Source organism: Triticum urartu, chromosome 5, assembly GCF_003073215.2.
Source record: "Triticum urartu cultivar G1812 chromosome 5, Tu2.1, whole genome shotgun sequence".
Classification (NCBI taxonomy): Eukaryota; Viridiplantae; Streptophyta; class Magnoliopsida; order Poales; family Poaceae; genus Triticum; species Triticum urartu.
In genome coordinates this window covers 162,641,320-162,713,408 of record NC_053026.1, presented here as the reverse complement: position 1 = coordinate 162,713,408, position 72,089 = coordinate 162,641,320, and positions in this window count along the sequence as shown.

The following is a 72,089-nucleotide window of genomic DNA, read 5'->3' as shown; positions in this document are numbered from 1 at the left end:
CTGTGAATGTCTTCATGACACCTCACTTGAAGAAGACAAACCTCGGTCCAAAGGCTTCATACAGACAGAGGACTCACCTGAGTCACACTAACGCAAATGTTTTGCAGGGAAACCACACTCAGGCATATGAATATGAGAGCGGTTCATCGAACCGTCATGTTCATATGACCAAAAATTATTCTGCTTATGCCTATGAGTATTATTGTCCCCCTGCTAGACTGTTTGCTAAGGCTTCAAAGCCAAAATTCTCAGATGCTGCACTTAGACTCATAGCTTCTAAGCCACCCTTGAAGATGTGGGTGGTTAAGAAAGCTTAACTCTCTTTTGCAGGGAAAGGTCTCCAGCACAAAAACAAAATCGTCTGATGCTATTGCTGGGGACCATAAAAATCTTGTGGGGCGCAAGATAAACTGCCCAAATGGCATCATTATGTACTTCGTTCCTGAATCGCATGCTATTCTCCCCATTAGTCCTAATCTGGATCTAAGTTTTCATAACCCACTGGTTCGTCAAATGTTTATGCTTCACAACACTCTTCGTGAAGCCTATCCCCCTAACTGCACTGTAGGGTACGACACCAGCGACTTCAAAGTCTTCAGAATGGATTATTGACAGTGGGTGTACAAATCACATGACTGGCAGAAGAAGCCTTCTTATGGACTCAACTTTACGTCCATCCTACAAGAGCCACATTACATTCGCTGACACTGGTAAAAGTAAGGTATTGGGTCTAGGTAGAGTTGCAATCTCAAAGGATCAACACGTGGATAAAGTCATGCTTGTTGAATCCCTTGGCTTCAACTTAATGTCTGTCTCAATGCTTTGCGATTTGAATATGATTGTAATGTTTGGCAAATATCGCTGCCTGGTGCTAATGGAATCTGACAAATCTCTAGTGTTTGAAGGGTATAGGAAAGGTGATTTGTATGTGGTAGATTTCTCAGCAGGACCACAACTTGCAGTATGTCTTCTTGCAAAAGCTTCAGAATGCTGGCTTTGGCATCGAAGGCTTGGGCATGCTGGCATGAGGAACCTCCACACCCTTGCGAAGAAAAAGCACGTCATAGGCATCGAGGGCGTCAAGTTCAAGAAAGATCACTTATGCGGTGCCTGTGAAGCAGGGAAGATGACAAGGGCAAAACATCCTTCGAAGAGAATCATGACCACTACTCAACCCTTCGAACTACTCCACATGGATCTTTTCGGTCCCACTCACTACTCAACTTTTACTACTTCTGCATGCCTCTATGGCTTCGTAATTGTTGATGATTATTCTAGATATATTTGGGTGCACATAATCCTTTACAAGACTGAAGTGCAGGATGTCTTCAGACGCTTCGCAAATCGAGCTATGAACAATTTTGGCGCCAAGATAAAGCACATCAGAAGTGACAATGGCACTGAATTCAAGAACACTGGCCTTGATACATATCTGGATACCTTGGGCATCATCCATTAATTCTCAGCTCCATACACGCCACAGCAGAATGGCGTCGTCGAACGCAAGAACAGAACACTCATTGAGATGGCCAGAACAATGCTAGATGAATACAAGACTCCAAGAAAGTTCTGGACTGAAGCCATTGATACTGCATGCCATACAATCAATCGTGTTTATCTTCACAAGCTTCTGAACAAGACATCCTATGAACTCCTAACTGGCAAGAAGCCAAATGTCAGTTATTTCAGAGTATTTGGCGCAAAATGCTGGATCAAGGACCCACACCACACCTCAAAGTTTGCAGCAAAAGCACATGAAGGCTTCATGCTTGGATATGGAAAGGATTCGCACTCCTACAGAGTCTTCAATCTCTTCCACTACAAAGTGGTTGAAACAGTGGATGTGCGATTTGATGAAACCAATGGATCACAAAGAGAGCAATTGCCAAATGTGCTAGATGAAGTTCCAGCAAATGAATCAATCAAGCTTATGGGAACTGGAGAAATTGTACCTTCTGAAGCTCATCCTGAAGAAGAACTTATCATCTCAGCACCTGATCCACATGAAGACAATGCTCAGCCTGACGATATACCTTCAAATGACCACATAGATCAGCAAGAGCAAAGTCTTCGCCCCACACACCCTCGTGTTGCAAATGAAGTACAAATTGAAAAAATACTGGACAGCATCAATGCACCTGGTCCACTCACTCGTTCAAGGGCAACTCAGCTAACAAACTTCTGTGGGCATTTCGCATTCGTCTCAATATCAGAACCCAAGAAAGTTGAAGAAGCCTTCATGGAACCTGAATGGATTCAAGCTATGCAAGAAGAGCTTCAACAGTTTGAGCTGAATAATGTATGGGAACTGGTTAAGCGTCCTGATCCACGGAAGCACAACATAATAGGCACCAAATGGATATACTGCAACAAGCAAGATGAGCATGGTCAAGTTGTCAGAAACAAAGCTCGTCTCGTTGCTCAAGGATATACTCAAGTGGAGGGCATTGACTTCGATGAAACATTTGCTCCTGTGGCTAGGCTTGAAGCCATACGCATACTGCTGGCCTATGCAAATCATCATAACATACTCCTCTATCAGATGGATGTGAAAAGTGCCTTTCTCAATGGCAAGATTGAAGAAGAAGTGTATGTTGCACAACCACCTGGCTTTGAAAATCCAAAACATCCTGATATGGTATACAAGCTCAACAAGGCACTGTATGGCCTCAAACAAGCCCCTAGGGCCTGGTATGATACACTCAAGTACTTTCTGAAAAGCAAAGGCTTCATACCTGGTTCCCTGGATCCCACTCTTTTCACGAAGACATATGATGGTGAACTGTTTGTGTGCCAAATATATGTGGATGACATTATCTTCGGCCGCACCAATCAGAAGTATAGTGAAGAGTTTGGATATATGATGCAAGAGCAATATCAGATGTCCATGATGGGGGAGCTGAAGTTCTTCCTCGGTCTTCAAATACGGCAACAACACAACGGCATCTTCATATCTCAAGAGAAATATCTTAAAGAGTGCCTGAAGAAGTTCGGTATGCAAGACTGCAAAGGCTTCACAACACCAATGCCAGCCAAGCATCATCTGGGTCCCGACGACAATGGTAAAGAGTTCGATCAAAAGGTATACCGCTCCATGATTGGGTCTTTGCTTTATTTATGTGCATCTAGGCCAGATATCATGCTTAGTGTTTGCATGTGTGCTCGATTTCAAGCGACACCAAAGGAGTCGCATCACTTAGCTGTGAAGCGAATTCTTCGATATTTGGCTCACACCCCAACTCTGGGATTATGGTATCCAAAGGGCTCAGAGTTTGATTTGGTTGGATTTTAGGATGCTGATTATGCTGGTGACAAAGTTGATCACAAGTCTACATCAGGCACATGTCACTTTCTGGGACGATCACTTGTATGTTGGTCTTCAAAGAAGCAGAACTATGTATCACTCTCCACTGCTGAATCTGAATACATTGCTGCTGGATCTTGCTGCACTCAGCTTCTGTGGATGAAGCAAACACTCAAAGATTATGGCATTCATCTGAAGCAAGTGCCACTTTACTGCGACAACGAAAGCGCCATCAAGATTGCCAACAACCCAGTTCAGCACTCGAAGACAAAGCACATTGAAATTCGTCATCACTTTCTCAGAGATCATGTTGTGAAGGAAGACATTGATATCATACATGTCAAAACTGAAGAGTAATTGGCAGATATCTTCACAGAGCCCTTGGATGAGAAGAGATTTTGCAAGTTACGGTGTGAGCTAAATATCTTGGAATCCTCAAATGTCCTGTGATCAGCCACACATCCTAACACTTAAGCATATTGATGACTTAGATGTGCAACACACGAAGTAAAGTATATCTTCAATCAATGAAGACATACATTCTAAGTGTGAATACATTAATGTGGAATTTGACTTCGGAGCGCCACGATAATTGTGCGCCGTGTCTGGGTCTAATACTTCCTATACGGTGGGTAACGCCACCACCAAACGTTCCATTTTGAAGTGTTTCTCTCATGGCGTTACCTCTCAATGTCTTCACAATTGGTTTGGCTTCATTCTCAGTATGTCTTCATGATTATCTTCACTGCGTTGATTATATGGATATATATGTACTGATGTTCTATCCTCTACAGCATTCACTTATAGCTATGTCTTCTTGGTTGAATCTTTTGAACTAAGTGAATGTGATCGGACCCTAACCTCTCTATCCTTTCTATATCAAACTCTATCTCTCCATGTCATATGCATTCTGTTGAAACTGTCAAATGTCTTCGCTGTGTCCTTGTCAGCTGAAGACATAGTGACAACCATAAAAGTCCGTCTTTAATGCTCATTCCTCCACATAAGATCCGAAGAAGCAGGAACGACCGCCCGAAAATTTAGGCGTGCGTGGGACGTGGAACAAATCCCAATCTTCCTCTAACTGGCCACGCATGCCTCAAATGCGAACCGCCAGTGGTACCTGCGTAATAGCGCAGTGCCGCCTCTATCCCTATAAATACACGATTCACTGCGGTCATTATATCCTTCTTCCATCCTCACACGAACCCTAGCGCCACCGCTAGCACTCGACGACGCCGGCGACGAAGTGCTTCACTGCCGCAACCTCTCCGACGCCGTTTTCACGCCGACAGCGGACATCACTCTCTCCGCCGTCGCCGTAGGTGTCTTCCGTCGCCAAGTTAGGGCACGGAGGATCGAACTGCTCGGCCTCAACTCTCACCTTGTCTAGCAGTTCCAAGTGTGGTAAATAAAATCTCTTTTTACATCCTCTTTTGATCCCATAGTTCAGTCACTTTCTGCCATAAGGAGTTTCTCTTCACATCAGTTAGTTATCTCGCTACATCTCATGACATGCCTAGTATATTCACTTGTGCTTCATAAGGTAGTTAGATTCCTCACTTGTACTGATCTGTGGGTTCGTACAAATCTGGAACCAACTTCTTATCTGTGAGTGAATGTCTTCGCACAATGAGGTCTATGTGTTCTAAACCGATTTATCTTCAAAATCTTCTGAGAATGCATATGACCTCTTCCCCTTCCCTCGCACCTTAATGCTGTCACAGGTACATGTCCGTGGGAGAATCCTTTGGTTCTCATAGTCTGCATTCATTTGCAGAGTACTTGCAGCATCACATCAACTCTCCTGAAGCCAGTTCTTGCAAAAGGAAGCCTTTGAAGCCTTTGAACATCTTGAAGCCTTCCAAGTTATTCATGGCTTCAGAAACAACAGCAAGGAAGGGAGGCAGACAGGGAAGTGGTAAAACGTCCAAAGATCTGCCTGATGAATTGGCAGAGATGTACAAAACTGATCCTGAAGAAAGCTATGGTCAGCGCAAGACACGAATCCAATGGATTCGAAGATATTGGGCAGAGCAATGGTTCCACTACCGCTTCGTCACTCAGGAATATGCGGAGAAATGCGCCATCAAGAGACCGTGGGGAGACGTACTATACAAAAATCTCGTACCCAGGTCCAGAGTCGAAGCCATTGCTCAAGGCTTCTATCCATGCATGGTGAGAGGACCACAGCCAGCTGAAGCACATCCGTCATCACTTCTCTGGTGCCGCGATGATAATCTCTTCAAGCGCAACTTTCAGTTTGCACAACAATCAGTGAAGATAAACAAGAAGAAATTTGGGCTTGACTTCAACCCTGGTCCCTCCTCACCAAGGGCAGATGGCACACGCAACGCCGATCCCAATATCATCGGGCCGTATGCCAATCTTGCAGGCCTCATCACTCGCATCCTAGTCCAAGGGACTGCTGTGAATGACCCTCCAGCAGATACTAAGTCAGATGACGCCCCTGCTGCGCCGAAGCCGAAGCAGAAGAAGCCAAAAGCTTCAAAGCCAGCCGCTTCTCCCAAGATCGCAAGAGTGAAGCCTTTAGCAACTGCACCTCCTGAAGCCAGTGTGCAGTCAGAAGGCTTATCATGAGTGTCCAAGCCCCAAGAAGCCAAGAAGCCTCAGCCACACACAGGCAAAGAGCTCACAGCTGTTGATATTCTGCGGTGCGAAGCCATTGATCTCTCAAGCGATGAAGATCTTGGAGATGATGCTCTTGAGCAGCTCATCAAGAGCAAGGAGGAGGCTGAAATCTTCAACAATCTGCCTCTGTTTGATGTCGCCATCATCCACAACTTCATCGATGAATGGTTTGACACACCAGACATAAGCTTCAATGATCTGCAGCTACCAATAGGCCTCAGCGTTGCCTTTCAAGGTGCAATTGCTTCAGAACTTGCAATAGCCCAGCGAATTGTAGAACTGAAGCAGAAAATTGATCATGAAAAGGCTTAGTTCAAGAAGCACGTGGCCAAGCTCAGTGTGCAAGAAGTGAAAAACTTCAAGATCATGTTGCACGAGCTGAAAGAGAACTTCCTGAAGACGCGTGCCGAAGCTCAAGGCTCGCGAGAACGCATGAAGACTTTAGCTGATCGCTGCGTGCAAGCCTACAATGAGGCAGAAAAGCGCAAGGCACTTGGGCGTCCCGGCATTGACCCTAGGATGGCCACGAAGAAGAAAAAGAAGGCGGCTGTGCCCGAACCTGAAGCGCCAAGGTCAGAAACTGCTCTGATTGTCTTCCCCGCTGCAACGACTGGCTCGAAGCCAAAGAGTCGATCAACCGCCTCACAGCACAAGAAGACACGGACTGCAGAGGCTGAAGCTAAGAAGAGAAAACATACTGAAGCCTCTCCTTCTGAACCCATCATCAAGAAGCGCAAGACCAAGAAATCTCGGGCTGCTCCCACAGAGCCCCTGATAGTTGAACCCCTCTGCGTCCGCTATCCTGACACAGATCGTCAGTTGACTATGCATGAACCCAACACTGAAGACATTCCAGCAGACGAACCCTACGCTGCTGAAGACATTGGTCTCCAAGACAATGTGCAAGGTGATGCAGCCCTTCCTCAGCTTGAGACAAGCGAACTGATCAGTATTGGTCGTCCTTTGACGCCAATCACACAAGCAGCATCATGGGCAGATCACCCACAGAAAGATGAGCCACAGCCCACTGCAACTCCACAAGCGTCGCCCAAATTCCGTAGGCTTCGCAAAGGGCCAAGGGCTCAGGCTGCTGACGACATTCCGGCTGCATCAGCCGAAGAGCATGCAGAGATACCACAAGCTCCAACTCCCCCACACCAACAAGAAGCAGTTCTCCAGGAGAACGTGCCTGAGTCTGCAAATGTTGAGGCTGCCACAAACAACGCCGAAGCAAATGTGGAGCCCAACCCAACAATAGCTTCAAAAGACAATGAAGCTACTGCTCCTGAACATTCTGTGCCTGAGTCTGCTGCAGGACCACAATTCAACTATCATATTGCGTACAGACCCCAGGTCCAGAAGCCGATCCCACGACTGCCAAGGTTCCCAGGTCCTGCATCAGCTCCTGGTTCCTTCAACATCAACGGCTTCAGGGCAGATAACACGTTTTTCGACCGCTCCAAGAACCCTTATTCAAGGGAACGGATTGTATCAGATAGGTTCTGGAGCCATCAATAGCGCAGCTATTATTCATGCATCCTTTACAACCAAGGCCGCATCTTTCCTCACAAGCGTCTTGAGGTTGAAGCTGTTGCTGGTCTGCCTGGTCTGGAAGAAGCACTGGATTGCTTCAAGCAAGTGGGTTTGCTGCCATTTATCACTGATGAAGAGCACTGGAACGAAGAGCTTCTGCTCCAGTTCTATGCCACTGTGCATATCAAAGGCTATAACAGAGATCTGAAGACATGGATTCTGGAGTGGATGACAGGCAATATCCATCATGAAGCCAATGCTTTCGACCTAATTGAGCTTACCGGCCTTCCCACTCCTGGCGAATTCTTTGAAGAAGGGTGCCAACTCCATGCTGAAGCAATTGAGAGCATATTTCAACGTCCTGAGCCAGATATGAGTCAGATGCTCTCAATGATGAAGCCAGTGCCTCCGAATGCACCCTATCCAACTAGATTCTTCGTTGAAGACTTAGAGTACCTGCCCAGAACAATATATCATATCACAAGGCGGACTCTATGGCCTGTAAAGGGACACTCTCGATATGCTACAATTGATGGTGCAATGAAGACTCTCATCTTCTGCATTCTACATGGCAAATGCTTCAATGCACAGGATCTCTTCATCCGTCACTTTGCAGCGTCTGCCTCAGAACTGTTTGGATTAAAGTTCTATGCTCCTTGGGTTATGAGGCTGATCAAGCTTCACTCTGCAATCTCCTATCAACCCTCAGCCCGCAACCATAGGATATTCTTGCCAGATGTGGACACATCTGCTGAAGCAATATATCCAGAGCCTGGCAAGCAACCATTAAGTCTTCAAAATGCAGAACACCAGAGCTTCACTCAAAATATTGAAGGTGTTGAAGCTCTCTCCCGAGTGTATCCAATGGCTGGCACCACACGTGCCCCTGCATCAACTGAAGCCACTGACAGCACAGCTGCCAAGAGACCCAAGAAGCGCACTCGAGCACTCACTGACCGAGAGCTTCTTGTGGCTCTTCACCAAAAGCAAGATAGGCATCACGACTGGCTCAAACGGCAGATGAGAAGCATCATGCAAGACGTCAATCGCATCAGAAATCTGGCAACCAAGAATGCGTTTGTCGCACACGAGACCTGTCGCGGCACTTGGAAAGGCCTCACCATGATGAGTAATGAAGCTGAACTGCAAGAGGATGGCTTCAGAGAGAGATTCCAATTTGACTCCACGCCTCCAAGAAGAGCTGTGATGCGAAGCACACCATCACTTGAAGAGTCAGAATTCTCTTCTTCTGCTGCCACCGGGTCTGCCCGGATTATTGAAGAAGACGACGACGCGACGTCATCTCCACCTGCTTCAACACACGTCGAATCTGCACCAAGCTCATCTGCACCACCACCAAACAACTCCACCGACCCTGCTGCGCCTGGGAACGCGTAGGAAACTCTATGTCTTCAAACCTTTTTGGTCATCACTGACAAAAGGGGGAGAAACATGATGTTTATAGTCTTCAAGCGGGCCACTATATTTTGCTTCGTGCTTACAACTCCCGTTTTTTGCTACATTTTGCTTCGTGCTTACAACTCCCGTTTTTGCTACATTTGCTTCTTTGAGTTGTAACACTTAGCCTTGATGGCCGTCTGCTACCTGCTTGTCACTCCGTTATGCGAAGATAAATTCCGCATGTGCGACGATAAATTCCGCTCTCATCTCTTACTGCAGACGTCCATTTTCCATTATGCATGTCATTATCTTCATATACTTTCACATGCATAGTGGATTGTCATCATGAGTTGAAGTGGATCTCCACAAGTACAACCTGCCATGTGCATTTGCATTCAAAAGGCAAATTACTTATATGCACATCTTCAGGGGGAGCCCTTGCAACTTATGAAGACAAATTCCATTACTATTTCACAAATTATGTTCCCTGTTGAAAACTTCAACTAGTTTGTCATCAATCACCAAAAAGGGGGAGATTGTAAGTGCATCTAGTGCCACCCCTAGTTGGTTTTGGAGTATTGACGACAAACCTAGTTGAGGGACTAACGTGTTTGTGAGAATTGCAGGAAAACATAGGTAGAAGTACCTCATTGATTGGATTTTATTACCAGAGATGACCCCTAAAAATGTACGAAGACATTGAAGACAATGGTTGTTTATGAAGATATTCATATTGAAGACAATGACATGAGGAGACTCCCTATGAAGCTTATGAAACTCGAAGACTTAGATCCTTCGTAGTTTTATTTCATTTATGTAGTGTCATAGGAATCACCGTACTGTTAAGTGGGGTCCAAAAGAACCAGTCAGAATGACTGTAGTGATGCCTAATTCAAATCCTATATCTTCGAGCGAAGACTTTGAGAGAAAATCTTATCTAGAGCCAGACAAGTCAGCTTTACTTGTAGCCCAAGTAAAGTTGCCGTGTGAGTTCAAAATTCGACCGTTGGTACACGTGTCAGTTCCTTAGTGACCCAGGGTCATTTTGGACAGATCAGGTCGGGTTGCCAAGTGGCTATAAATAGTCCACCCCCACAACCATAAACGGTTGGCTGCTCAGATTTCAGTGCACGGCTTTTGTCGTTTGAGAGCAACCCACCTTGAAGCCTTTGAAAGAAAAATTCCCAGTGAGGAGAAAAGCCCTAACCACCCAGAGCCAGAGTAAATTGGGCATCACTTAAGTCTTCGTGTCTGTGTGATTTGAAGACTTATTACACTTGAGGACTGTGCATCCTCCAGACGGTTAGGCGTCGCGTTCTGAGCATCCAAGAGAAATTGTGGATTGCCAGTGAACGAAGTCTGTGAAGGTTTGGGAGTCTACCTTGAAGACTTACCTGAGTGATTGGGCGAGGTCTGTGTGACCTTAGCTCAAGGAGAAAACGGTGAGGACTGGGTGTCTTGGACTAAGTGTCCTTGACTGGGTGTCCGGGACTGTGTGTCCTTTGGTTTAAATACCTAGCCGCTCCAACCAGACGTACAGTTGTCACAGCAACTGGAACTGGTCCAACAAATCATTGTCTTTCAACGTGTCACTGGTTTCATCTTCACTTCCTTTCACTTACAGTTATTCATTGTGAAGCCATTGCATGCTTGCTTTATCTTTTGTCTTCACAACATGAATGTGTGATCTGTTCGGCTTCATAACTTCTTCCTACCTGATCCTTATTACACTGAAGCTGTTTGTCATTGCGCTTTCACTCTATTGAATACATGACCATGGCTGGCCTAGTGTAATCTAACTTCCGCTGCATAGTAATAGGCATGATCTTCACTGTTTGTCTTCACAACTCTCACGTTTTGAAGACTTTCATAAAAATCGCCTATTCACCCCCCCTCTAGTCGATATAACGCACTTTCACTTCCCATTTAGAGAGAAGTTTTCTTGCAAAAAATCTTAAACGAGAGTTGTATAGCAATACATAATCACCTACATTAAACTCACGCTTTTGTATCCTTTTATCATGCCATCTTTTAACTTTTTCTTTAAACAACTTGGCATTTTCATAGGCTTGGGTTCTCCATTCATCAAGTGAGCTAATATAAAATAACCTCTTCTCACCGGCAAGTTTGAAATCATAATTGAGTTCTTTAATAGCCCAATATGCCTTGTGTTCTAGTTCGAGAGGTAAGTGACATGCTTTTCCATAAACCATTTTATAAGGAGACATACATAGGATTTTTATATGCAATTCTATAGGCCCATAATGCATCATCAAGTTTCTTGGACCAATTCTTTCTAGATCTATTAACAGTCTTTTGCAAAATTAATTTGAGCTCTCTATTACTCAATTCTACTTGACCACTAGACTATGGGTGATAAGGAGATGCAATTCTATGATTAACATCATATTTAGCAAGCATTTTACGGAAAGCACCATGAATAAAATGTGAACCACCATTAGTCATTAAATATCTAGGGACTCCAAATCTTGGAAAGATAACTTCTTTAAGCATCTTAATAGAAGTGTTATGATCAGCACTACTAGTTGGAATAGCTTCTACCCACTTAGTAATGTAATCAACAGCAAGTAAAATATGTGTATATACATTAGAGGAAGGAAATGGTCCCATATAATCAAAACCCCAAACATCAAATGGTTCGATAATGAGTGAATAGTTCATAGGCATTTCTTGACGTCTACTAATATTACCAATTCTTTGACATTCATCACAAGATAAGACAAACTTATGGGCATCCTTGAAGAGAGTAGGCCAATAAAAACCAGATTGCAATACCTTATGTGCAGTTCTATCTCTAGCATGGTGTCCTCCATAAGCTTTGGAGTGACACTTGCGTAGGATTTGTTCCTGTTCATGCTCAAGTACACAATGTCTAATAACACCATCTACTCCTTCTTTATAAATATGTGGGTCATCCCAAAAGTAATGCCTCAAATCATAGAAGAACTTTTTCTTTTGCTGGTATGTGAAACTAGGTGGTATAAACTTAGCAACAATGTAATTAGCATAATCAGCATACCATGGAGCAGTATGAGAAGCATTTATGACATTTAATTGCTCATCAAGAAAGCTATCATCAATAGGTAGTGGGTCATCAAGCACATTTTCTAACCTAGACAATTTGTCTGCAACGGGGTTCTCAGCTCCCTTTCTATCAGCAATATGTAAATCAAATTCTTGTAGCAAGAGAACCCATCTAATAAGTCTAGGTTTAGCATCTTTCTTTTCCATAAGATATTTAATAGCAGCTTGATCAGTGTCAATAGTTACTTTAGAATCAATAATATAAGGTCTGAACTTATCACAAGCAAATACAACTGCTAAGAATTCTTTTTCAGTAGTAGCATAATTTCTTTGAGCATTGTCTAGGGTTTTACTAGCATATTGAATAACATTTAATTTCTTATCAACTCCTTGCCCTAGAACAGCACCTACATCATAATCACTAGCATCACACATAATTTCAAAGGGTAAATTCCAATCAGGTGGCTGAACAATAGGTGCAGAGATCAATGCTTTCTCAAGTATTTCAAATGCTTCTACACAATCATCATCGAAGACAAATGGTATTTCTTTTTGTAATAAATTAGTCAGAGGCCGAGAAATTTTTGAGAAGTCCTTAATGAACCTCCTATAAAATCCGGCATGACCAAGGAAACTTCTTATACCTTTGATCTCCTTGGGACATGGCATCTTCTCAATAGCATCAACCTTGGCTTTATCAACCTCAATACCTCTTTCAGAAACTTTGTGCCCCAATACAATACCTTCATTAACCATAAAGTGGCACTTTTCCCAATTCAAGACAAGATTAGTTTCTTCACATCTCTGCAAAACTCGATCAAGGTTGCTCAAGTAATCATCAAAAGAAGATCCATAGAAGGAGAAATCGTCCATCAAAACTTCACAAATCTTTTCACAAAAGTCAGAGAATATAGCCATCATGCATCTTTGAAAGGTAGCACGTGCATTACATAAACCAAAAGGCATACGTCTATAAGCAAAAGTACCAATAGGGCATGTAACTGTAGTCCTTGATTGATCTTTGGCCGACACAAGTATTTGAGAGAAACCAGAATAACCATCTAGAAAGCAAAAATGTGTATGTTTGGATAATCTTTCTAGCATTTGATCGATAAAAGTTGAGGGGTAATGATCCTTTTTAGTGGCCTTATTTAATTTACGGAAATCAATTACCATCCTATAACCTGTAATAATTCTTTGAGGAATCAATTCATCTTTATCATTAGGAACGAAAGTAATACCTCCCTTCTTAGGGACACAATGGACATGACTTACCCACTGACTATCAGCAACGGGATAGATTATACATGCCTCAAGGAGCTTTAGTATTTCCTTTCTTACCACTTCTTTCATTTTAGGATTCAGCCGTCGTTGATGATCACGAACTGGTTAACATCTTCTTCCAAATTAATTTTATGTTGACCTAGAGCGGGACTGGTGCCCTTAAGATCATCAAGAGTATACCCAATAGCAGCACGGTGCTTCTTCAGAGTTTTCAATAATCTCTCTTCCTCATGATCTGAAAGTTTAGCACTAATAATAACAGGATATATCTTTTTCTCATCAAGATAAGCATGTTTAAGAGTATCGGGTAATGGTTTAAGCTCAAACACGGGATCACCCTTGGGTGGAGGAGGATCCCCTAGGATTTCAACAGGTAAATTGTTTTTCAGAATAGGTTCCTGTTTAAAGGATACTTCATCTATTTCCCTTCTTTCATTCATACACATATCGTTTTCATGGTCTAGCAAATATTGTTCTAAAGGATCACTAGGAGGTACGGCAATAGAAGCAAGACCAATAATTTCATCCTTACTAGGTAATTCTTCTTCACGGTATTTTCTATTAAATTTAGAGAAATTAAATTCATGAGACATATCATCTAAACCGATAGTAACAACATCTCTTTTGCAATCTATGGTAGCATTAACTGTATTCAGGAAAGGTCTACCAAATATAATAGGACAAAAGCTGTCTTGGTGAACCAAGAACAAGAAAATCAGCAGGATATTTAGTTTTCCCACACAAGACTTCAACATCTCTAACAATTCCCATTGGTGAGATAGTATCTTTGGTGGCAAGTTTAATTGTGACATCAATATCTTCTAACTCAACAGGTGCAATATCATGCATAATTTCTCTATAAAGGCTAATAGGTATTGCACTGGCACTGGCACCCATATCACATAAGCCATGATAACAATGATCTCCTATTTTAACATAAATAACAGGCATGCCTACCATAGGTCTAGGTTTATCTTTAGCACAAGGTTTAGCAATTCTAGCAGTTTCATCCGAGAAGTAAATAACATGCCCATCAATATTATCAGACAAGAGATCTTTGACAATAGCAATATTAGGTTCAACTTTAACTTGCTCAGGAGGTGTATAGGTTTTAATATTGCTTCTATGAACCACAGTTGAAGCTTTAGCATGATCCTTTATCCTAACAGGGAAAGGAGGTTTCTCAACATAAGCAGTAGGAACAATAGGATCATTATAAGTGACAATCTTTTTTTCAACTTTAATAGGTGCAGCTACTTTTACTTCTATGGGAGGATGATATATAAACCACTTCTCCTTGGGGAGATCAACATAAGTAGCAAAAGATTCACAGAAAGAAGCTACTATCTCAGAGCCAAGTCCATATTTAGTGCTAAATTTATGAAAAACATCGGTATCCATAAAAGATTTAACACAATCAAAACTAGCTGTCATACCTGACTCCTTACCTTTGTCGAGGTCCCAATCTTCAGAGTTGCATTTAATTCTTTCCAATCAATCCCATTTGAATTCAATAGTCTTCATCATAAAAGAGCCAGCACAAGAAGTATCAAGCATGGTGCGATTGTTATTAGAAAGCTGAGCATAAAAAATTGAATAATCATTTCTCTTGAGAGCTCATGATTGGGGCATGAATATAACATTGATTTAAGCCTCCCCCAAGCTTGAGCGATTCTTTCTCCTTTGCGAGGCCAAAAATTATATATATAATTGCGATCACGATGAACAAGATGCATAGGATAAAACTTTTGATGAAATTCCAATTTCAATCGTTTGTAATTCCAAGACCCCATATCATCACATAGCCTATACCATGTCGATGCATCTCCCTTCAAATATAAAGGGAAGACCTTCTTCTTAACAACATCTCCGGGTACACCTGCAAGCCTAAATAATCTACAAACTTCATCCACATATATTAGATGCTCATCAGGATGTTTTGTTCCATCTCCTAAAAAGGGATTAGCTAGCGGTTTTTCTATCATACCCGAAGGAATTTCAAAGCAAACATTTTCATTTTCAGTAGGTTCAGTAGGTTGAGGAGAAACTCTTTGCTCTACTGGTCAGGGTGAAGATACCCCGAACAAGCCCCTCAGAGGATTACTTTCCATAGTAACAAGTAACAGTAAATTTCAGCACACTATATAAATTTTTCCTTACCAAATTCCACATACCAAAGGCACTTCACTCCCCGGCAACGGCGCCAGAAAAGAGTCTTGATGACCCATAAGTATAGGGGATCTATCGTAGTCCTTTTGATAAGTAAGAGTGTCGAACCCAACGAGGAGCATAAGGAAGTGATAAGCGGTTTCCAGCAAGGTATTCTCTGCAAGTACTGAAACAAGTGGTAATAGATAGTTTTGTGATAGGATAATTTGTAACGAGCAGCAAGTAACAAAAGTAAATAAATTGCAGCAAGGTGGCCCAATCCTTTTTGTAGCAAAGGACAAGCCTGGAGAAACTCTTATATAGAGAAAAGCGCTCCCGAGGACACATGGGAATATCATCAAGCTAGTTTTCATAACGTTCATAAGATCCGCGTTCCGTACTTTGATAATTTGGTATGTGGGTGGACCGATGCTTGGGTACTGCCCTTACTTGGACAAGCATCCCACTTATGATTAACCTCTATTGCAAGCATCTGCAACTACAACAAAAGTATTAAGGTAAACCTAACCATAGCATGAAACATATGGATCCAAATCAGCCCCTTACGAAGCAACACATAAACTAGGGTTTAAGCTTCTGTCACTCCAGCAACCCATCATCTACTTATTACTTCCCAATGCCTTCCTCTAGGCCCAAATAATGGTGAAGTGTCATGTAGTCAACGTTCACATAACACCACTAGAGGAGAGACAACATACATCTCATCAAAATATCGAACGAATACCAAATTCACATGACTACTAATAGCAAGACTTCTCCCATGTCCTCAGGAACAAACGTAACTACTCACAAAGCATAAACATGTTCATAATCAGAGGGGTATTAATATGCATATAGGATCTGAACATATGATCTTCCACCAATTAAACCAACTAGCATCAACTACAAGGAGTAATTAACACTACTAGCAACCTACTAGCACCAATCCCGGACTTGGAGACAAGAATTGGATACAAGAGATGAACTAGGGTTTTGAGAGGAGATGGTGCTGATGAAGATGTTGATGGAGATTGCCCTCTCCCGATGAGAGGAGCATTGGTGATGACGATGGCGATGATTTCACTACAAAAAAAAGACACATCCGTGACATTTTGGGCCGAACGAAATTTTTTATGTCATACATATGACACTTCTATGACGATAATTGTGAAAAAACCCGGTATCATCATAGATGTGGTGGGCTCCTACTTCCATGACAAAAAATCATGACAGAAAATGGGCTTTTTGTCCTGGGCGGGCCGAAGACGCACCTGCATGACATTCTTTGGGCCGTCCATGATGGAAAAAACCATGGTAGAAGCAAGGGCGAGGAAAATTTTGGGGAGTTCCCGGTTAAGGTGGGAGGTCGGGGGCCGAGCGATGCGCGTTTCTCTCGTACACGTACGCACGTGTGTGCGAGGCGTTGGCTCTAACTGAACCCGAGTGAGGCGTTGGGCTCTAACTGAACCTGAGCGATTGCACTGCAGTCTACGTGTTACTGAACCCGAGCGATCGTTCGATGGCTATTAACTGAACCCGATCGAGCGATTCCTTCGCTACTGCTGCTAACTGAAGCCGATCGATGCTGCCTCTAGGATGAACAATGAGCGTTGTGGGGGGTTTGGATGAACAGTGAGCGGCGGCGTTGCCTCTGGATGAACAGGACCCCGTGGTGTGGTCGAGGGCTGGATGAACAGTAGAAGGTGCAGGGGTGCCCGTGGAGGGGTGGTTGAACAGGTCCACTGTGGTGTGGAGGGCTGGATGAACAGTAGACGGTGGAGAGGTGGTTGAACAGTAGCCGGTGGAGTAGCGCGTGGTGGAGGCTGGATGAACAGGAGCCCGTGGAGGCTGGAGGAGGTCAACGGTGGAGATGAACAGTATCTCGTGGAGTCCCATTTTGCGGTACGCCACACCCCTCCCGATGAACAGGACCCCTGTTTCGACCGTAGGAGGTCCGTTTCGTTTGTTTTGCGGTACGCCAGACCCCTCCCGATCAACAGGACCCCCGTTTCGACCATAGGAGGTCTGTTTCCTCCGTTTTGCGGTATGCCACACCCCTCCCGATCAACAGGACTCCCGTTTCGACCGTAGGAGGTCCGTTTCCTCCGTTTTGCGGTACGCCAGACCCCTCCCGATCAACAGGACCTCGTTCAGGCCTCGTTTCCATCACCTATTCCGTCCAAGCCCTCCCGATGAACACAACCACACATTCCGTTCCGACCCAGCCGGTTGGCTCCCATGCGTTCCGTTGCGTCCCGATGAACATGACGCATTCCGTTGCCTCCCCATGAACACGACGCATTCCGTTGCCTTCCCATGAACACAACGATGACGTTGTTTCTCTGTTCCAACCCAACCATGTACACAAGCCCTAGCCGTACGTATGCGCGAGTAGGCGTTCGAGACCCTGCCCGTATCTACACATATGTGGCTGTATTTTCTTTCTTGCACCCTGGCCGCTGTACGTACGTGTACATGCTATGTTCGCGCCTCTACTACGACATGTACGCGCCTCTACTACGACACGTGCACGCCTCTACATCCACCAGTATATATGTACATACACGTTCGCGACCAGAATGACAACACTACGTATGCTTCGACCAGGTGGGTCCTGACTGTCAGGCACTTCCTTGCCTGCGCAAGATGTAGCTGGTGGGTCCCAGCATTCAGGGGGGCGAATCGTTTTCTTTGCCCGGACGCACTTCCTTGCATGCGAAGATGTAGCTGGTGGGTCCCAGCAGTCAGGGGCAAACATTTTTTTCACGATATACGGTGGCCCGTCCGGTGGGTCACCGCTGTCAGGTGGAGGAATAATTATTTTGCACGTAATAAGGAGGCACTTCCTTGCTGCGGCCGTGGACCCAGCTGTCAGACTCTCCACGTATAGTCCATGTCCGATGGAAGCCGTTCCTTGACCACATTGACCACACCGCGCCAAGAGCACCAGGGCGGTGGACGACGGCGAGGCCTAGGAAGGGGACAATGTGGAGCCGGGGAAGACGCGGCAGTGGATGCCCACGTGTAGAGGAGTACGAGGGTTCACTGGTTCGCTGCGGTGTGAGGCTGTCGTCACCGCAGAATAACAAGGGGTGTCGGTCGTTGACCACGTTGACCAGGCTGCTCCGAGAGCACCAGGGCGGTGGACGACGGTGAGGCCTAGGAAGGGAACGACACGGAGGCGGGGAAGACTCAGAAGTTGTTTCCCATGCGGAGGGGAGTACGACTGTACGAGGGTTTACTAGTTCGTCTGCCGTCGCCGGAGAATAACAGCAGGTGTGGGTGAGTAGAGGGATGGCTAGGCCAGCGATGGGAGTACGGTGGGGTGGTGAGGCCTGTGCGGTAGCACAGCCGGCCGCGGGGAGGAGGGAGCAGGCAGTCCCGCCGACGCTTGTTTGAGCGGCTGGAGCAGGAAGAGCAGAGATTGAAGAATCACGACGGCCATTCGATGGACATCCAACAGTCACTGCTTGTGCGTCAACCTTTTTTTAGGAAAGCGTCAAATCTGTGGAAAACAACATACAACCCATCTGCCATTATTTCTAATAATTTACAGCCCATTTGCTAATTCTTAAAGTTTTTTTTGGCGCCCATATTCTTTTTGTTAGCATTACAGCACATATTGTGGCCACGGTTAAAAAATTATACGAAATTTTGCATATTTCTTGCAGTCCGAACTGTTTTTAATCCCGAAATTTTGACTCACATTCAAACTGATTTTAAAAATAAATGTATAACAATATAAAATCCAACAAATTCTCCACGCTTAAAAATTAATGTAATTTAAAATATCGAAATGAAAAAAAGATATTTGAAACTAATTGCCGGTTTGATGTGTTTTAAAAATGTACATCCCATTTCTCATTAATGATGGGCCATTTTCTCGGCCAACCGAATGAAAGCTCTCCTTGTCTTGAAAGATTTGCAGCCCAACAGGCCTGACAAAGCGACTTACTTGACAAATCACAAAAAAACTGGGTTGTGGCCGTGGACCCAGCTGTCAGCCTCTCCATGTACAGTACTCTTCCGATGGAAGTCGTTCCTTGACCACGTTGACCACGCCGCACGGAGAGCACCACGGCGGTGGACGACGGCGAGGCCTAGGAAGGGGACGACGCGGAGCCGGGGAAGACGTGGCAGTGGAAGCCCGCGCGGAGAGGAGTACGAGGGTTCACTGGTTCGGCTGCGGTGTGATGCTGTCGTTGCCGCAGGGCCTGGCCAGTGGTGGGAATAGTAGGGGGGCGGTGAGGCCTCCGCGGCAGCATAGCCGGCCATGTGAGGCAGGAGCATGCGGCATGACCGGCGCTGCTTTGGGCGGCTGGAGCAAGAAGACCAGAGGTTGAAGAAGCACTAGGGCCGTTGGATGGACATTGTATGGTCACTGGAGCTAGAATCGTTCATATTGACTAAGTTGACAAAGCCCTTCGTCCCCATCAACTTAGTAGGCCCACAAGTCAGCCTCCCACCAAGGTGGGTCCCAGCTAGCCGGGGGAGTATTCATATTTTTGTGCGTAATAAGGAGGCACTTCCTGTGGGTCCGAGCTGACAGCAGGGGGAACGTTTTTTTCATGAAATACGGTGGCCCGTCAGGTGGGTCCCAGCAGTCAGGGGGCAAACGTTTTTTTTCGCGAAATACGATGGCCCGTCAGGTGGGTCCTAGCAGTTAGGGGGCAAACGTTTTTTCACAAAATACGGTGGCCCATCTAGTGGGTCCCTGCTGTCAGTTGGAGGAATCATTATTTTCCGCGTAATAAGGAGGCACTCACTTGCTGCGGCCGTGGACCCAACTGAGACTCTCCACGTACAGTATACTTCCGATGGAAGTCGCTCCATGACCACGTTGACCTCGCCGTGTTCCGTTGCATGCATGCATCCATGGGCTTGGTGCGTCCCCACTGTCAGCCTCTCACGTACAGTCATCTTCCGATGACTCTCGGTTGTTGACCACGTTGACCACACCGTGCCGAGTGCACCCAGACTGGAACGACCCGGAGATGGGGAAGACGGGGCAATGGAGTCACAGATGGAGAGTGGGAAACTTCACTGGTTCGGGTGCGCGGCAGCACAGCCGCGGTGCAGCCCACGGGAGACAGGAGCAAGAACAGAGGTTGAAGAAGGAGCATGGCTGTTGGATTAACATCCAACAGTCCAGCTGCTAGAATCATTTGTTGATTAAGTTGACAAAGCCGTGCGTACACGTCCGCTTAGTAGGCCCACAAGTCAGTCACCAAATCTGACGGGTCCTAGCCGTCAATGGGATGAATATTTTTTTCGCAAAACAAGGAGGCACTTCCTTCCGTGCGAAGATACAGCTGGTGGGTCCCAGCTGTTAGGTGGAGGAAACATTATTTTTCAGCTTAATAAGGAGGAACTTTCCTTGCGTGCGACCATGGACCTCGTGGGTCCCAGCCGTCAGGCTCTCCACGTACAGTCCTCTTCCGATGACTCGTTTGTTGACCATGCCGCACTGAACGCAGCGAGGCGGTGGACGACGGCGAGGCCTCGGACGGGAACGACTCGGAGATGGGAAAAAGCGGCAGCGGAGTCGCAGATTGAGAGGAGGAGAAGGGTTATAACTGGTTCTGTTGCGGCGTGGGGCTGTAGTCTATGGAGAATAACAGGAGGTGTCGAGGGGTGGAGGGATAACCTGGCCGGCGGTGGGGTAGCGCTTCGCAGCGATGTGTGCTAAGCAGAGCCTCTAGCCGCCAGAGGACGGACCAGGTGGTCCCGGCAACACTGGAAGAAGAAGACGAGAGATTGAAGGTGCATGCCGGCCCTTGGATATAAATCCAATGGCTGTGGATGACACAATCATTTGTTGACCAAGTTGACAACGCCCTGCATAGGCTTCGACCTATTGGCCCACATGTCAGCCTGCAAAAATGTGGCATATATTTAACCCATGTTTTCTAGATGTACAGTCCATTTGCTGGGCTGGGTGAACAAATAATTTTGTGTCAATCAGGCCCATTTATATTTTCTAAGAAATCCCAGCCCATTTGCACTTCCTTGAAATACACGTATTAGGTGGGCTCGTTATATATATAATGTTATGTTAGAAGGAGCAATTAATATCAAAGAATAAACCGGAGAGGCACATTATATATATATATATTTAAGAAATTAGCGAGTTATTGCTCAAAATACAAATGAGCACGTTATTATTAAATTGGTCCTTAAAATCTTTGCAAGCTTTTGTACGCAATCACCAGGATTTTCCTTGCATGTGAGTCAAAAACAACCAGGATTTTCCTTGCCAACTTCCGTTAAACATTTACTTTTATAAGTTAATAACACGTGGGATGTTTTTATAATGTATTATAAGTCTCTATAAAATATACGATAATAGTAATAATATAATTCTTTCCCTAATAATAAAGAACGGATTGACTCTTTGGGTTCACTGTCACAATACGCTTCTTTCCGTGAATTTACGCTTTCAGTTTTTTTCTGTTAGTTTTGATTGACAGTCCGTCCAATTGCTGCGAGGCGGTACTAAAAACTTTGTCCATCCAATTGGTCCATGTCCACATTCTCTTATTGGGCCTGCACGCATGTTTCGGCCTGCATGCACGCTTCTGTATCTATACCTTACCTGATTTTCACACATGTACTCGGAGTAATCCCACCTCGATTGCTTACATGAAAGTCTACCAGTTTATATACCTAGGAAAATCGCATATCAACAATGAGCCTCTTGAATCAACAAACACAGAATGAGAACGAAGGGAAATTGTACAAAAAAACGGTAGTCCGGAGTGAAGCTGTTCAGTCCGGCGCTCGCCGGGGTGAGGAAGCGGAGGCGCAGTGCGCAGATGCCTGCGACGCAGCCTGTTCCACATGCCGGCCACCTCTACACCACGCACGACATGGACATGAGCGTGGCGGTAGGGTGGCTTGAGGCTCGTGGTGGACCGGATCTAGTGAGGGGAAGGTCGGATCCGTCAGCTTGGAGAGGGAGGTGTGGAGGAGCACGCGGGACAGAGGGCGGAGGAGGATGGAGGCGGAACGCCGAGGTCGGGCTGTGGACTCGGAGTGGAGGAGCGACGGAGAGGCCCGGGAGCCACCACGAGAGCGAGATGGGCTTGTCCATGCTCGGCGGTCGTCAGCCGACTTCATGTTTCTCTGCTGATGATCCCTGACCACCTGCTGCCCGGGGTCGGCTACATGCTATTATCTCAATTTGCTTGGTAGTTTCATTCTTGCTTAAGATTAGACCTAGCCATGTAAATGCAGATGGACATTGGAGGTACAGTGTTGGCACTAACGACTTGGATAAAAATATTTTTGTATGCACTCCGAGTGGGTCGGTCTATATACACTTGAATTTTCACATTCAGTTTCCTTCAGTTAGACGACAGCAAGGAGATAATGCACTCCTTTTTTCTGAAAAAATATCATAAGGGACATCTTTTGGAAGAATGACGAGCCATGTTGGCCGTAGTTGGAGTGAAAGAATTACAACTTTTTTGTGCCAAATAATCAAATATAGCACTAGTTCAGGAAAAAACCCGAAACCATGAGAAATGTTGTTGTTGGATGTCAGTGCGCATCATATATCCTCTTGGCCATGCCGGTCATAACAGCAACAACTTTCTTCAAGATGGTGATGCTCATATTGTCAATCATTCTCACTGTGGTGCCTGAGACAAAAACTCCTAAGGCAATTTGGTAATTTATGATGTTATTACACCGGAGCACATGTAATGACAGACCCGGTAAAGAAGAATAGAACGTAAGTGTGTGCCATATTTTTTCCCGTTGCAATGCACGAGCCCTTTTGCTAGTACATATAATGTGGTTAGAAGGGAAAACATAAATTGGAGACAGCATTACTTTTATAAGAGACCTGTGTTTTATACCCCAAAGTACGCATACTAACAAGTTCACACATAAATACAACAGAAAAGGTAAACATTCATATCAAACTCAGGTTCACAGGACACGTTCATATTCATAGCCAACATTCACTATCAACAACTCAAAAGATTCATATATACACAAGCTCAGCATATCTATGCATCCAAATGATTGATAGATCACACGACAATATTCATACATAATTCACAAAAAGATACAGATATACACATGTTCAGTATGTTTATGCATCCAAATGATTGAGATCACAGCCAATATGATCCATGGACGAACTTTAATTACCTAGGGTATAGACTGGTAAATGGTGTTCAATCGGAGGTACTTCTTGCTAAAATTAGTTCTTGTACGAGTAAAATTTCGAGTACATAAGAGGCAGCACAGACAATCTGAACTTTGCTTGTAGGTTTATCCTGAAATAGTGGCCTCGTGCCAAGGGAGGTTTGAGCAACTTGGCCACTACTTTCATCCAACTAGTTTATTGGCTCATCTTGGTCCTGTATCTCGCCAAAATTCTACATTGCAGACGAGAAAGGAGACGGTTGAGAAAATGAACCACCCAATTTTTTGTGCAGTTTAACTGAAATGGCGCATCCTTGGCGTGCAGACTAATTAAGTGCCAGATGAATATACGCGTCAACCAACTTGTCTGGAATCTTTAGACTCCATGACATATAGTTTGCTACCATATGTGTCGATAACCAAAAGGCACAAGTTGGGACCAAAGACTGGACTGCGTTTTTCTGGGCTATGCACCAAGCAATATTTTTGGCGTTCACTCTCCTAATACTTGGAGTTTGACACTTGGTTGACGGCGGTTGATACTCAAATGAATATAGGCACTTCTTGTCAACATTGATGCTTGTCTGAGTGAACTTTGGAGTACATAGCAGCAGCATAAGTACCTGTCCATCTAATCATTTTGTGCAGTTCTACTGAAATCACCTGATGCAATGATTTGCCTGCGAGTTTAGGCTCCAAATTACTCCTTTATGAAATCGGCAAACAGTAGCACAATACCAAATTACCAATACATATGAGAGGCACATTAATCAGGATAAAGACCAGTACCAACCTACGTGAGGTAGCATATCAATTACTATTTCCTTTGACTGGAAGCTGAGATAAGCCAAGCAACTGACGGCAGAGGAAGAAAGGAAGCGGAGATTAGCGACTGACAAGAAAGGACGGAAGTTGTCAAGGCAATGAAGCACCCAAAGTTTTTGTGTAGTTCCACAAAAGTCGAGCATCCCTGTTGGCACATATATTGAGAGAGTGAGATTACTGTAATAGTGGGACTAGTTGATGAAACATACACTAACAAATAGAAGCACCCTCATTATCTTAATGGGTAAAGTTAGCAACATAGTATTCTTGCTTAAAGAGAGGTATTAGTTTATTTAATCAGTTCCAATTAGCTCAACTTAACACTCAAAGCATTTCCATTTATCATAGGTTGCAAAACTTTAACATGCAAAGATAAAGGAGTTTCTCATGACAGTAGCACGATACAAATAGAGATGATAGCAAACTAATATGGATGAAGGCCTTAGGCCCGTACCAACCTGAGAAAAAAAGCTTATTCATGTAGTCCCATAAGAGATGATAAAGCACTCACTAGAATCACACAATAGTATATATTTTTGTGCACTTCAAATGTATGGTTGAAATCACTCTTGTTTACCAGTGCTGAGATTATATCGAAAGATTATCAAGAACTTCCAGCAAAGTTAAAGCACTGGCTGGGATACAGTTCATTGTATTGTCTTGTGTAGTTCCACTAAAATGTATGATTGGCACAACATGATCCCTGTTTGCACAAGTAGGAACAAGGTGAAACCTTCATTAGCTTAGTGAGAAAGGATAGGAAGACATTAGCATATTACTCAAACAGTAGCATCAAATTCATGATGGACAATACACAAAACATTGCCTCATTGAACCAATGGCAATAAATTGACATGCAAAACAATAGCACTATTATGTCATGACACTAATAATATTCCCTCCCTGCTCCACCACATGATTCACCTCCATAGACAAACATACACACGTACATGATTCAGCATAGGGTCCTACTAAAGATTTGTTTAACTCCAACAGGAAAATTAGGCAGTAATAAATTAGTGGTACTTAAGTACTCCTAATTAATTGAGACAGCAGAAGTGGAAGGGCTCCCTGGAGGATCGTCTCACATGTAAGGTAGTCGTTACCGGAACCCTTGAATGGCCTCGACTGAGGCCTCTGGCTTCAGCAAGATCGCCTTGGTACTGTTTATTCTTCTTCTTCCTCCTCTTCATGCTCCGTTTCTCTTTCTCCTCACCAGTTGGTGAAACCAAGTACATGATTGGCCTTCTAATTCAGAATTGGTTTTGTCAGTGAGGGAGTACAAGTGTACTACTAAAAAACAACATTATTTTCTCATGGCAGTCGGAGAATAGATATGAACACATGCATTAAATATCATTCTTACCTAAAGGAAGGTTATGGCGCAAATATGGATGGTGAGGATTGGAACACAGATCTCCCTTTGTGCAGTTCCACCAAAGTGAACCAAGTGTTCCATTCTGACATTCCAGTTAAACAGCACAAAAGTCACTTCTTTTAAGAAGAGTTTTGTGCAGTGCACCAAAAGGTCACAACAGCAACCAGGTGAATTGGATATCCCTGTTTGCACAAAAAGGCACAGAGGAAATAGTCAGAGTCTCAAACAATTACAGGCAAAAACATTTGGCTAAACTTGTCCTGGCTTATAACAGTGGCATGACTTCATTTTTACCAGGGACATTAGATTAAGAACAGTGGGTGCACCAGTAGTCCAGCACCATGTACGTAAACAGGGGCATAAAGTGGTGATTCATAGTTTGTTGCCCCGAGAAACAAACATCCAAGAAACATATCTGGGTTGGTCCCATTTTTGTTCACTCTAGCCACCTACTCCTATGTGTGGATAGAAAATCTAGTCCTGGTCATACCACTGTGTACAGCGTTACCCCTATATTTCCCTTCTCGACCAAGAGACCGGTTGGATGACCAGTCTGTACTACTTTCACCCCCTTTCCTTCCTGTTTGTACCAAGTCCTATGTACATACTAAATTCCCCCACCCCCACTTTATTTCTTGTTTGAACCAAGTACTCCCTCCATCCGGAATTACTTGTCATCAAAATGGATGTGTCTTGAACTAAAATACATCTAGATACATCCATTTCAATGACAAGTATTTTCGGGCGGAGGGAGTACACGATTCGACTCCATGAAGTAGCTTTACCTCTAACAATAGAAAAAAATGTGACGTTGGACCATCCGATCGAGAGGGGCTGAGAGGTAGAAAATGATGCACATGCAGCGACATAGCGAGCTGGGGAAGTAGAGCTAAGACGGTTTCGAACGATGATATACCTGAAGGTCGTCAGGATGTGGATAGGTGGGTGGTGGGAGGCCGGATCCGCCCATAGGCAACGATGAAGGTATTGGAGGACCTCCCGTGCCAGCGCTCGGCCAGAGATAATGGTGTGGCTGGCAGTGGGTCTCCTCCCTCGCTGTCGACGATGGCCTAAATGCTGCCCCTCCTCCCCTTCACCGGTGGAGGGCGATACGTCCAGATCTGTAACCAGCGATGAGGATAGAAAGCCAGTGTTTTTTGAAGGGAGAAAGACAGTGTTACTACCCCTATCTTGTTTAGATCTGGAGAGGATGAGAGTGTGTGAATAGAGCAACCCTAGAAAGCAAGCGTGGAGGCTCCAGCCTATATATATGTAGTGGGGTAGTTTTCCTTTTTCACTCCATCAAAACAATCGTTTAAAATTGTGTACTACTACATGCCAGGTCGCGGTTTTTTTAGTTGTTGATTGTTTTTTGAGATAGCTACCCGCTTGTTCCAAGTGGTGTTACGGTGTGCCAGGTCGCACTTTGTATCGTTCAAGTCTGGTACTACAAGTCCCTCCATTAAATGAACAACCACCCCTCGTAAAAATTGCGAACAAGCCCACGTCTAAAATTAGCGGAAACGTGGGTTGCCCCAACATGCATTATTATTTATATTTTCTACTCCCTCCGTTCCTAAATATAAGTCTTTTTTTATTAGCCACACCTAAGACAAGAATTTTTTTATTAGCAGTGAACCCCACATGTCATAGACACAAAAATTGTGGCAAGATTCCCTTAGGCAAGCCAAAGTGTGTCTAACAATTTGAGCAACTCAGGTTAGGCAAGTGTGGGAAAAATAATGTGGCAACATAAGACAAACATAGTCACAATCCAAACAGCCCGTAATTTTTGAGACATGCATGAAAATTTGGTTAGTTAAATTTATAGTCAAAATTTGGCAAGGTGCATCAAATCACCACATGCAAGTATCAAAAGGAAAGTCACGGCATGCATGCATGCGTTGTACTCCCTCCGTTTACAAATATAAGTCTTTTTAGAGATTGCAACAAGTGACTACATACGAAGCAGAATATGTCTACTCCTACATACGAAGTAGTCCATTTGAAATGTGTAAAAAGACTTATATCGAGTGCAGTGCTTTGATGTGTCGCGTCAACTCGTACAAGACCGAGAAATTTGATTACTACAACGCCCTCTCCCTCGCGGACTGAGCTCCGGTGCCTTAACTGCACCTGCCTTTGGCTGCATGACAGGAGGGCCAACCACCTGTTGGTCCCACCTGTCATAGACGCAAAGGCAGGAGCAATAAGTAGAAGCTTTCGTTACACGCTATCCCTCCCGCACGAGGTGGATGGAAATGCAGCAGTGGATTCGATACTGTAGAAGTAGGAGTAACATCATTGTTCGTCTTCTCAAAGAGGCGAAGAGCCAAGCGCAACCCGAACATGGCAGTTGCGAACGCTCGCATGGTGCGGTTTCTTGGAGTACTAGCCAGGCTCTTGCATGAGACAAAATTGCTATTGTTTAACAATTAAACTCCATTATCCATTGGTTAATACTCATTCTGCATAGGTCCACGTGCTTACCACCGTTTCCTCCTGGGGTCACCAATGTTTATTTGCTAATTAATAGCATTGCATGCAATGAACTAGCCATTGCAAGTCATTAAAAGCATGCACACCTCTCATCTCTTATTGGTTGATATGTCAAGAAACAAGAAACAAGGTAGAAATTAATGCACCGTGCCTAAGTGTTTTGGGACTATTTGGTTTTCATAAGATGACTTACACACCTAGACGGAGGGAGTAGTATAGCCCTGTAAACTGGAAAGGAGTATTTACCTTTATAGAGATTTCAACAAGTGACTAGACTACACCGTGTGCAGTACTCCCTCCCTTCCGGTTTATAGGGCTCAAATCTCAAATCTCATGAACCAAGGCACTTTGCGATTGGAGGAATGTATCTCGAACTTTACAAAACTACCCTAATTAAACTCATGCATTAATTACGTAGTTCTCTCGTTTTCCTCTCCTCCTTGGTCGCAGTGCACATGCGGGACATTTCGAAGCATCCGGGCCCGCGTGCCATCCACCAAATCACAGCGAGGTGCTACAGTCGAGACTCACCGGTCACCACGGTGTGACTGTCATGACCCGTCATATCACAAAACCCACACCTTTACCAGAAGTGGTAAGGTGGCCTCCAAGTTGGACTGGACGAAGCAACCATCATTTCACTGGAACGCTCCTTCAAGCCCTTTCTTCCCTTTCTTAAAGAAAACCTCACTCCAGGCTACTCATTTCTGCCATTTTTCTTTTGTACCGACGAAGGATAGGTGGGCGAATCAATTATGCTGCTATATTTTCATTCCAAGAATCTTCTTTTTGCGAAGCACCGTCTGATTCTCACATCCTATTCTTTTCCCGTTTTCATTGCGATTGTGGTTTCCTTTCAATTGCTTTTTGTTTGTCAGTTCATTGATGGATCCTGGAGCACTAGGCAAAGAGTTGCCGGCTGACAACCCACTGGAGACAGCGATCTCCAGGAAGCGAGCACCGACCAACGAGTTGACCATGTTGGCGGGCCAACCCATGGAGACAAAGAACTCCTAGAAACAAGCACTGGCCAAAGAGTTGAGGACGTTGGCGGACGAACTCCTCAAAGGAAGTTGGAAGAACAGAAAGGGCCCCACCATGCCTACCCCAGGAACTCTGATTGCCACCTATGTGAGGCTCAAGACCGAGTTTGAGGAGATAGTCACCGTTGAGAAGCAGTATTCCCCTGGCAAGGTGATGGCCCCCCATCGAGGATGAGGAGATGGCCCCCGGAGGGATGAGATCCCCCGGTGAGATGCACAAGGTAAAAAATAATGACTTATTACCATAGGTGTGGTTTTTGATTATTTGCAATGTGCTTGCTAATATGTTAGGGTTGTGTAGGTGCCGGTGGACGTCCTTGATGATTCCGATGTCGTGGCCCGTCCTATTGGCATCGCCCCGGAGATCGATTCCGATACCGCTGTCCATCCTGTGAACATCACCCCAGAGATCGATTCTGATGTCGCGGTCAGTCATGTGGACATCGCCCCAGAAATCGATTCCCATTCCGCTGTCCGTGCTGTGGTCATTGCCCGAGAGATCGATGACAAGAAATAGTTGGTCGCGCTAATCCTTCAGGGTAGTTTGCATTGCCTTGTGTTTAATTACCAGAATGATGCGTGTTATCAAACCATCTTAGGGCTAGTGCACTGTCTTGTGTGGGCGGATCTTGCTACTTTTGTTTGATAGTGAATCATGCGAACCCTCTCCGAGTTATGGAAACAAATGTGTCCTCACCAGCTTTTGATGTAATATATGGCATGCTTAGATGTAAGTTTGAACTGTTTATCATATCAGCGGGGCTTGTTTGATGATTCTTGGTGTTAGTAGGCTAGCTACTGTGCGAGCTATAATACTTGCAAAACACTCACCGAAGAGAAACATTGGGGCTGATGAGCTCGTGGTACGCTTATACTTATCCCTCATCGATCGACCAATAGCCCTAGTTCCTAAAATTGTAGGCTTAGCGATCGATCAGACAATAGTCGACATACATTCAGGCCTCATTTGGTTCATAGGGTAGGAAAATCGTAGCAAAAGTACAAAGAACGTGCAACACAAAATCATAGCAGTGCAGAGACGTACTCCCTCCGTTCCAAAATAGATGATCTAGGCGGGCTAGTTTGGCCTAGTGGGCTTCAGTGATATGACGTGGTACAGTGCCATCTAGTCTTCGCGTGTGGTAGCAGTATTGCGAGTACAGTAAGTTTTCTCGAAGAAGAGGAATTCAACGAAGTCATGATGGTTCCTTCGTCCGAACAACTTATAGTGGTAAAGGTTGGGCCCGCGATACGACCGGGGTAGACCAGGATAATTTTGTGCATGGCAGGTGTACCAGGATGGTCGAAGTCCCACATGTCGATGAAGGAAAGTATTCTTTCCGATATAGAGGACGAGCAATGAGTATTCATTGTTTATTTTGAACTTGGCACGTGCACCACTCCCTCCTTCGTCATGTAATGCCCAGGTTACAACTTTTTCTCACTTTCTCTCTATCTATTTCCTCTCAAATGTTTTTTACCTTTCCTTTTTTAAGAAATAATTGTTTTTATGCCTTTTTTAGAATTACTTTTTTATACCTAGGAGCACGTGTAGAGACGGGCTCTTGCAGAGCCCACTACTTGACTTTGTCAATGCCTCTCTCTCCTCCACATAAGGAGTACTACTTGCTATGCATGCATGCGGCGGGCAGCTGGCGTCTTGAGGGGCCAGGGCGGTGAGAGCGGGCTACAGAAGCAGTCCGGCCTCCAGCATGGCCCACCTCACATTATCACCATATATTTCTTGGAGTCCGTGCGCGGCGGGTGGGCGATCTCTTCTCCCTCCCCCGTTTCTCTCTTCTCAGCCGACGCACTCCGAGCGATTAGATTTCGGCTATCGATGGTTTACAATTACGGTCCCATATGTCAGTGAAATTGCAAGACAACGCGTGTCCCCTCTGGTGAGCGGCGTGTGAGCCGGACTATCGGGGTTGCGACGCGTACGAGTGGTAAGTGTGCCGCCTTTTCCTTTAGAACTTGCGAAGCGTAACATTTTTGCGCAATTGATCGATAGAAATCTAGAACAAAATGACAAGGGTGGTGCTTTCCCGCTCGTTAGGCGGGCTAGTTCGAGTGATATGACGTGCTACAGTGCCGTCCACTTGCTCCATTTTTATGTAAGCAAGAGTTTACACTCTTACGCGGGGGGAGTGCGAAACACCGCGGATCTAATTTTGATCGAGGGATAACTGTTCCCTACCAAATAATGGAGGATTGTTAGCGAGTATAGCATGATAGTTAGGGCATCTCCAGCGCTGGCCCACAAATTTACACTGGCATCTGTCCGAGGACACTGATGGATGCCATCCGATGCTGCCCGCATACCTTTCGATAACTATATGAACTAACCAAACGAAATTCGTGCAAACAAAGCAAATTTCCAATTAACCGGATGAAATTCATTACATTTCGAAAACTTTTCCTACAAATTGGACGAAATTCATTACATATTTCACACAAACCGTACTAAAACCTACTGTAAACCTAATCTAAACGATCGCCAGCGCCCGACCACCATGTCGGGCCATGAACCCGAGAAAGCCGGCCATTGCCTTTGCCTCCTCCTCATCCACCTCGATAACCTCCTCCTCCGGAGCACAAGGTTATGAAGATTTCCGCCTCCACATCGCCGTCAAGCGGCTAATCGGCCGCCAATGTTTACCCTACCAAGCTTGGCGTCGACTGAGTGGAGTAGCGGTCGCCTTCCCGGGACCAGAGCGGCGGCTACCTACCGTGTACTACTCTTCCTCGCTGCCGACTGCGCCCGTGCACGCGCGCCGGCTTCGTGGTCGTGGCGGCGGAGGGCGGCCGGGGGGGGGAGGGGTGGCGGCGATCTCCTTCGTTTGCTCCTGCGACAGTAGGTCAAAGAGAGCTTTGGAGCGCGCCCGGAGCGGAGCCGCCGATGTACCTCTTCTGCTCCTGCGGCAGTACATCCAAGAGAGCTTCGGAGCGCTAGGAGGCCATGGTTGAAGTGGTGCCGATAGAAGGAAGGGACCGGAGGAGAATAAGTGTGGGTCTTTGGCTATGGCTGGGAGCTGGGGCTCAAGTTAATATAGCGGGCGAATGGCAATGAGCCGCGGCAGACGGATGGACAACTGGCGCCGGAGTAGGTTCGTCGGGCGTGAATGCGGACGCTGCTTCAGTGACTTAACTGTAGATGCGTTTGGGTTACTGACATGTGGGACCAACGGGCATCTGGCTCGCATGTCAGTGACACACCAATTACACCTGCAGTTAAGTCCGGTGAATGCGGCATTGACATTCTGGAGAGACGGTGACCGTTTTAGGCGGGAAGCGCGCGCTAGCGATGGAAGGGGTTTCGGTGTGCAGTGGCACTAAGATCGGTCGCTCATGATAGTACATACTCCGTACCATACTACCATAGTACCCTCTCTAGCTTAGGCTATTTTACAGATTGTCGTTGTGATGGACGATATACATGAGCAAGGCGGTCTGAGTATGACCATTGATGTTGAGCCAGGTGAATACATGCTCGGCGTTCGCGTAGGCCTCCATCAAACGTCTAAACAGTAATGTCAGGCACTGCCGGGGCGCGCAGGTGATGGGCTTGCCATTTGTGTTGCGCCATGAGCAGGACTTTGATTTAGAGGGCGATGTGCATGCATTAGCATGCTTTGACAATGTGAGCGTGAGTGTATGACGCGAAGTATTCCATTTTCATTTGGCTGATGAGTCCATGGTTTGATTCCCCACATACGCATAATTTTGGTTTTTACAATATTTCTTTCTCCATTGACAGGTAGGCCCGCGTAGATAGATAAAGAACACGAGCTGATGAGGCGCATGCGGACTGTTTGACTGGTCAATCAGACAAATACGAAGCTATATGCTGAGCCAGTGACCATATAATCACCATATCTTGTATACAATGATCAAAGTGAGCTATCAAGACAAGTTCGATGACCGCCAATGCATTTTACTCGGTAATAAATGACCAGGATTGAAGGGGAATCCAAATTTGCTTCGTCTTCTGTCCTTGAGCTCCTGACAAACCAATGCACTATACGATTGTCCGGCCACTCCACCCCAGAGCTCTCAACAAGTGTCGTGCATGCCACCGCGCCGCACACTAACCGGTAAGGCAGCGATGGCATCCCTCCGCACTGAGTTCCTCACCACCCACAACCACACACAAAATGGTAGGGAAGCGATGGCATCCCGCCATGCCGAGGTCATCGCCGCTTGTGACCTCACAACTATGTGGGAGGAATTTGAAGATGCCAAGGGCGAATGGGCGATAGAGCAAGAGGCGGCCAAAGCCGCACAGAGGGAGCGGAAAAGTCAGAAAGCACTCAAGAAAAGAGAGGCCCACCGCCGCAAGAAAGAAAAGGACACACACGCTGCTGCGGAGAGGTCGGCGGAGATCCAAGCACGGTGGGGTGTCACCGACAAAGCCGGGAAGGAGAACGATGGTGTCTGGCCAGCATGGGAGAAGTAGTAGTACTAGTAGTTAGTGTGTGTGTCTGTGTCTGAGTACGAGCATGTACCAATACTACTAGTTACTATTGTAGTTTCTAGAGCAAATTACCATTACATTAGCCTAGATTAAATGGAAAAATTCGTATCCTAAGCATCAAATGGCATATCTTTCTCTATAGGAATTGAGATGCATGTCATCTCACTTCCTATGATTTTCATATTCCTATCCTATGAACGAAAGGAGGCCTCTGTTGGAGTAACTACTGCAGCTAGCAATACTGCTGGTACAGTAGTTTGCTTCAAGAAGCGGAATTCAACAAAGTCATGATGGTTCCTTCGTCCAAGCAACTTCAAAGTGGGAGGTGGGCATGTGATTTGACGGCTCATTAGTCATTGTTACTACGGAGCGACGATCTGGGTGACTCTCCCTTGGAGTTCTGCGTGAATGGCAAGTGGACCAAGATGGTCGACGTCCCACATGTTGGCGAACAGAAGTATTCTTTCCGATATCGAGGAGCAAGGAAACCGCGTGGTATAGTATCACTGCTGATTGGTTCGCAAAAAATAGTATCACTGCCGATTTATAATTATTTTTTATTTTCTCATGAATGCTAGCATTTCAACTCTTACGACGAAGGGTACCAAACACGGCACGTGCTAGATGTCCCACACGTCAGCGAAAGCACTGGGACATGAACAGCGTGGTAGAGCCCAGCGTAAAAAAACAGAGTGGTAGAGTGTCTCCACTTCTTATACTTCTGGGTCGGAGACCACACGTAATAGTACTTAGTGGTATGAACGATACAAAGTGCGACTTGGAGAGAAAGACACGTCTAGTTGGAAGGTCTCGGGGCATACACATAAACAAATAAAAAAAGTTAATATGTGCCTCCAACTAATATAGTAGTAGTAGAGTACTTAGGCACATACTCCATAACATCACCGTGCATTGCACATACAACATTTAGTGGTAGTACGTAGTAAGAGACAAATGCCGCCCAAGAGTCCCCTTCTTGACCTACTCTTGTGTGTTTGGTAGAGTGTATGGAGGGTGCATGAGTCCACACTAGTTTAGCACAAATACACTAGAAGCATGCATGAAGAGAGCATGCATGAAGAGGGATGTTGAGTTGAGCATGCATGAAGAGGGAACAACTATGCTGAGACGAGAATGCAACCAAACACACCCTATATGCCACGCATGTTCATACCATTTGTGCCTTTCTACTTCACTTACTGCGCTACATTACTCAGGTTCGTACGTCCACTCCTGGGTACATGTCCGTCTCGTAGTTCCAGTCCCATGTGTTCTTCATATAGATGGAACGATCCTTGCATAACACGTGCACCTTGATGCTAGATGTCTCGTGTGTTGGCAAAGGGATGAACAAAGCTCACGTAAAAAAATAGAGTGGAAGAACATAGATTCCGGACGACCGAGAAGGAGCAAGGAACCTCGTGGTGGAGCGTCTGCACTCATAATATTTAATATTATTCAGCGATATAAAATTAACCAATCATCTCCAAAGTGGACTGGAAGAGTACGAAACACGGAAGCCCAGTGTAGTTACATCACACTAGTACATGGCTAACCCACGCTATCACCATATTTCTTGGCTTCCGTGCGACACCTATCTCTAGTAATCCAGCAGCCCGTATCGCTTCTCCCTCCTTGTCTCTACCAAAGTGCGGCGTGCTGGCGTTTCTGCCGTCTATTGAGGCCGAATTCCTTTCACGTTCCGTTTTCAAAAACAAAAACAAAATCCTTTCACGTACGAATTTTCCTGTATGCTTTGAGCAACTTGCATGTCCTATACTGCTCCTGTTTGATACTCTAACTTAGCTAGAGGTTAGACTAACTCATGACTAACCCTGAACTAACTGTAGCCAAAGAGGTGTTTGGGTGACAGGGTTAGATTGATAATAAATGCACTTCATGGAGAGAGAAAAGTGATTTTTCAGTGGTCCCAATGAGAACTATCTCCAGTTAGCACCTCTTGGGTGGGATAGTTTTTTTGGTGGGTTCGGTGCAACTTGCTCCAATTTAAACCCTCATGCTTGGATACTTTAGGGCTATTTGAGCCCCAACTAGCTCAAACTAACTCTAACCCATGGATCCAAACAGGGCCTAAGGCCAGTCTCAACGCGGGGCAGTCGCGTGCACCGGGAAGCGGCGCTCTCTCGGCCGTCGCGCCACTTCAAAGCAGCCGCCAGTGAGAGGTCACCTCTGCTCTGGCCGGGCATTAATGCGGCACTGATGCTCCAGGACGATGCTGACCGTTTCACACGGGAAGCATGCGTTGGCAAGGGAGTATAGGTTTTGAATCGTTTCAGGTGTAGTACTGGTAGTTTGCAAAACTACTCAATTATTGCACTCAGTTTCCTAAGAAATTGTGGTAAAAATGTTACTCCACAGCACGCTTCCCTTCTCCTTCCTCTTCCACCGCCCGCGCACGTCCACGGGAAGCGACCGGTCAACCCTTATATAGGAGTGCTAGCACAAAAAGATGCATGCATGACCACTAAAATTTCCATATTAAAGCGCCGCTCTGGCGGGAGTATGGTGTATGTTGTTACCTTCGGCCGGCCCATGGCTACCGGGCGATGGTGACCAGAGAAGAGGCGGCGGGAGGGGAATGAATGCAGCTACTGTTTGGGTTCGCCTTCCGGCTTAAATAAATGCGCAGCATCACGTGTACCCGCGGGTGCACAAATTGTAACATACGTGTCTGCTTAAGTGGGCGTCACATAACTGGTGTGTGTGTGTGTGAGGGAGATTCTGAGAGACAGAGTGTGTGTGTGCGACTCTACTCTTCGGACATGTACTCAACCTTTTGCATCGGGATATAAGTATAATGGTATTTACTTTAGCTAGTGATTTATGTGGCCATGTTAACGTGGTTGTGTCAAAAAAATGTCACTTCCTGCTCGTGATTTGCGTTATATAATTACAAGCAAGATTCTCGTGCATTGCAGGGAACATCAATATGCATTTAAAAAAACACATGTTGTGATTGACCCATGCAGGAGTAATCCCATGTGTAAAAACTAATGATATCTCGAGAATTTTATCGGAAAACTGGTATCTCGAGAATGTCATCGAAAAAATGAAAGATGAGAGATAAGGCGAGGAGGAGTGGAGCGCGGTGGTGACTAGTGGTCAGAATGGGCGGAGGCATGGGGATGGACGGCGCTGGCAGGCGGCAGCCGCCACCATGCATGCTAGATTGTTCCAGAGACTTATTCCTTTTTTAATTGCTAAGCAATGAGGTTGCGGGAGATAATGATGTGGAGAGAGGTGCGGGTATCTTTTGTAAAATTATCATATTTTTCTTTCTATCCTCAGATATAGATCATACGGTCTGTATTACAATATGGCAGGCACACCATCACCGCCAACTCGCTTTTTATAAGGGTACAGATGATAAGTTTGCTGACTACTAAAGTAAAGTGGAAGTTTTCCATGTTATGCAAGTAAACAAAGGTGATTGTTTATCATACGGGTAAGGTTGGATGAAGGGTGGTAGGAACAAATGCTCCGCCTAGAGCATGTGTGTGTTAGATGGAGTCTTAGTGTGCGTGTGTGTGAGAGAGAGAGAGAGAGGAGAGAGAGAGATGGAGTCTTAGTTTGTGTGTGTGTGAGAGAGAGATATGGAGTCTTAGTGTGTGGGGGGGGGGGGGGGGGGGGGGGAGGGGGGGGGGGGGGTGTGTGCATGCGAGCGTGCGTGTGTGTGTGTGTGTTTGTGTGTGTGTGTGAGAGAGAGAGAGATGGAGTCTTAGTGTGTGTGGGGGGTGCATGCGTGTGTGTGTGTCTGTGTGTGTGTGTGTCACGGGGTCCTCTGTGGCGAATGTAATTTAAGTGTGCATGGCTTCATCATAGAGAGGTGATGTGTATGGCAGAGGCCACCAACGATGGGGTGTGAGAGAGAAAATGCCCGTAGAGAGGGAAGAGAAGGTGTGTGCGCGTGAGAGGAGTCGACATTGAGAGAACGTGTTTGTTCGAGAGACACCAAGGAAGACTACTATATATCGAGGGTGCATGTAGGCGGGACTTAAACAAAGGGATGGTCTTATTGGTTTCGGGGATATAGGGGAAGAGTGAGAGGCGGGGGGGGGGGTAGCTAGAAGGAGATTGTTAAGTGTGAGTGTGTGTTTTACCCATCCAGGCGGAAGTTATGTGCACAAAAGAGGAGAACGATTCAATGTGGCATTAGGATTGAGGGTAATTAACTACGTATGGAGACATAGAGACCTTGAACGTGCATGTGTGAGAGGTATACATGTATACGTGGGATGTGTGTGTGCGCGCATGCGCATGATCGAGATAAAAGAAAGAAGACATAAGTCATAAGATCAACGACATGGGAGAGACGGATCGGTATGACAATATGCATGCATGTGAGAATGCAGGGAAGAAGGCCCGACAATTGAGCATGTGTTTTTGTCTTTAAGAGATAGTGGCGTGGGCTGGAGCATGCATCTATGGCGAGCAGAGGGAGTGAGGCGCAACGATTGTGCAAAAGAGACCAACCTATAAATGCATATGTATGGAGAGACATATATAGTGTGGGTGATAGGAAGCAACACTCCGTGCGAGAAAGAAATGTTTACGGAGAAACTACAGATAGATACAGCGATGGAGATGCTAGCTAGAGGGACATCCGCTAGTTTAGGTGTTGGAGATGACCGTCGGGTGGTTCAAAGGGTGAAGTTATATATGTGTGTGAGAGGGCACTTGACTGCATGTAGAGAGAAACATATGTAGTGTGCGTGATAGGAATCAAGAGTGAGGGAGAGAAAGAAGGTTGATGGAGAAATAGATAAGTAGAAAGATAAAGATGCTAGCTAGTGTGCGTTAGAGATAGGAGTTGAGTGGATCAGAAGGATGGGTTATGTGTGTGGGTGTGAGAGAGATAGAGAGAGGGTGCATGTGAGTCACATACAAACAGATCAGAGAGAAATGAGATCCAGAGAGACGGAGTTTTGTGTCTGCGAGAGAGAAAGATATTTCACAACGAGAGTGATAGCTAGAGAGACATACGAGGGAACACAAGATATCTCTCGGGAGAGAGGGTGTGTGTGTGAGCGACATACAAGAGAACACTGGAGAAATATGAGACCCTGGGAGACAGAGTTTGAGTTTGTGTGTGAGAAAGAGATATTGAAGAGGAAGAGTCGTAGGTTCTCATATCTAAGGAGCGAAAGACATCTCTGTATGAGGGGTGTGCGACTGGCACACATGGGAATAGTAGAGAGAAATGAGACCCCGGGAGACAAAGTTTTGTGTTTGTGTGATAGAAAGAGATTCCACATGGAGAATCATAGTTAGAGACACATAGCAGGGAGCGAGATATACTTAGAGAGAGATAGAGTAATGAAGGTCGAGGGAGAGAGTACCGTCAGTGTGTTACGAAGATAAAAGATCATTGTCGACATACAGGTAGCACGAGAGATACTTGAGAGACGATGAACGCGTATAGGTCCAGAGAGATAGTCCTATATAAGCATGAGTGATAGCTATATGAGACGAATATCTGGATTAAAGGGGATTCAAATATTTAAACTGGAGATCACGACATCGATAATATCATAACGCAAATTGGTGTATCAGACATGCATATTCATTTGAATTTGGGCACACATGTAATGTTATATAGTTTATCAATATTGGTGATCCATAGATTCTTCAATTACAAAGAATGCATGGTTTATATGCAATTAATGTCTAAACGGGATGACACTATATGTTGCGTGTTTGAAACACATTATACATGTTTGAGAAGTAAAAAAACCCGCATGAAACACACATTAATTGGAGATAGTTAGCGAGGAATGCATAATTGGATTTCAACATAAAGTGGTTTCAAATATTTGAAAATCCAAATTGATGGATACAACCTTATGAATCTGAGATCATGCCATTTGTAAACCATATTTACGTATAAATGGTGTTGTGCTTTTGAAAGTATATATAAAAAATGATGTATATAGAATGTAATTCCAATTGAAAATGGATCCCGCCCGAAAAAATAGAATACAAACGGGATTCGAATTGAGTTGGCACGGTAAACGTGCACTCTGCAAAATTTGAACGAAGCGGGGAAAGTCACAGTAACCGCCCGAAACCAAAATCTGCGAGATGGAAATCACTATTGCCTATCCCTGCCACGCAAAGCCTATCTGCTGGATTTCTATAGGTTTCGATAGGGGTGGGTTTGTAATTTTACCCAAACGTGACGTAACCGCCTCTCACCTGGATTCATACACGGTGGGCGCCAAAACACAGTGTGTCCTCGGCCGAAATTGGCTTCCTCCCCGATTCATATTCATACACGGTGGGCGCCAAAAACAAACTCTCATCGGCAAATATTCGGTGTATGCGAGATTACCGTCCTATCCCCAACCGACTAATGTTGCTGTGATGTAGTAGAAATTTGAAACGGGGGCTAAGTTTGTAAATTTCCTCGCATTTGAGACAAGCGCGCCCTGAATACATGGTTCCCCCCTTCCTCTCTACCTCCCTTTTCCCCATTCGTACTCCGTGGGCGCCAAAACACCCTCTCCACCCCACCCTCCTCCGCCCGCCGCCGTCCTCCACCCCATCCACCACCGTCCTCCTCCACCATGCCGGAGCGGATACCCCGATGCCGCCGACCATTACAAGAGATCGATCTCTCTGAAAGCACAAGTGCTCCCTAGGTGGTTTTGATAATTGATGACAACATATCTCTTGTTGGACTAACATTTCTATCTAGCATGTTTCAGATAAGTTCAACAATGGAGTGGCATGGACTAAAGGTTTCGGGAACTCCTTCAAGATGCTAAGGACAAAGGATTGGCTAAAGCTTCAAGCTCAAGACTCTTCATTTTACATTTTAGTGATCCAAGATCACATTGAGTCCATAGGAAAAGCCAATACTATCAAGGAGGGATGAGGTGTTGCTTAAAGAGCCTCTTGCTTCATGTGCTTAGTGATATGCTCCAAAATCCTCAGCTACTTTCCCACTTCCACATATGACCTAAACCCTAAGCCAAACTCGGTCCTACCGATTCTTTCTATCCGGCGCCACCGAGTTTCACTTGTCATAAGCCACTGCCAAACCCTAGCAATTCGGTTCTACCGATAGGTATCTCGGTCTCACCGAGATGGGATTGCAAACTCTCTGTTTCCCTTTCGTAACTTTTCGGTCTCACCGAAAGAGCGAATCGGTCCCACCGAGATTGCAGTGTAAACTCTCCGTTTCCTTTTTGTAACTTTTCGGTCTCACCGAAAGAGCAAATCGGTCCCACCGAGTTTACCTGACCAACTCTCTGGTTAGCTTATTACCAAACTCGGTCTCACCGAGTTTGTGTAATCGGTCTCACCGAGATTACGTTATGCCCAAACCCTAACCATATCGGTCCTACCGAGTTGCATGTCAGTCCCACCGAAAATCTCTAACGGTCACTAGGTTTACCTTTTCGGTCCGACCGAGTTTGTTGATTCGGTCCCACCGAGATTGGAAAACTGTGTGTAACGGTTGGATTTTGTGTGGAGGCTATATGTACCCCTCCACCTCCTCTTCATTCGTGGAGAGAGCCATCAGACTAAGCCTACACTTCCAGCATCCTATTTCTGAGAGAGAACTACCTACTCATGTGTTGAGGCCAAGATATTCCATTCCTACCATATGAATCTTGATCTCTAGCTTTCCCCAAGTTGCTTTCCACTCAAACCTTCTTTCTACCAGATCCAAATCCTATGAGAGAGAGTTGAGTGTTGGGGAGACTATCATTTGAAGCACAAGAGCAAGGAGTTCATTACCTACACACCATTTGTTACTTCTTGGATAGTGGTGTCTCCTAGATTGGCTAGGTGTTACTTGGGAGCCTCCGACAAGATTGTGGAGTTGAACCAAGGAGTTTGTAAGGGAAAGGAGATCGCCTACTTCGTGAAGATCTACCGCTAGTGAGGCAAGTCCTTCGTGGGTGATGGCCATGGTGGGATAGACAAGGTTGCTTCTTCGTGGACCCTTCGTGGGTGGTTGCTTCTTCGTGGACCCTTCATGGGTGGAGCCCTCCGTGGACTCACGCAACCATTACCCTTCGTGGGTGGATCCCTCCGTGGACTCGCGCAACCGTTACCCTTCGTGGGTTGAAGTCTCCATCAACGTGGATGTAGGATAGCACCACCTATCCGAACCACGAGAAAAACATCCGTGTCTCCAATTGCGTTTGAATTCTCCAAACCCTTCCCCTTACATTCTTGCAAGTTGCATGCTTTACATTCCGCTGCTCATATACTCTTTGCATGCTTGCTTGATATGTATTGTGTATGTTGAAATTGTGCCTAAAACTCCACTCAAACCAAAAAGGCCTAAAAATTGCAACTTTAGCACTAAGTGTCTAATCACCCCCCCTCTAGACACATCTACTTCTAGATCCTACAAGTGGTATCAAAGCTTTGGTCTCCATTGCCTTGGTTTAATCACCATTGGAGGAAGATGGATGTGTCTACCTTAGGGAGTCTTAGACATAGAATGCCTATTCTTGATGGAGAGTATTTTCATGAGTGGAAAAATGAGATGCTTGTAATCTTTAATCAATATCATTTGAACAAGTATATTGCTAGTCCTTGTGCACCTCATATTGATCCTTTGCATCCTACCCTAGATGAAGATATTGACATGATTCGCAATCTTAGAACTATTGAGATCATCATTAGAGGATTGCCCAAAAATTTGATTGCTAATTTGCCTACTCTTAATTGTGCCTATACTATATGGAAATTTCTTGAGGAACGATTTCCCGATCATTCCTTGAAAACTTTGGATGAAATTCTCCATAAATCTATTGCCTTGAGTAAGATGAACTCTAGTGATCCTAGTTTTGGTAATTGTCTATTTGAACTTACCAATCTTAAGCATGCTAAAGGAGATGTTGGAATCATTAGTGATATCATATTCGAAGCTATAAGAATTCATAAAAGTGACCACTTTGATGATCATTTATCTAATGAATTACCCTCTCTAGGAAATGATGAGTCACAAGATCATGATGAACATGGATACTATGATGATGATGATAGTGACTTCGATCTTGATGATGCAATGAGACATTTTGGTCTTATGGCAAATCTTCGGGGATATGAATCAGGAGGAAAGGAATGGGTTCTTGATAGTGGATGTACTGATCATATGACCGGAGATGAAGAGATGTTCCGTGAGCTTGCTGAAAATGACGGCCCTCGAAAATATGTCACCTTTGGTGATAATTCAAAGGGTAAAGTGGTTGGCCTTGGTAAGGTGGCCATCTCACATGATAGTTCCATTCAAAATGTCATGCTCGTTGAATCTCTCGGCTACAACTTACTTTCAGTATCTAGACTTGCTGATTTCGGTTTGAATGTCCTATTTACTGAGGTAGATTGCCAAGTATTTTGTCGAGACAATCATAAATTGGTATTTACCGGTATGCGTAGAGGTGATCTTTACATTGTCGATTTCTCTAAAAAGGCACAACCTAAAACTTGCTTTGTTGCTAAATCCTCAAAAGGTTGGTTGTGGCATAGACGACTAGGTCACGTTGGCATGAGAAACCTTGACAAGCTTATTAAAGGAAATCATATCCTTGGAGTTAACGATGTCATATTTGATAAGGATAGACTTTGCAGTGCTTGTCAAGCAGGTAAACAGGTTGGAGGAAGACATCCCGTGAAGAACATCATGACCACAAGGAGGCCACTCGAGCTACTTCATATGGATCTTTTTGGTCCCAACGCCTACAAGAGTCTCGGTGGAAATTCTTTTGGTCTAGTTATAGTTGATGATTTTTCAAGATTTACGTGGGTGTTCTTTCTTAATGACAAGTCGCAGGTCCAGAAGATCTTCAGAAACTTCGCTAGGAAGGCCCAAAATCAGTTTGACGTGAAGATCAAGAAGGTTCGGAGTGACAACGGAACGGAGTTCAAGAACGCAAATGTGGACACCTTTCTTGACGAAGAAGGGATTTCACACGAGTTCTCGGCTACGTACACACCTCAACAAAATGGAGTTGTTGAGAGGAAGAACCGGACGCTCATCGAAATGGCAAGAACGATGCTTGATGAATACAAGACGCCGAAGCACTTTTGGGAAGAAGCGGTTGAGACAGCTTGTCACGCAACAAATCGCTTATATCTTCACAAGCTACTCGGCAAGACGGCATACGAGCTTCTCACCGGTAACAAACCCCAAGTTGGATACTTTCGAGTATTTGGCTCAAAGTGCTACATTCTTGATAAGCATCGTCGTTCAAAGTTTGCTCCTAAATCTCATGAAGGTTTTCTACTTGGTTATGGCTCAAACTCTCACACTTACCGTGTCTACAACAATTTCACCCGAAAGGTTGAAGAGACGGTAGATGTGAAGTTTGATGAATCTAATGGCTCGCAAGTAGAGAAATTGCCAATTGATGTAGGAGACAAAGACCCTTCAGAAGCAATCCAAGACTTGTCCATTGGCAAAATTCGTCCAACGGAGGTGAAGGAGAGTACTTCATCCATCCAAGTGGAAGCTTCTACTTCACGACAAGGTGAACCAAGAGTCGACACGGAAGCATCCACAAGTGGGACACACCAAGATGAAGAAGACAAGGAAATGCATCAAGACGAACATCAACAACCTCTTTCTCCACCACGACAAGAGAACGACGACGTCAACAATGAAGAAGGCCAAGAATAAGAACAAGATGAAGAAGATGTTCAACGAAGACCCAAGCAAAAGCTCTCACGAGTTCAAGCAAGAATTGCCAAAGATCATCCCGTCGAGCAAATCCTCAATGATATACAAACCGGGAGAATCACTCGCTCAAAAACTCGTTTAGCTAACTTTTGTGAAAACTATTCATTCATCTCTAGCATTGAACCTATGAAGGTTGAAGAAGCATTGGAAGATCTGGATTGGATAAACGCTATGCTTGAAGAGCTACACAATTTTGAGAGAAACCAAGTTTGGACATCGGTTGAGAAGCCCGACAACAACCACAACATCATTGGTACCAAATGGGTGTTTCGCAACAAGCAAGATGAAGATGGACAAGTGGTTCGTAAAAAAGCACGTCTCGTCGCCCAAGGGTACACACAAGTCGAAGGTATGGACTATGGTGAGACATATGCTCCCGTTGCTAGACTTGAGTCCATTCGCATCTTACTTGCCTATTCTAATCACCATAATATCACCTTGTACCAAATGGACATTAAAAGTGCTTTTCTAAATGGTGAAATAGAGGAGGAAGTTTATGTCAAACAACCTCCCGGCTTTATCAATCCTAAGAAACCAAATCATGTTTACAAACTTCACAAAGCTCTTTATGGTCTTAAACAAGCTCCTAGAGCATGGTATAAATGCTTGACCAAGTTCCTTATTACAAGTGGTGTTGAAATTGGTAAAATTGATTCTACTCTTTTTACTAAAAGGGTTAATGGAGAACTATTTGTATGCCAAATTTATGTCCATGATATCATATTTGGTTCAACTAACCCTCTCTTTAGTGAAAAGTTTGGAAAGCTAATGTCAGAGAAGTTTGAGATGTCTATGATGAGTGAACTCAAATTCTTTCTCGGTTTGCAAATCAAGCAAACTAAGGAAGGTACATTTGTCTCTCAAACGAAGTACACCAAGGACTTATTCAAGAAGTTCAATATGCAAGAATGCAAAGGTATGTCTACACCCATGCCTACTAGTGGACATAATGATTTGACCAAAGATGGTGAACCGGTTAATCAAAAGGTTTATCGCTCTATGATTGGTTCATTGTTATACCTATGTGCTTCACTTCCCGATATTATGCTAAGCGTGTGCATGTGTGCACGATATCAAGCTGCTCCTAAAGAATGTCATCTTAAGGCTGTGAAAAGGATAGTGAGATATTTAATCCATACACCAAATTTTGGCATTTGGTATCCTAAGAGGTCTTCTTTTGATCTTGTTGGCTATTCCGACTCGGATTATGCCGGAGACAAGGTTGATAGAAAGTCCACTTCGGGTACTTGTCAATTTCTTGGTATATCTCTTGTGTCTTGGTCTTCCAAGAAACAAAACTCGGTATCCTTATCCACCGCCGAAGCGGAATACATTGCCACTGGTTCATGTTGTGCTCAATTACTTTGGATAACCCAAACTCTTAAAGATTATGGGATCTATGTGAAACATGTTCCACTACTTTGTGACAATGAAAGTGCTATCAAAATTGGTCATAATCCTGTACAACATTCTCGAACTAAGCATATTGAAGTTCGTCATCATTTCATTCGAGATCATGTTGCTAAGGGTGACATTGATCTTAAGCATGTTCGCACCGATAAGCAATTAGCGGATATATTTACTAAACCTCTTGATGAGAAAGTGTTTTGCAGGTTGAGAGGAGAATTGAACATCATTGATGCTTCGAACTTGGAGTAGAAACTCCATTGGATACATGCAAGACATGAGCTTATGACTAATCCATGATATATCTCTTATGATAACTATCTTATGTCTTGGATATATTTGCACCTTGCATGTTGTCTAACCCATGTAGGTGCTTGGTTGAATCTAATTCCATGAGATTGCGACTCACTCACATCTTGAGCAATCTCTACATCACCAAGACTCTACACAATGGTGCTTGAAGACAAGGAAGCACAAAACCATTCAAACATATCCTTTGACAAATTCTATGTTGAGCTTCATGATTGTCATTTTTGGATACACAAGTGCTCTTCCTTGCAAGAACTAACCCATGTAGGTAGATGAACTCAAACTCCAAGTGGTACTCTCAACTCTTGATGAGCTACATCAACCTTGAGCACCCACACAAGTTCAACTACATGAGCAAGAACCACACCACCACCCAAGGTATGTTATTCCATCTTAGAGAAGCTTTACTCCAAGACATGAGTCAAAGCAACTCAACAAGATGTGAATACATCAAGATGCTTAAACGAAAAATGGTAACCCCATTTTGAGCTTAAACGATGAGTATGACCTATGATCAAGTGTTCTCACTTGACTCCTAAGTCAATATACTCTAACATAGGTGACTATGTCACCGCCCAACTCTAGATGAAGTTCTCTTGTGTTCTTTTCTGTGTTATTGCATTTGTCTCATGCATGTTTATTTTCTTTCCACTTCATCTAGATCTTTCAATTTCTTCTCTTTTCTCTTTGTTTTTGTTCTGCATTTTCTGCATTCAATTCCTTGCAAATCCTTCAGGTAATTCATTGCAAATCTTTGTGAGATCCTACATGTCTAGTGAGCTGAGGTGACAAGTGTTTTTCTCTGTGTAAACTCGTTTCACCGACTTGTAATTTTCGGTCCAACCGAATCCTTTCGGTACCACCGAAACATTTCACTCGGTGCCACCGACTTCGCAACAGGAAAAACAATTTGCCACTTGTTCTATATTTCTTCTGATCCAGCTCTACTCAATGAATCTTGTCCTCTTCAAGCATCACAGTTTTATCCATTGCTTTGTGCTGAGTCTCAAGGACCAAACCTATACGACGGATTCCAGAAAGCCCTTCTTGGAAATTGATGTCAAAGGGGGAGAGAGGGATCACATCAAAGCTTGTAGGAGAGAGAGATCACATCAAGGGAGAGAAAAAGTCTCAAGGACCAAACCTACAAGAGAGAAAGTATTAAGGGGGAGAGAGAGACTTCTAGGGGGAGAGAATACTCAAGGATCCCAGATGTCCCAGATGCTTGATGCTTGATGTTCAAGAGGAGAGATGTCACATGTCTTTTTAGGGGGAAAGACATGTTCATTTGTATCTTTCAGCTCTGATTTGCTGTTCCTTATCTTCTCCCAATATCCCATGTAAGATTCTGGGGGAGCAAGACACCTAAGGGAAAGAAATTAGTCAAATTCATTGCATATCTTTATTCTTGGGGACATGTTGAATCCAATGTGGTACCTTGTACTCACTCTCTACATGTCATCCCAGTCTTGGTATTCTTGTGGTTTCTTTTGTTTGCTCTGGCTAGTGGATGTACCTGTGTTATCTAACTTTGTTTGTGCAGGTTCATTCCATCCTAAGCCAACTCAAGACCACAAGGTAAGTATATGCATCAAAATCATGAGCATGAGGAGTTCTTGCTTATGTACATACTGTTTGCAAGAAGGACTCATGAGCATGAAGGTATTTTCCTTGATAATCTTTTGCTCTGATGCATATGGCCAAGATACATGTAACACATTGCCTACTCTGTCATGGTTATGCTCTCACATGCCTCTATATTTCATATTTACATGAGTGCATACATGTAGGGGGAGCCTATGCTTGTTACATGTCCTTCCAAAGCTTTACTTGCTGTTCTTTATATCTTTATCTAAAGCTTTGATGTATGTTGCCATCAATTACCAAAAAGGGGGAGATTGAAAGCACAAGTGCTCCCTAGGTGGTTTTGATAATTGATGACAACATATCTCTTGTTGGACTAACATTTCTATCTAGCATGTTTCAGATAAGTTCAACAATGGAGTGGCATGGACTAAAGGTTGTGGGAACTCCTTCAAGATGCTAAGGACAAAGGATTGGCTAAAGCTTCAAGCTCAAGACTCTTCATTTTACATTTTAGTGATCCAAGATCACATTGAGTCCATAGGAAAAGCCAATACTATCAAGGAGGGATGAGGTGTTGCTTAATGAGCCTCTTGCTTCATGTGCTTAATGATATGCTCCAAAACCCTCAGCTACTTTCCCACTTCCACATATGACCTAAACCCTAAGCCAAACTCGGTCATACCGATTCTTTCTATCCGGCGCCACCGAGTTTCACTTGTCATAAGCCACTGCAAACCCTGGCAATTCGGTTCTACCGATAGGGATCTCGGTCTCACCGAGATGGGATTGCAAACTCTCTGTTTCCCTTTCGTAACTTTTCGGTCTCACCGAAAGAGCGAATCGGTCCCACCGAGATTGTAGTGTAAACTCTCGTTTCCTTTTTAACTTTTCGGTCTCACCGAAAGAGCAAATCGGTCCCACCGAGTTTACCTGACCAACTCTCTGGTTAGCTTATTACCAAACTCGGTCTCACCGAGTTTGTGTAATCGGTCTCACCGAGATTACGTTATGCCCAAACCCTAACCATAATCGTCCTACCGAGTTGCATGTCAGTCCGACCGAAAATCTCTAACGGTCACTAGGTTTACCTTTTCGGTCCGACCGAGTTTGTTGATTCGGTCCCACCGAGATTGGAAAACTGTGTAACGGTTGGATTTTGTGTGGAGGCTATATATTACCCCTCCACCTCCTCTTCATTCGTGGAGAGAGCCATCAGACTAAGCCTACACTTCCAGCATCCTATTTCTGAGAGAGAACTACCTACTCATGTGTTGAGGCCAAGATATTCCATTCCTACCATATGAATCTTGATCTCTAGCTTTCCCCAAGTTGCTTTCCACTCAAACCTTCTTTCCACCAGATCCAAATCCTATGAGAGAGAGTTGAGTGTTGGGGAGACTATCATTTGAAGCACAAGAGCAAGGAGTTCATTACCTACACACCATTTGTTACTTCTTGGAGAGTGGTGTCTCCTAGATTGGCTAGGTGTTACTTGGGAGCCTCCGACAAGATTGTGGAGTTGAACCAAGGAGTTTGTAAGGGCAAGGAGATCGCCTACTTCGTGAAGATCTACCGCTAGTGACGCAAGTCCTTCGTGGGCGATGGCCATGGTGGGATAGACAAGGTTGCTTCTTCGTGGACTCTTCGTGGGTTGTTGCTTCTTCGTGGACCCTTCGTGGGTGGAGCCCTCCGTGGACTCGCGCAACCATTACCCTTCGTGGGTGGAGCCCTCCGTGGACTCGCGCAACCGTTATCGTGGGTTGAAGTCTCCATCAACGTGGATGTAGGATAGATCCACCTATCCGAACCACGGGAAAAACATCCGTGTCTCCAATTGCGTTTGAATTCTCCAAACCCTTCCCCTTACATTCTTGCAAGTTGCATGCTTTACATTCCGCTGCTCATATACTCTTTGCATGCTTGCTTGATATGTATTGTGTATGTTGAAATTGTGCCTAAAACTCCACTCAAACCAAAAAGGCCTAAAAATTGCAACTTTAGCACTAAGTGTCTAATCACCCCCCCTCTAGACACATCTACTTCTAGATCCTACACTCTCTCATCCACGGCTTCGGACCGGGATCCTTGCATCCCGTCCTCTCGCTTCATCCCCGCCGTCATCCACCTTGCCGGCGCCGCTCCTACGACCGTCTCATCCACCACGCCCCGCCGCCACCGTCTACCCTCCTAGATCTGCTTCCACGCCGCCGACAGCCATCGCTACCGCAGCACCGTCAAATTCTCAACAGATGCGTACACGGCGCCGCACCAGAGGCGGTACTCTTTCGTATCTGCTCAACTTATTTATCGCAGCAAGAAAATAGATCGCCGCTGCTTTACTCTGATTTCTTGTCTTGGTTGCGAAGTTGCCTTTGTCCGGTTTGCACCTTCAGATCCGTCATGGCACGCTCAACATTATACTCCCAATGCTTATGGTTTTCCCCTTTTATATTCCACAGTAGACTAAATTTCAAAATAGGGTCAGTCGATTTTTCAGAGCTCGCCAGAGTTCGCCGGTGCGATCGAAGGGGCTCGGGTGGTTGTGGGGCCTCGTCGAACGAAGAAAACTCGGGGGGGGGGGGGGGGTGGGGGGGGGGGGGGGGGTGCCCGAGGAACATAGGCGGTGGGGGCCGGTGGTCCGGCCGGCGGCCCGTGCGGTGTTCTGTATGGGAAGAATCAAAGACGAGGAAGAAGAAGGGTTAGGAGACATAGGATCTTCATCCAACCGCCTGAAATGGTCGAGAGACAGCTGGGAGTTGCATTCTTAATGCGCTCTAGTTCATCATGTGTGGGCACTGCGCAACCAACATTTTATTATCCAAAATCTGCTTGCTCTTCTTTACCATGTTCCTCTTCCGTTCTTCTTTAATATGTACTCTCTCTGTTCCTAAATACAAGTCTTTGTATAGATTCCACCATGGACTACATATGGATCAAAATGAGTGAATCTACACTCTAAAATGTATCTGGATACATCTGTATGTGATCCATAGTGGAAATCTCTACCAAGACTTATATTTCGGAATGGAGGGAGTATGATAGTAGTATAGTATGTTCCTTGTACTGAAGATGAGCAGGGACATTTGCAGTGTAGAGGTCTATATGGTCGGTTGTGATGGACACTTTGAGCCACTTTTATTCGTAGGATCTTTTAAACATAGGAATAGGATTTGTAGTCGCCTGCCCACTTGAATCCTATAAGAATAGCAAGGAAATGCGGGGAGCTGTGTCGCCTTTGAGAGTTACACTGATATTAACAGTACCGCACCTTCACATGAAGAGAGCTGGTATCCGAAGCCTTTCTAGTTGTACCGGCAATACTAGCACATATATTCCAGCAAGTTCCACTTTGCTGATTTTACTCTAATGCTTAAGGTTTTCCCGTTATATCTACACTATGATCTGTGTAGCTGCTTTGTGTCGCACTAGTAGCAGTCCACTCTTGAAGCTAAACATTGCAATGACTTACAAAATTGGCACCAAGGCATTGAGTGCCATTCCGGATGCAATGAAACTCATACGCTCCCCACCTGTTGATTCTTGTTCAGAATATGATCCTAATGACTATTCTAACCTCGAGGAGTCAAAGGCAGATGGCCTGTCCTGTTCACCCATCAAGGTGCCTGTTCTAATTTGGCAATGTTTTATTGATTGCGGGTATCTTGCATATGTTGTCTTGCATTTCTTCTACATTGTTGCACCGCCATCTGCTTAGTTTACTCATCATATATGTCGAGATGCCATGCCCATCCATTATCAATACATATTCCATCTGTCATCATACCATGTTTTTCCACTCAAATGCTATTCTTGTGCATTAAACATCAAAAAGGAAGAGGGTGATTGCCGAACCTGTAGGAGCACCAGCAAAGTCCTTGAAAAACATGGTGGTGCCGGAGAAATCAGATAGCACCCCACTTATATTGGTTGTATAACTAGTGACACAAAATGTAGGACCGACTCCAGCAGACTGTACCCATACTTCACTGGCCACACCACTAGCCCCACCACACAGGACCTCCACTCCAGCAAAAGGTATACCGATTTCATTTGCCATAGCACCAACTGTACCACAGAAAAATCCCACTCTAGCAAAAAGGACAGCAAGTCCATCGGCCAAAGACCTATCCCAACTGCAGAGACAGCCAATTCCTGCAGATTGGAACCACATTCCATTTATTCCCAGTTTAAAAGACAATGCTTTCAATTTTCTTAGGGACTACGTGCATATATTCCCATCATGGGAAGATTATTGTGAAGACAAACACCATTTTCACATCTTCCTGTCCAACTTACGTGTAAGTGCTATTATTCATGGTTATTATTTTCCTGTTTTCTGCTGATTGAACACATCACAGATTTACATTACATTGTTGAAACTAGGCGAGGGTCAATCTGGATAGTCATGACGAGCAAAGCTTGCTTGTGCTTTTCAAGGAAGCATTTCAGCAGTATCGGTGTTACCTGAGGAAATCACACTTTGATGGCAAGTCTATAAACGAATTTTCGGTGAAGTCTCCTATGCTAAATTTAGAAGACATTGAATGGAAAAACCTTGTTATGCACTGGTCTTGTTCCCAGGATGAGGTACTGTCTATGAAATCACATGACAATTTGAACTTCTACTTCTCCGCATGTGCCTTACGGATCTTTTTTGCAGGAAATCTGCTCGAAGAAGAATTTCGGTTTGACAAGAACGACAGGATATCGCAAATATGTTGCCCGCTGCTTTGCTCTTGTTAGTACCTGTTGTCCTGTATCACTGTACTTGCATACATACCTGGTTCATTATGTGACAGCAGTATGCATGATAGCTTGCTTATCAATTGTTCACTCCAAATTATCTGATCTGTTTGAATGGTTACATTAGTGTAGAATATATCCAATGGCAATGTTTTTTTAGCTCTGCATTGTTCTTGTAAGTACATGCTGTTCTTTATCAGTGTACTTATAATGACAGGTAGTTGTTCATGTACCATCACTCTGCAGCTTATTTTCCTTCGCACTCCATTTTCTACACATCAGATCTATATTTACTCTTATCATCAGGTTGGTACTGAAGAAGTTTAGCTGTGCTCTTGGCTGTACCTTTTGCCTGTATCGCTGCACTTACATGGATAGCTACTTGGTTATGTAGCATCACTCTTCATCTTAGCTTAAATATTCTCCATTTTTTCGTATATTATCACATCTATATTTACTTTTAACAAAATGTAGAATAAATGCAATGCTTTTGAAGAAGATTCTGTGGTAAACTTCTTGAATTGCCCCCCCCATCAGCATGGACAAGGCCTTTATAGAGCTTGTCTTCACCAATAATGTAAGTTTGTCCATCTCGAGCCTTCAAACTTTGTTGTATATGAAAGTGCTAGTGATCGACTAGAGGGTGGGTGAATAGGCGGTGAAAGTCTTCAAAACATGGACTTGGCAACATATGCTGTAGCCAGACTCGCAACGCCAGAATCAGACTCCTCCTCAGACTCCACCTCCGCCTCCTCATAAGCGGACTCCTCCTCTGAATCCATTTCCTTGCCAACAAACGCATGTGCCTTGCCAGATGAGCTCTTCTTGTGTGATGAAGACTTTGAGGAAGACTTTGAGTATTTCTTCTTCTTCTTGTCGTCAGAGTCATATTCCTTGCTCTTCTTCTTCTTCTTCTTGTTCTCATTGTCCCACTGCGGACACTCAGAGATGTAGTGGCCAGGTTTCTTGCACTTGTGGCATGTTCTCTTCTTGTAGTCATGAGTAGAACCTTCATCATTTCTTGAGCTTGATCGTGAAGACTTTCTGAAGCCTTTCTTCTTGGTGAATTTTTGGAACTTCTTCACAAGCATAGCAAGCTCCTTTCCAATGTCTTCAGGATCATCAGAACTGCTGTCAGATTCTTCTTCAGATGAGGAGACAGCTTTTGCCTACAAGGCACGAGTTCGCCCATAGTTGGGACCCTAGATGTCTATTTTCTCAGAAAGCTGAAACTCATGTGTGTTGAGCCTCTCAAGTATGTCAGACGGATCGAGTGTCTTGAAATCAGGACGTTCTTGAATCATCAGGGCTAGGGTGTCAAACGAGCTGTCAAGTGATCTTAGGAGTGTCCTGACGACTTCATGCTTGTGATCTCAGTGGCACTGAGAGCTTGAAGCTCATTAGTGATGTCAGTGAGTCGATCAAACGTGAGATGGACGTTCTCATTGTCATTTCTCTTGAAGCGGTTGAAGAGGTTGCGAAGGGCACTGATTCTCTGATCTCTCTGGGTTGAGACGCCTTCATTGACCTTGGAGAGCCAGTCCCAGACTAGCTTAGATGTTTCCAAAGCACTCACGCGGCCATACTGTCCTTTGGTCAGATGACCACAGATGATGTTCTTGGCAGTGGAGTCATATTGAATGAACTTCTTGACATCAGCAGCGGTGACCCTTCACCAGCCTTGGGAACGCCATTCTTGACGACATACCATAGGTCGACATCAATGGCTTCAAGATGCATGCGCATCTTATTCTTCCAGTAGGGATATTCAGTTCCATCGAAGACGGGGCAAGCAGCGGAGACCTTAATTATCCCTGCAGTCGACATAGCTAAAACTCCATGTGGTTAAACCGAATCACACAGAACAAGGGAGTACCTTGCTCTGATACCAATTTAAAGTGCTAGTGATCGACTAGAGGGGGGGTGAATAGGCAATTTTTATGGAAGTCTTCAAAACATGGAAGTTTCGAAGATAAACGACAGAAATAAACCTATTACCATGCAGCGGAAGGTAGACTACACTAGGCAAACCATAGTCAAGTATTCAATGAAGTGAAAGCATAATGACTAATAGCAGCTAGGCAGTAAGATCAGGTAGGAAGATATTGTGAAGCCAATCAGAACAAGTAGTCACTCAGTGAAGACAAAAGATAATGCAATCATATAATGACTTCACAAGGACCAACAGTAAGCAAAGGGAAGGGAAGGATGAAACCAGTGACTCGTTGAAGAAAATGATTTGTTGGACCAGTTCCAGTTGCTGTGACAACTGTACGTCTGGTTGGGGAGGCTGAGATTCAACTCAGAAGACCTTGTCTTCACCTTATTCCCCTTGAGCTAAGGACACCCAGTCCCCGCCCAATCGCTCTGGTAAGTCTTCAAGGTAGACTTCCAAACCTTCACAGACTTCGTTCACCGGCGATCCACAATGACTCTTGGATGCTCAGAACGCGATGCCTAACCGGCTAGAGGATTCACAGTCCTCAAGTATAATAAGTCTTCGGATCACACAGACAGGAAGACTTAAGTGATGCCTAACACTCTCTGGCTCTGGGTGTTTAGGGCTTTATCCTCGCAAGGAATTCTCTCTCAAAGGCTTCGAGGTGGGTTGCTCTCAAACGACAAAAGCCGTACTCTAACTCTGAGCAGCCAACCATTTATGGTTGTAGGGGGTGGGCTATTTATAGCCACTAGGCAACCCGAGCTGATTTGTCCAAAATGACCCTGGGTCACTAAGGAACTGACACGTGTTCCAACGGTTAGATTTCAAACACACACGGCAACTTTACTTGGGCTACAAGCAAAGCTGACTTATCCAACTCTGGACAAGATTTGCTCTCATAGTCTTCACTCAAAGACATAGGATTTTGGTTAAGCATCACTTCAGTCCTTCTAACTGTTTCTCTTGGACCCCACTTAACAGTACGGTGGTTCCTATGACTCAACAAAGAAGAAAAAGAACGACGAAAGAACTAAGTCTTCGCGCTCCATAGTCTTCATGCGATGTCTTCTCTTGTCATAGTCTTCAATGTGAATGTCTTCACATACCACCTTTGTCTTCAATGTCTTCTTACATTTTTAGGGGTCATCTCTGGTGGGAAAACCGAATCAATGAGGGACTTCTACCTATGTTATCCTACAATTCTCACAAACACATTAGTCCCTCAACTAGGTTTGTCGTCAATACTCCAAAACCAACTAGGGGTGGCACTAGATGCACTTACAATCTCCCCCTTTTTGGTGATTGATGACAAACTAGTTGAAGTTTTCAACGGGGAATATAATATGTGCAATTGTAAAGGATAGGGGATTGTCTTCATAAGTTACAGGGCTCCCCCTGAAGATGTGCATATAAGTAATTTGCTTTTGGAATGCAAATGCACATGGCAGGTTGTACTTGTGGAGATCCTCTTCAACTTATGATGACAATTTATCATGCATGAAAAGTATGTGAAGATAATGACATGCATCGTGAAAAATGGACGTCTGCAAAATGATCTAAGTGCGGAATTTATCGTCGCACATGCGGAATTTATCATCGCATCACAGAATAGCAAATAAGTAGCAGACGACCATCAAGTTTAAGTGTTACAACTCAAAGAACCAAATGTATCAAAACGCAAGAGTTGTAAAAACTAGGCAAAATATAAAGCAACCGCCAATATGGACCTGCTTGAAGACTATCAAACTCATATGCTTCCCCCCTTTTGTCAGTAAGGACCAAAAAGGTTTGAAGACATAGAGCATCTACTCATTCCCAGGAGGAGTAGGTGAGGCAGCAGGGTCGTCGGTGTTGTTAGGCGGTGCAGACGAACTCGGGGCAGTGTCGATGCGTGCAGAAGTAGGGGGCGGTGAAGTAGCATCGTCTTCATCATCGATCACTCTGGCATTCACAGTTGTAGCAGAGGAGGAGAACTCAGAGTCTTCAAGAGACGGAGTTCGTCGCAGCACAGTCCTTCTTGGAGGTGTTGAGTCAAACTTGAAGCGTTCAGAGAAGCCATCCTCTTGAAGATCATCCTCAGAGCACATAAGCGTCAGCCCTTTCCATGTACGCCGACAGGTTTCATGGGCAACAAAGGCATTTTTGGTGGCAAGATTGCGAATCCTGTTTACGTCCACCAAGAGGCTTTGCATTTGGCGCTTCAGCCAGTCATGATGCCTATCCTGTTTCTGATGAAGGGCAACTAGAAGCTCTCGGTCATTGAGAACACAGGATCGCTTCTTGGGCCGTTGGGCAATGGTGCTTTCGGTGGCTTCAGTGAGGGCACGGTGAGGTGCACGTGTAGTGCCAGCCAGAGGATAAACATGAGAGACTTCTTGAACTCCTTCAATGTTTTGAGAGAAGCTTTGATTCTCAACATTCTGAAGACTAAGAGGCTCCTTGGCAGGCTCTAGATAGATGGCTTCAACTGACATATCGATGTCAGGCAGAAAGATCCGATGATTGCGAGCAGAGGGCTGATAGGTGATAGCTGAGTGCAGTTTGATCAGCCGCATAACCCATGGAGCGTAAAACTTCAAGCAAAAAATGTCAGATCCTGATGCAGCAAGCTGGCAAATGAAGAAGTCTTGTGCATTGAAGCTTTTGCCATGAAGAATATGAAAGACCAACATCTTCATTGCACCTTCTAGCTTGGCATGTGGAGAATGTCCTTTGATGGGCCAGAGAGTTCGCCCGATGATGTGATAGATAGTACGTGGCAGATACTCAAGGTCTTCAACATAGAACTCCTTAGGATATTCAGCATCTGGAGGCAAAGGCTTCATCATGCTAAGCATCTGACTCATATTGGGCTCAGGCTTGTGGAAGATGCTTTCCATAGCAGCACTGTGAAGCTGACAACCAGGTTCATACAGATCTCCTGGAGTGGGCAGGCCAGTAAGCTCAATGATATCAAAGGCTTTGGCTTCATGATGAACATTGCCTGTCATCCACTCAAGGACCCAAGTCTTCGGATCCCTGTTGTAGCCACGGATATGAAGAGTGGCATAGAATTGGAGCAGCAATTCTTCATTCCAGTGCTCCTTATCAGTGACGAACTGCAGCAAGCCTGACTCTCTGAAGCAATCCAGAGCTTCTTCCAAACATGGCAGTCCAGTTATGGCTTCAGTGTCAAGACGCATATGTGGGAAAATTCGACCTTGATTGTACAAAATGCATGAGTAATAACTGCGTTGCTGATAACTCCAGAACCGATCAGAAGATATTCTTGCCTTGGTGTAGGGGTTCTTGGCGCTATCAAAGAAGGTGTTGTTTGCCTTGAAGCCATTGATATTGAACGATCCGGGTGCAGATGCAGTGCCTGGAAACCTGGGCAACCTTGGTATTCGCTTCTGAACCTGAGGCCTGTGCTCAACGTGATAGTCAAACTGAGGACTAGCAGCAGGCGGAGGAGTCAGAAAAGGCCATTTGACAGTGACAAGTTGGCCATAGTTGAATGCTTGCTCGATAGTGTGTGGCCTTGGTGGAGGAACAGGAGCAGTGGCATCAACAGAGGCGTTAGGCTGCACAACAGAGGCTTCAGGAGAAGTTGCATCATTGGCTTCATTGGCTTCTGGCACATTGGTTGGTGCAGGCTCCACATTTGCTTCAGCCATGACTACGTCATTGGCTTCATTTGTGTTGGTGGAAGCCTCAAGATTCTCAACCTCCACTTGATGAGCTGGAGGGTTGGGCACAGACACGTTCTCCTCGAGAACAGCTTCTTCAGTAATGGGGGGAGTAGGGACACGTTCTTCTTCTTGTTTGTCGTTGGCTGATGCAGCCGGAATGTCTTCAGCAGCTTTAGCCTCAGACTCGGAGACATTCACAGTAGGAGTGGCATCTGGAAACACTTGACGTGCAACAGATTGGTGGGGCACTTCTCCTTCTGGAACGCTCGAAAGAGGGACTTGAGGCCTTGGTCCTTTGCGAAGCCTGCGTAGCGCTGGCGACGCCTGTGGAGATGGAGTTGGCTTGGCCTCAAAGTCGTCTTCTTCGTCTTGCATGGGTGGTGTGACTTGTTGTTGTTGGGGAGTACTTGGGGTGTCTTGTTGTTGTGGGTGATCAGCCCACGATGCATCCTAAACAGTTGGCGTCAGAGGATGACCAATGCTGATGAGTTCGTTGTGCGTGAGCACAGGCGATGATACCAGTTGGTGCTCGATCTGAGGAAGAACTACATCATCTTCAACATTGTCATGGTGACCAATGTCTTCGGCAGCGGTGGGATCAACTTCTGGAATGTCTTCAACTTCATGAGCCTCTGTGGAAGCAGGTTCATGAACAATCAGTTGGCGCTCGTGGTGTTTAGATGCAGGGCGAACCATTGAGATAGGTTCAACAACTAAGGGCTCTGTGGGAGCAGCCCGATCCTTCTTGGTTTTGCGCTTCTTCTTAGAGGGAGCGACATCAGAAGCTTCAGGATGTTTCCTCTTTCTGGCTTCAGCCTCGGTAGTCCTCGTCTTCTTCAGTTCTGAAGCGGTTGACCTGACCTTTGGCTTCGAGCCAGTCATGCTGCTTGGGAAGACTATGCGAGGTTCTTCCTGCCTTGAAGGTGCAGATTGGTCAGTTGAGCGCTTCTTCTTCTTGGCAGCCATTCTTGGGTCGATGCCAGGACGACCAAGAGCATTGCGCTTCTCAGCCTCATTGTAGGCTTGCACACACTTGTCAGCCAGGCTCTTCATGCGTTCACGAGAACCTTGAGCTTCTTCACGCTTCTTGAGAAAGGCTTCCTTGAGCTCGTGCAGCATAATCTTGAAGTTTTTCACATCTTGCACGCTAAGCTTGGCCATCTGCTTCTTGAACTGAGCTTTCTCATAGTCAATCTTTTGCTTCAGTTCAACGATGCGCTGAGCTAGAGATAGCTCAGAAGCAATGGCGCCATGGAAGGCAACACTGAGGCCAATTGGATGTTGTAGATCTTCAAAGCTGAGGTTGGGCGTGTTAAACCACTCATAAATGAAGTTATGGAGGATTGCCACATCAAAGAGAGGAAAATCATTGAAGATCTCTGCTTCTTCCTTGCTCTTGATCAGTTGCTCAAGAGCGTCATCTGCAAGATCTTCATCGCTGGAAAGATCAATGGCGTCATTGCGCAGAATGGCAGCAGCAGTCAGTGCTTGATCAGTACTCTTTCTCATCTCAGTCTTCTTGGAGATGCGCGATAGATCTTCAGACTGCACACTATCTTCAGGAGGTGGAGTAGCCAGTGGCTTCGCCCGTAAGATTTTTGGTGCTGAGGCAGACTTTGAATCTTTAGGCTTCTTCAGCTTCGTTGGCTTTGGCGGTGCAGGCGCTTCATCAGATTTAGCGTCATCTGCAGGCTCATCCATGGTTGTCCCTTGAACCATGATATGAGTGATGAGACCTTCCAGGTTGTAGAAGGGCCCAACAAGATTGGGTTCAGCGACGCGGGTGCCATCGGCACGGGGAGTAGAAGGACTAGGGTTGAAGTCTAGTCCCAATGACTTCTTGTTTTGCTTAGCAGAGTTCTTGGCAAACTGGAAGTTGCGGTTGAACAGATTGTCTTCATGACACCATAGCAATGACGATGGATCAGCATCTCCAGGCTGTGGTCCACGGACCATGCAGGGATAGAAGCCTTGTTCAATGGCTTCATCTCTGGACCTGGGTTGAAGATTTCTGTATAGGATGTCTCCCCATGGAACGCTTGATGGCATTCTTCTCTGCATATTCCTGGGTCACAAACCTATACTTGAACCATTGCTCATCCCAGTACCTTCAAATCCATTGGATTCATGTCTTGCGCTGATTGTGATCCTCTTCTGGGTCTGTCTTGTACAGCTCTGAGAGGTCATCAGGCAAATCTCTTGATGTTCCCCCTCGACGCTGTCGGCCACCCTTCCTTGCTGATTTCTCTGTAGCCATGATCTTCAAACTGAATGGCTTCAACACGTTCAAAGGTTTCAAAGGCTTCCATTTGCTGGTCAAACAGGAACTGGCTTCGGGAGAATTTATATGATGCTGTAAGAATTCTGCAAATGAATGCAGACTATGAGAACCAAGGGATTCTCCCACGGACATGTACCTGTGACAGCATTAAGGTGCGAAGGAAGGGGAAGAGGTCATATGCATTCTCAGAAGATTTTGAAGATAAATCAGTTTAGAAGACATTGACCTCATAGTGCGAAGACATTCACTCATAGATAGGGAGTTGGTTCCAGATTTGTACAAATCCACGAATAAGTACAAGTGAGGAATCTAACTACTTTGTGAAGCATAAGTGAACATACTAGGCATATTATGAGATGCAGTACGAAATGGATCCAACTTGTGTGAACAGAAACTGCTTGTGGTAGAAAGTGATGGATTTGTAGAATCAAAGGGGCCGTAAAAAAGAAGTTTTATTTACCACACGAAGAACTGCCAGACGGAGTGGGAGAGGAGGCCGAGCAGATCGGTCGTCCGTGCCCTAACTTGGCGACGGAGGACACCTATGGCGACGGCGGAGAAGACGATGTCCGCGGCTGGCGTGAAGACGGCGTCAGTGAGGTCGCGGCAACTAAGCGCTTCGTCGTCGGCATCGTCGAGGGCGAGCAGTGGCGCTAGGGTTTGTGCGAGAGTGGAAGAAAGGATAATGACTGTGGTGAGGCGTGTATTTATAGAGACAGGGATGGCACAGTGTTATTACACAGGTGCCCCTGGCATTTCACATCTGAAGGACACGTGGCCATCATGCAACATATCGGAGGTTGTTCCACATTCCCACGCACGCCTGGATTGTCGAGTGGTCGTTCCCACTTCTCCGGGTTTCAGGTGAAGGAATTAGCATTGAAAACGGACTTAATGTTTATCTCTGTATCTTCTGCTGACAAGGATGCAGAGAAGATATTCGATAGTTTCAACAGAATGCATATGATTTGGAGAGATAGAGTTTGAGATAGAAAGCATAGAGAGGTTAGGGTCCGATCACATTCACTTAGTTCAAAAGATTCAACAAGAAGACATAGCTATAAGTGAATGTTGTAGAGGACAGAACACTAGTATATATTTATATAGATTAGACAGACAATCAAATCAACATAGTGAAGATAATCATGAAGGAAAGTTGAGATTGAAGCCAAACCAAATGTGAAGACATACCAAACGTAACGCCATGAGCGAAACACTTCAAACAGGAAAAATTTGGTGGTGGTGTTACCCACCATATAGGAAGTATTAGACTCAGACACGGCGCACAATTATCGTGGCGCTCCGAAGTCAAATTCCACATTAATGTATTCACACTTAGAATGTAATTCTTCATTGATTGAAGATATACTTTACTTCTGTGTTGCACATCTAAGTCATCAATATGCATAAGTGTTAGGATGTGTGCCTGATCACAGGACATTTGAGGATTCCAAGATATTTAGCTCACACCGTAACTTGCAAAACCTCTTCTCATCCAAGGGCTTGGTGAAGATATCTGCCAATTGCTCTTCAGTGTTGACGTGTATGATATCAATATCTTCCTTCACAACATGATCTCTGAGAAAGTGATGAAGAATTTCAATGTGCTTTGTCTTCAAGTGCTGAACTGGGTTGTTGGCAATCTTGATGGCGCTTTCATTGTCGCAGTAGAGTGGCACTTGCTTCAGATGAATGCCATAATCTTTGAGTGTTTGCTTCATCCACAGAAGCTGAGCGCAGCAAGATCCAGCAACAATGTATTCAGATTCAGAAGTGGAGAGAGATACACAGTTCTGCTTCTTTGAAGACCAACATATAAGTGATCGTCCTAGAAAATGACATGTGCCTGATGTAGACTTGCGATCCACCTTGTCACCAGCATAATCAGCATCCGAGAATCCAACCAGATCAAATTCTGAGCCCTTTGGATACCATAATCCTAGTGTTGGGGTGTGAGCCAAATATCTGAGAATTCGCTTCACAGCTAAGTGATGCGACTCCTTTGGTGCCACTTGGAATCGAGCACACATGCAAACACTAAGCATGATATCTGGCCTAGATGCACATAAATAAAGCAAGGAACCAATCATGGAGCGATAATACCTTTTGATCGAACTCTTTACCATTGTGGTCGGGACCCAGATGATGTTTGGCTGGCATTGGCGTCATGAAGCCTTTGCAGTCTTGCATCCCCAATTTCTTCAGGAAATCTTTGAGGTACTTCTCTTGAGATATGAAGATGTCGTTGCGTTGCTGACATATTTGAAGACCAAGGAAGAACTTCAGCTCACCCATCATGGACATCTGATATTGCTCTTGCATCATATATCCAAACTCATCTGTGTATTTCTGATTGGTGCAGCCGAAGATAATGTCATCCACATATATTTGGCACACAAATAGTTCACCATCATATGTCTTCGTGAAGAGAGTGGGGTCGAGGGAACCAGGTTTGAAGCCTTTGCTCTTCAGGAAGTATTTGAGTGTGTCATACCAAGCCCGAGGGGCTTGTTTGAGGCCATATAGTGCCTTGTTGAGCTTGTACACCATGTTAGGATGTTTTGGATCTTCAAAGCCAGGCAGTTGTGCAACATACACTTCTTTGTCAATCTTGCCATTGAGAAAAGCGCTCTTCACATCCATTTTATACAGAAGAATGTTATGATGATTTGCATAGGCCAGAAGTATGCGTATGGCTTCAAGTCTGGCCACAGGAGCAAAGGTTTCATCGAAGTCAATCCCTTCAACTTGAGTGTACCCTTGAGCAACGAGACGAGCTTTGTTTCTCACAACTTGACCATGCTCATCTTGCTTGTTGCGATATATCCATTTGGTGCCTATTATATTGTGCTCGCGGGGATCAGGACGCTTAACCAGTTCCCATACATTATTCAGCTCAAACTGTTGAAGCTCTTCTTGCATAGCTTGAATCCATTCAGGTTCCATGAAGGCTTCTTCAACTTTCTTGGGTTCAGATATTGAGACGAATGCGAAGTGCCCATAGAAATTTGCTAGCTGTGTTGCCCTTGAACGAGTGAGTGGACCTGGTGCATTGATGCTATCAATTATTTTCTCAATATGTACTTCATTTGCAACACGAGGATGTACAGGACGAAGATTTTGCTCTTGTTGATCATTGTCATCGTTAGAAGGATTGTCTTCAGGCTGAGCATTGTCTTTAGTTTGATAATTGTCTTCAGGTCGATCAGGTGCGGAGATGATAAGTTCCTCTTCAAGCTGAGCTTCAGAAGGTATGATTTCTCCAGTTCCCATAAGTTTGATTGATTCACTGGATGGAACTTCATCTAGCACATTTGCAGGTGCTCTCTTTGTGAGCCGTTAGTCTCATCGAACCGCACATCCACTGTTTCAACCACTTTATAATGAAAGAGGTTGAAGACTCTGTAGGAGTGCGAATCCTTTCCATATCCAAGCATAAAACCTTCATGTGCTTTTGGTGCAAATTTTGAAGTGTGATGTGGATCCTTGATCCAGCACCTAGCACCAAATACTCTAAAGTAACTGACATTTGGCTTCTTGCCAGTAAGGAGCTCATAGGATGTCTTGTTGAGAAGCTTGTGAAGATAAACACAGTTGATGATATGGCATGCAGTATCAATGGCCTCAGGCCAGAACTTTCTTGGAGTCTTGTATTCATCAAGCATCGTCCGGGCCATCTCAATAAGTGTTCTGTTCTTGCGTTCCACGACGCCATTCTGCTGTGGTGTGTACGGAGCTGAGAATTCATGTGTAATGCACAAAGTATCAAGATAAGTGTCTAGACCAGTGTTCTTGAATTCAGTGCCATTGTCACTTCTGATGAGCTTGATCTTGACGACATAGTTGTTCATGGCTCGATTGGCGAAGCGTCTAAAGACATCCTGCACTTCAGTCTTGTAGAGGATTATGTGCACCCAAGTATATCTTGAATAATCATCAACAATGACAAAGCCATAGAGACAAGCAGTAGTGGTAAGAGTTGAGTAATGAGTGGGACCGAAAAGATCCATGTGGAGCAGTTCGAAGGGTTGAGTCGTTGTCATGATTGTCTTCGAGGGATGCTTGGCCCTCGTCATCTTTCTTGCTTCACAGGCACCGCATAAGCGATCCTTCTTGAACATGACGCCCTCGATGCCTATGACATGCTTCTTCCTTGCAAGGGTGTGGAGGTTCCTCATGCCAGCATGTCCTAGCCTCCGATGCCAGAGCCAGCATTCAGAAGCTTTTGCTAGAAGACATACGGCAAGTTGTGGTCCTGCTGAGAAATCTGCCATGTACAAATCATCTTTCCGATACCCTTCAAACACTAGAGACTTGTCAGATTCCATTAGTACAAGGCAATGATATTTTCCAAACATCACAATCATGTTTAAATCGCAAAGCATTGAAACAAACATTAAGTTGAAACCAAGGGATTCAACAAGCATGACTTTATCCATGTGTTGATCCTTTGAGATTGCAACTCTACCTAGACCCAATACCTTTCTTTTACCAGTGTCAGCAAATGTGATGTGACTTTTTTCAGATGGACGTAGTGTTGAGTCCATAAGAAGGCTTCGCTTGCCAGTCATGTGATTGGTACACCCACTATCAATAATCCATTCTGAAGCAGCTGGTGTCGTACCCTACAGTGCAGTTAGGGGGATAGGCTTCACGAAGAGAATTGTGAAGCAAAAACATTTGACGAACCAGTGGATTATGAAATCTTAGATCGAGATTTGGACTGATAGGGCGAGTAGAAAGCGATTCAGGAACAAAGTACATAATAAGACCATTTGGGCATTTGATCTTGTGCCCTACAAGATGTTTAAGGTCCCCAGCAATAGCGTCAGACGATTTTGGTTTTCGGCTGGAGACCTTTCCCTGCAAAAGAGAGTTAAGCTTTCTTAGCCACCCACATCTTCAAGGGTGGCTTCGAAGCAATGAGTCTAAGTACAGCATCTGAGAACTTTGGCTTCGGAGCCCTAGCAAAAAGTCTTGCAGGTGGACAATAGTACTCATAAGAATAAGCAGAATAGTTCTTGGTCTTATGAACATGGTGGTTTGATGAAACACGCTCATATTCACAGGCCTGAGTATGGTTTCCCTGCAAAACATTTGCATTAGTGCGACTCAGGTGAGTCCTCTGTTTGTATGAAGCCTTTGGACCGTATGAAGCCTGTGGTCTAGGGTTTTTCTTCTTCACCTGTGGTGTCATGATGACATTCACAGGAAGATTCTCCAAACACCTTTTCGGCACCCAGATCTTCTTCATAGGCGGTCCATTCCTGTAGTTAGTACCAATATACCTGGCAAACACTTCACCATTCTGATTCTTAAACAGTTTATAGTTTGCATCAAAGGATTCATCAATAACAATGGGATTAGCACAAGTGAAGCCAGATAGGGTGAATGGATCCGCTGAAGGTTCCTTTGCAGCAACCCATGTGGTTTTGGGGTACTGCTCAGGTTTCCAGTAAGAGCCATCAGCATTCATTTTCCTTTCGAACCCCACACCCTCTTTCCTAGGGTTTCGGTTCAGGATCTGTCTTTTGAGGACATCACATAGTGTATGATGCCCTTTGAGACTTTTGTACATCCCTGTTTCAAGCAATGTCTTCAACCTAGCATTCTCATCAGCAATAGCAGTGGTATCCTCAGCAGGGGGGTTAGTTACCACATCAACAGTTGAAGATATTGCAACAGTAGCAGCAGTAGAACACTCAGCAACAGAAGTAGCGATGTCACGCTCGATGCATTTAAGACATGGTGGTTCAAATCCTTGTTGAGCGGAACTGATCTGTTCGGCGCGAAGTGACTCGTTTTCCTTTTGAAGATCTTCATGAGCCGCTCTCAATTTCTCAAGATCTTGCTTCCTTTGCAGATAATCATAGGAAAGCTGTTCATGAGTTGTTGAGAGTGCTTCATGACGACTTTCAAGTTCCTCATACTTAACATGAAGATTTTTTATGTCGTCAATTAAGGACTGAGATCGAGTCATTTCAGCGTCTAATAGATCATCGCTTTTGTCTAACAGTTTTTGAATATGTTCCATAGCTTTTTGTTGTTCAGTTGCAATTTTAGCAAGTGTTTTGTAGCTGGGTTTGGAACCACAATCAGAGTCATCTTCACTAGAAGTTTGATAGTGAGCAGTGTGTGTGTTTACCTTAGCACCGCGTGCCATGAAGAAGTAGGTAGGAGCGGAGTAGTCCTTGTCATTTGCATCGGTGTCGGTGATGAAGTCATTGTCTTCAGTGTTGAAGATGGACTTGGCGACATATGCTGTAGCCAGACTCGCAACGCCAGAATCGGACTCCTCCTCAGACTCCACCTCCGCCTCCTCAGAAGTGGACTCCCCCTCTGAATCCATTTCCTTGCCAACAAACGCATGTGCCTTGCCAGATGAGCTCTTCTTGTGTGATGAAGACTTTGAGGAAGACTTTGAGTATTTCTTCTTCTTCTTGCCGTCAGAGTCATATTCCTTGCTCTTCTTCTTCTTCTTCCTCTTCTTCTTCTTGTTCTCATTGTCCCACTGCGGACACTCAGAGATGTAGTGGCCAGGTTTCTTGCACTTGTGGCATGTTCTCTTCTTGTAGTCATGAGTAGAACCTTCATCATTTCTTGAGCTTGATCGTGAAGACTTTCTGAAGCCTTTCTTCTTGGTGAATTTTTGGAACTTCTTCACAAGCATAGCAAGCTCCTTTCCAATGTCTTCAGGATCATCAGAACTGCTGTCAGATTCTTCTTCAGATGAGGAGACAGCTTTTGCCTACAAGGCACGAGTTCACCCATAGTTGGGACCGTAGATGTCTCTTTTCTCAGAAAGCTGAAACTCATGTGTGTTGAGCCTCTCAAGTATGTCAGACGGATCGAGTGTCTCGAAATCAGGACGTTCTTGAATCATCAGGGCTAGGGTGTCAAACGAGCTGTCAAGTGATCTCAGGAGTGTCTTGACGACTTCATGCTTGGTGATCTCAGTGGCGCCGAGAGCTTGAAGCTCATTAGTGATGTCAGTGAGTCGATCAAACGTGAGATGGACGTTCTCATTGTCATTTCTCTTGAAGCGGTTGAAGAGGTTGCGAAGGACACTGATTCTCTGATCTCTCTGGGTTGAGACGCCTTCATTGACCTTGGAGAGCCAGTCCCAGAATAGCTTAGATGTTTCCAAAGCACTCACGCGGCCATACTGTCCTTTGGTCAGATGACCACAGATGATGTTCTTGGCAGTGGAGTCCAGTTGAACGAACTTCTTGACATCAGCAGTGGTGACACCTTCACCAGCCTTGGGAACACCATTCTTGACGACATACCATAGGTCGACATCAATGGCTTCAAGATGCATGCGCATCTTATTCTTCCAGTAGGGATATTCAGTTCCATCGAAGACGGGGCAAGCAGCGGAGACCTTAATTATCCCTGCAGTCGACATAGCTAAAACTCCACGTGGTTAAACCGAATCACACAGAACAAGGGAGTACCTTGCTCTGATACCAATTGAAAGTGCTAGTGATCGACTAGAGGGGGGGTGAATAGGCGATTTTTATAAAAGTCTTCAAAACATGGAATTTTCGAAGACAAACGATAGAAATAAACCTATTACCATGCAGCGGAAGGTAGACTACACTAGGCAAACCATAATCAAGTATTCAATGAAGTGAAAGCATAATGACTAATAGAAGCTAGGCAGTAAGATCAGGTAGGAAGATATTGTGAAGCCAATCAGAACAAGTAGTCACTCAGTGAAGACAAAAGATAATGCAATCATATAATGACCTCACAAGGACCAACAGTAAGCAAAGGGAAGGGAAGGATGAAACCAGTGACTCGTTGAAGACAATAATTTGTTGGACCAGTTCCAGTTGCTGTGACAACTGTATGTCTAGTTGGGGAGGCTGAGATTCAACTCAGAAGACCTCGTCTTCACCTTATTCCCCTTGAGCTAAGGACACCCAGTCCTCGCCCAATCACTCTGGTAAGTCTTCAAGGTAGACTTCCAAACCTTCACAGACTTCGTTCACCGGCGATCCACAATGACTCTTGGATGCTCAGAACGCGATGCCTAACCGGCTGGAGGATTCACAGTCCTCAAGTGTAATAAGTCTTCAGATCACACAGACAGGAAGACTTAAGTGATTCCTAACACTCTTTGGCTCTGGGTGTTTAGGGCTTTATCCTCGCAAGGAATTCTCTCTCAAAGGCTTCGAGGTGGGTTGCTCTCAAACGACAAAAGCCGTACTCTAACTCTGAGCAGCCAACCATTTATGGTTGTAGGGGGTGGGCTATTTATAGCCACTAGGCAACCCGACCTGATTTGTCCAAAATGACCCTGGTTCACTAAGGAACTGACACGTGTTCCAACGGTCAGATTTCAAACACACACGGCAACTTTACTTGGGCTACAAGCAAAGCTGACTTATCCAACTATGGACAAGATTTGCTCTCATAGTCTTCACTCAAAGACATAGAATTTTGGTTAAGCATCACTTCAGTCCTTCTGACTGTTTCTCTTGGACCCCACTTAACAGTATGGTGGTTCCTATGACTCAACAAAGAAGAAAAAGAACGACGAAAGAACTAAGTCTTCGCGCTCCATAGTCTTCATGCGATGTCTTCTCTTGTCATAGTCTTCAATGTGAATGTCTTCATATACCACCTTTGTCTTCAATGTCTTCTTACATTTTTAGGGGTCATCTCTGGTGGGAAAACCGAATCAATGAGGGACTTCTACCTGTGTTATCCTGCAATTCTCACAAACACATTAGTCCCTCAACTAGGTTTGTCGTCAATACTTCAAAACCAACTAGGGGTGGCACTAGATGCACTTACAGTATATATTTGGTTAGGCATGACCACAACAGCTGTTTATTTTTGGTGTTTGCATCAAATTGCTTGTTTAAAGTTTATTATGTTGTTCATAAACAAAAGTTTGTCCTTTCTCAATTTAAGTTTTCAGTTGTATAACCAAGTTCCTTCTTCATACCATGTAAATTAAACTATACAGAGCAAGTGATCTTCTTTTGCACTGCATGTATGCTTCTGTTCTTCATCCGTAATCCAGTGGTGTGGTGAACCTACCCACTACAACACAATGTCATATTCTGCAATTTCCTAAATATGAACAATGTCATATCATTCTACTATATTTAAACCGTCTCTTTATTTGCCAAACTGAAATGGTATAAATTGACAGCACACTAACCAGTGATACTTATGAGTTCTTGATCTGTAATCCAGTGGTGTCGTGAAGCTGCCAACTCCACAATGTTACTTCCTGCGATGTCTTGACCTGAACAATACCATATTGTGTTAATGCAGTTTTAAACTGTGTCACTTTATTCGTCAGTAAGAAATGTGATGAATTGTCAGCACTGATACTTTTATGTGCAAAACCTGTCATATGTCTGCTTGTTTATCTTTCAGAGTGAGGAAGATATAAGTGTTGAACAAGTGCAGTCTCATCATCTTGCTCAGCTGCTTGCGCTGCAGCTCCCCAGCAGGGCTAACCTTTCTTAAACTCTATTGAAGTGCTGTCGGTTTTGTATATTATTTTGTCGGCGTGTTTATTTGCACTGGTGGCGATCTTTGATGCCTAGTGTATGTAATCTGCTGTCTGCTTGTGCTTTATTATCATAGTGGCGAACTTTGATGCCCAGTGGATGCAATATGCCATAATTTCTTTATTGTATAGTCTAGGTTTTTTCTTATTCACGATGTTGCAGTTATTTTACTGTATATATATCCTGTCTTCGCAGTAAACCGGCCAAACCGTAAAATTACGGTACATAATCGGGCCGTCATGCAATCATGATGTAGGTTGGGCCTGAAACGTGCCGAACAGCTCACAGGCCGGCAGCAGCCCGAAATGAACCCTAGCCCATGATTGTGCGAATCAAATCACGGGCTTTAAACATGCCAAAATTGTCTCGGTCCTTGTTTGGCCCAATCAGATATCGGCTACGAGCAGGCCGGATGCAAACCGGGTCGTAGTTAGGCCCAACTATATGACGAGCTTTTAACAGGCCGCAATTAATATAGGACCAAAATGTTAAACGGGCCCTTAACAGGCCAAAACTATTATCATGCCAAATTACTAAGTGGGCCTTTAGCAAGTGGGCCCAAAAGCATAGTGTCCAGTTGACGGGCTGAATCTGATATGGGCCATAATTGAGCCCAAAGCCTCTTAAAGGGCCAGACCTGATCTGGGCCGTAATTTGGCCCAGAACGTGGTAGGCTTTTAATGGGCCGGATATCATATGGGCCACTATTAGGCCCGGAGCGTGGCAGGTCATTAATGGACCGGATCAAATATGGGCCGGTATTTGGCCCAAAACATGGCAGCCAGTTAATGGGCCGGCCTACTAGGTCCTCAAAATCTTGTGGGCCTACAGCTGGGCTGGCCCATTAATGTCGGCAAAATCTCGCAGGCCTTTAGCTGGGCCGGCCCAATTATGATCCGCAAGAATCTTGTGGGCCTTTACCTGGGCCGGCCCATTATGGCACACAAAAATCTTGTGGGCCTTTACTTGGGCCGGCCCATTAAGGCCCGCAAAACCTTGTGGGCCTTTAGCTGGGCCAGCCCATTATGGTCTGCAAAATCTCGTGGGCCTTTAGCTGGGCTAGCCCATTATGGTCCACAAAATCTTGTGGGCCTTCAGTTGGGCCGGCCCATTTAAACTTGATGGGCTGGTCCACATGTCAACATATCATAGGCACGTCTCGCCCATTGGATGAGTGACACCTGTGCCAACGCGGACCTGACACGTGTCTCCTCCAGCCAATGATGATTTTACACGTGGAAAATCCCCATTGGTCGGGGCTGTTAACGGGTTATCAGATCCAAAACCCGACCCGATAGCTTAACGGCGTTCCGTTACGGTGGATGCCACGTGTCGGTCACCCTTGACGAAAGCACTTCTGTGACGCGCGATTTATCGTCATGGAAGTGGACACTTCCATGATGATAATTTTGGTAATGTCATGGAACACTTCTACGACAGCACAGGTATGACTATCGTGATCCTGTCATAAAATCGTCATGGATGTACATGCATGACAGAAAACGCGACCTACTGTGACAAACACGTATCATCACGGAAGTGTATTTTTTTAGTGTTTCCCCCTCCGAGAGGAAAGTTTCCCCAGCAGAACAGCTGTGCCAGAGCCCTAGATTGGTTCCGCCAAGGTTTCGCCTCGTGGCGGCGGAGTTTCGTCCGAGAAGATGGCTTCTTATTTTTTTCCCATCGAAAGACTTCATATAGCAGAAGATGGGCACAGTGCCCCCCTGGTGAATCTCTTCCGCTGAGTATTTTTTATATATATTCTAAAAACGTCTTCCGTGAAGTTTCAAGACTTTAAGAGCTGTGCAGAATAGGTCTCTAATATTTGCTCCTTTTCCAGCCCAGAATCCCAGCTGTCAGCATTCTCCCTCTTCATGTAAGCCTTGTAAAATAAGAGAGAATAGGCATAAGTATTGTGACATAATGTGTAATAACAGCCCATAATGCAATAAATATCGATATAAAAGCATGATGCAAAATTGACGTATCAACCCCCGTCATTAGAACCCACGGGAGTCTTACCCCCCATGCGCCCGACATCTGGGGTGTCGCCTCGGTCCGATGCCCTTTGAGACAACACCTCTATGTCGTCCGTGGGCCGGGGGGAGGTGGCTGTCGGGAGTGAATCATTGTTCATCGCCGAC